The sequence below is a fragment of the Oryzias latipes genome, chromosome 2 (assembly GCF_053564925.1).
Source record: "Oryzias latipes strain Hd-rR chromosome 2, Olatipes_Hd-rR_3.1".
Classification (NCBI taxonomy): domain Eukaryota; kingdom Metazoa; phylum Chordata; class Actinopteri; order Beloniformes; family Adrianichthyidae; genus Oryzias; species Oryzias latipes.
The window spans coordinates 10,834,941-10,903,040 of record NC_136238.1 but is presented as its reverse complement, the minus strand read 5'-3'; the positions used below and the strand labels follow the sequence as shown (position 1 = coordinate 10,903,040).

The 68,100-nt window shown below is 40.9% G+C and overlaps 1 protein-coding gene across 9 annotated transcripts; it reads left to right on the top strand.

Moving 5' to 3' along the window:
• The first annotated feature begins 23,744 nt into the window (after positions 1-23,744).
• Positions 23,745-67,108, top strand: LOC105353978 (uncharacterized). 9 transcript variants are annotated; one of them, XM_078932185.1, is made up of 4 exons: positions 27,876-29,062; positions 30,166-30,308; positions 66,286-66,384; positions 66,694-66,887. In XM_078932185.1, the coding sequence occupies exons 1-4, from the start codon at positions 29,026-29,028 to the stop codon at positions 66,715-66,717; spliced, it is 303 nt and encodes a 100-aa protein (XP_078788311.1). In that variant the 5' UTR covers positions 27,876-29,025; the 3' UTR covers positions 66,718-66,887. The 9 variants fall into 9 exon arrangements, 2 of the variants coding, with proteins under 2 accessions (XP_078788311.1, XP_078788309.1); XM_078932183.1 differs by lacking the exons at positions 66,286-66,384; positions 66,694-66,887 and adding exons at positions 64,115-64,230; positions 64,978-65,192; XR_013647874.1 differs by lacking the exons at positions 27,876-29,062; positions 66,286-66,384; positions 66,694-66,887 and adding exons at positions 23,745-27,869; positions 64,115-65,192.
• Positions 67,109-68,100: the final 992 nt, after the last annotated feature.

Here is a 68,100-nt window from a genome sequence, read left to right as displayed (position 1 = left end):
TTGCAACATGGGGCCGTGCATTATCATGCTGCAACATGAGGTGATGTTGTTGGATGTACGGCACAACAATGGGCCCCAGGATCTCGTCACGGTATCTCTGTGCATTCAAAATGCCATCAATGAAATGCACCTGTGTTCTTCGCCCATAACATATGCCTGCCCATACCATAACCCCACCACCACCATGGGCTACGCGATCCACAACATTGACATCAGAAAACCGCTCACCCACACGACGCCACACACGCTGTCTGCCATCTGCCCTGAACAGTGTAAACCGGGATTCATCCGTGAAGAGAACACCTCTCCAACGTGCCAGACGCCATCGCATGTGAGCATTTGCCCACCCAAGTCGGTTACGACGACGAACTGGAGTGAGGTCGAGACCTCGATGAGGACGACGAGCATGCAGATGAGCTTCCCTGAGACGGTTTCTGACAGTTTTTGCAGAAATTCTGTGGTTATGCAAACTGATTGTTTCAGCAGCTGTCCGAGTGGCTGGTCTCAGACGATCTTGGAGGTGGATGTGCTGGATGTGGAGGTCTTGGGCTGGTGTGGTTACACGTGGTCTGCAGTTGTGAGGCCAGTTGGATGTGCTGCCAAATTCTCGGAGACGGCTTATGGTGGAGAAATGGACATTCAATTCCCTAGCAACAGCTCTGGTGGACATTCCTGCTATCAGCATGCCAATTGCACACTCCCTCAAAACTTGCGACATCTGTGGCATTGTGCTGTGTGATACAACTGAATATTTCAGAGTGGCCTTTTCTTGTGGCCAGTCTAAGGCACACCTGTGCAATAATCATGCTGTCTAATCAGCATCTTGATATGGCACACCTGCGAGGTGGGATGGATTGTCTTGGCAAAGGAGAAGTGCTCACTATCACAGATGTAGACAGATTTGTGAACAATATTTCAGAGAAGTGGTTATTTTGTGTATGTGGAAAATGTTTCACATCTTTGAGTTCATAACATAAAAAATGGGAGCAATAACAAAAGTGTTGCGTTTATATTTTTGGTGAGTGTAGTTTGCCAGAGTAGTGTAGTTGGTCTTTCAGTAAATGAAAAATGTCTCCAAAGCAGTCATTCGACGGGTTTCTCGCCACCCATTCTCGGGGATGTTCTGGCTGTCATCAATTATGTGTGCCGTCAATACTTCCTAAAGTTTGGGAATTATGCTTAGCGGCTGGATTTGACCTGTAAGAATATATATTTTCAAATCCCTCTAAAAAGTCGATGTTTGGGTCAGCTTTATTCCCAGCAGGCCTATCATTAAAAGATTTTTTCCTAAGGCTCAGCTTTAGCTACGTCAGAAAGCTAAACTTCAAGTTTTTTCATTCAAAATCGATAACACTCTAATGTTCTTGGAGAAATTGAAGCTAAGGCCATTGATGGAGCGTCTGTGATGCATAAGATTGCTGTGAGTTAATTAAAAGCAACCCAAAAAAAAAGGTTTATTTCTGTTTTTTTTTCTTTCTCTGCTCCTCTTGAGTCTAACTCAAAAAATGTTTCAAATCAAGAAATTCCCTTCATAGAATAAGAGCAAAGATCCATGCTTTCATTCCACAATGTAAGAGCTGTGCAATGTAGCATTAAATAGGCCATGGACACAAAAAGTGGGACCACATTAATCCCCCTGACATTTCCACAGAAGGAAATACAAATGTTTATTTTTGACAGGAGGGGTGGGGAACAAACAGCAAACAAAATCCCTATTTTTTTAGGGGAGGGAAAAGGGGGTGAGCCTAACCTTGGATTGAGTATCACTGGAATTTTATTCAGAAAAGCCACCATTTGATTGAGTTTCCCGTGTGAGGGATGCTAGGAAAGATGGAGAAAAACCACTCCTAGCAGAAATTGCTATAAGGTTACCAAATGCTTTTGGCGCATAAAAAATGTGTCCTTGTGCTCGCACATCCCTTAAAAGTCAACACTAAGTGCCACAGCGCCGCATTGACTCTTAAAAATGTCAGCATGAAAGAGAATGAAAAGTTAATTCAGCATGATATAGACCAGGGGTCGGGAACCTATGGCTCGCGAGACATATATGGCTCTTTTGATGGTCACATGTGGCTCGCAGACAAATCTTTAATTATACTTTTTTTTATCATTAGTCCAGTCCTTCTCGGGCGCGATGCGATGCCAGAGGCGCGCAGTAGAAGCGGTGCTTGGAGAGAAAAATCTGCGCCAGCGCTATAAGTTTACAATTATCTATAATTTCACAGAGTTTGTACCAACTGGAAACCTGTGAATTGCCGTGCCTAAAAGTGCGCGCTCCCGTCTCTGAGAAAGAGCGCGCAGTTGCGGGGACGGGATGTGTGAGGAAGAAAGCAGGGGGTGGGGCTGAGGGGTTGTGGGGACAGGCAGCAGGTGAATCGCGCAGGGATTGTAAAAACGTAAAACCCGCTGCCCGTCACTCACTGCGGCGTGTGAGTGTGTGTTTGGCTCCCCGTCTGCATGTGATCAGTCTTTGTCACATCTACAGAACATTCAGACGTTAGATCACGTTAAAGTCTCAACGCCTGCATGAAGCAGAAACTCACCACGTATCAACCAGACTAGACCATCAGCAAAACTACCACGAGAAATACTCATCATTTATTAGCAATAGCATAACAATGTTATTAAAAAGAATCCACAGACTTATTGTACTTTAAAAATGTTGAAATTACATCAAATGCACACATTCACTTGTATATTTAGTTTTAAACAAATTGTCGCGGACTGAGTTGGATGGCTGTTGGGCCGCGTTAAAAGTTCTGGAGTTCATTGACCGCAGCAAGCAGAGATCTGATTGGCTCTCAGTTCTGTCGCTCAGCCTGTTGTTAGGTAGTTTGGACCAATGGGGTTCAGCTATGGGCCGAATAAGGGAAATGGGAGGGCTGGAGCGGGAGCAGGTGAATATAAAGTTGGTAGAAGCGCTCTCTCTCGTCTCGTGTCGACAGGAGAGATTCAGGAGTTGCTGAATTAATTTTACGGCGTTTGTTGCGGTCTACAGTAACCAGAATAAAGAACCTTAAAAGAGGTTAAGTCTCTGTGATTCAGTGTGGGATAGGGACGCTACATTATTGTATGGCTCTTTCGAAATTACATTTAAAAATATGTGGCGTTTATGGCTCTCTTGGCCAAAAAGGTTCCCGACCCCTGATATAGACCCTTTAACCCTTGTGCTATCCTATGGCCCCACCCTTAATTTGATGTGTTCTCCCTACCATGACAAAGGTAGATAAAGGTGGAAAGATTTCTTGTAATCCATGGACACCAGTGAAGATCCCAAATCATTGAAGAAAAAAGGTTCAGAGCACTGTCTAGTGCAGAGGTGGGCACTGAGGGCCGCATTCCTGCATGTTTTCCAGCATACCCTGCTCTGGCATGTTCTGATTGGCTGGACACACCTGAACCATGTAATCAGCCATGAGTAGGGCAAGACTATCTGGAAATCATGCAGACACACCGGCCCTCGAGGCCTGGAATTGCCCACCCCTGGTCTAGTGGGTCTAGATGACCCCACTCCCAATGTTAAAGTGCCTAGGATAGCTACAAGGGTTACAGCCGCTCAAATTAGCAACAAAGTTGCTAGCTAAGATTGGGGAAGACAGACCTGGGGTTTCATATAGAAGGTTCATAATCAACACACCATTGAGGGTTACGCTGTACGTTCTGTATATAAGAAACACCACACTGCAAATATGGGTTAACCTTTATCCAATATACATAACACAATCAAACAGGTTTACTTCCTAGTGGGAGTCTAGCTGCAAACTGATGATGGATTTAAAAGCTCAAAACACATTATTTGAAATAATTACAACTTGAAATAAAAAGGTTTGGTGTCATGTTAGGTATTCTAATTTTTTAGATTATTTCAAGTCCTGAATTAGTCTTAAATCCTTGTGTTTTGTGTTTTAAAGGATCCTTATTATCATAAATGAATAAATAATCTCTTCTCAAACCTACTTTGACATGGCCTCTTTCTAAAACCAGGACCCTTCATAGCTGTTGCAATCAAGCTGCAAGAAAGGAGCTTTTCAAGTTTAATTATCCTCAAATATACCAGATGAAAGCTTTCATAAACACATTTGAGGAGTCGGAAATAAAAGCAGTTTAGGTGTCCAAACCCATCAACGCTTACAGGAAAAGCGTACTTTTTCTGCAGTAATTAAGTGATGGGATTTTTCTGAGAGACGGAATGCTGATTATTGCATTTCCACTCATCAGTAGTTCAGGAACAACGGCATGTTTCTGCATTATCCTTGATTATTATTTTTAATTGGGGGAATTAGTGTCTCGAACTTGCCATCTTGGAACAATACCTGCTTTCCTGCTAGATGGATTAGTCTTCTCAAGAGAGCTAGAGGGTCTAAGAGAAGAAATAACTCTCACTTCACTCCCGATATAAGAGTTAGTCGTTCAGGGCCATTGTAAAATAATTAGAAACCCTCAGTGGTACCAAGTCCTTTTAAGTTCTTCCAGCCAAAGCCCACCCGTGTATCTGAGGATAAAGCCGTACATTTATCCACCATGTGACTCTGCTACTTTGTCTTTTCACAATGATACCCAAGAGAGTCACCGTCACTTAAGGACTCATTACGTCCGTGAAGGACTCTGAGGGGAAAAATGTTTTCAACACTTACTGGTTCCTTAGAACCAAAGGGGGGCTCTTTGTGTTGGACAAAAAAACTGAACAGAATCGGGTTATCAGCTAATTTCTTCCTCTAATTAGCTTAACCGTCACGGCAAGGCATTGTTGTGAGCGTTATGGATTTTGAGCTTCATTCATCAATTTATTTTTTTTTACATTTCTTTAGTCACATTGCACAAAAGTTTTTTTTTTTTTTTTTTTTTTTTTTTTTTTTTTAACTTGTCCTGTCCAACAGCTAGGCAGACAGATGAGAGCTGAGGGCCTCTTGGGTTGGACATATTTTACTTTAACAAGAGGGGTTATTAATCTTCAGACAAACCAAAGGTATGTCTGAATAAACCCCTTTTGTAATTGGGGCCAAACTTTATTAATTTCAAACATGTCTGAAAATCTTTGGTGTTGGACCGGACGGAAAAGGAAAGAGGGGAAGAAGAGAGAGGGACGTTAGAGAGAGGGGGGGTAGGGGGTGATAATAGGAGGGGAAGGGGGATAAGACCATGAAGCAGCATACAGCAACAAGTTTACTGGTTGTTAATCATTATGGTAAGGTTTAAATGTAAAAAAAAAAAAAAAAAAAAGGGCGGAGCCTGTCCACACACACACTGAAATGTTATAAACACACCTGTTAGTTGCAAAAATGTCCACCTGTCGACATGTACACAAAACAGATAATGTTCACACGCATACTTATGCCTTAAAACCAACTAGTGTGAAATATTTCAGTCATTCAGTCTGTTGAGCTAACACCTGTGCTCAGGTGAGTGTTTATGTTCTTCTAAAATGGATGGTGGAACGTGAAAAGAAGGAGGGAGAGTGCCCAGCCATCCCCACCCCAAGACCCCCACCGCACCAGCAGCGGCAGCCGGAATCCCCCCAACGCCACACGGGAACCGGCAGGGAACAACCGCCGCCCGGGCGACCAAGCTCGCCACCCAGGCCAGGGCCAGCAGGGCCGCCGCAAGGCCCCCAGAGCCAGAGAGCAGGGAGGCACGGAGGGAAAGAGGGCGCCGCCCCAGCCCAACCAGGAGAGCAGCCCCCCCGCCGCGCCGGGAGAACCCAGCGCAGGGCCCCACCGGAGAAGGACGCCCACAGCCCCAGACGAGCACCCCACCACCACCCAGGAGTTCCGGGCATCCCCCCGCCCCAACCCCAGGTACGAGCCAGGACCCCCCAAGGGAGACCCACTCCGCACTCCAGGCAGCCATCCGCCCGGCCCACGGTTGGTCCAGGGAGGAGCGAGGCAGGGGCCCGCCGCCCCCGCCCAGGAGGGGGGAACCCCGGGGAAAAAAGAGGGCCTACAAGGGGTGTTGTAAATATGGCCCGACCAGGCTCGGCCACAGTTGGAAATTTGGCGGGGCCCAGCACTCAGGAGCAAGGACCAGAACCCACCCCCCAGGGACACGAACACCACGCGGAGAGAGCACCGCAGGGCCCAGGAAGCCGGCACCCCGGGGACAAAGCCGCCGTTGCAAAGGGGCCCGTACCCCCCACCAGGGAAGAGGCAGGGGACAGATGGTCCTAGGTCCCACCTTCCTTGCAAAATGTGTGTGCGTGTATGTGTGTTTGAGAGAGTGTGTGTGTGCATGTGTGTGTGTTTATGTTGGGATGTATATATTGAGGGGGGAGGGGTGTGTGTACTAAGGGGGGTGCGGTTAAAATTGGCGGGTAGGGCACTAAGGGGACATCTCCTGATTACTCACAGTGACGTCCCCTCACCCTCCCCACCAAGGGGCCCTAAATGTCTAAGGTGCGGTTAAAATTGGTGGGTAGGGTGCTAGGAGGACATCCGCTGCTTGCTGGCAGTGATGTCCAAGCACCCCCCCTACCAAGGGCCCTACATGTCTAAGGTGCAAATAAAACCGAAAGAGGGGGGGCCCACTCCATACGGCAACCACAGGAGGGGGGCCACTGCCTAGTAAACCCCCCCCCCCAAGGCTCATCGCAGGCTAAGCCCCCCACCACCTCACCCTATTATGAGGTTATATGAGGAAGGGGGTAAGTTGGGGACAGATGATAGACACAAAAGTTGAGCTCAGGACTAAACAAGACAAGAAAATTATATCAGTACTTCAGAAAACGGGCTCTTTAGCTTCAAAGTTACTTTGCAGACTTGAAGTGGTATTGTGTGTTACTCTCTAAACAAGTGAGCTTGCCGTGTTATTTTCCACCAATTAGACAATTCCTAACATCTGTTCCGTCTGTTTATCCTGCAAAGCCTTGAAATGAATTACTTTGCATAATTACTTACCTTTGTCTACCTGCGTCTGCTTGCCAAACAAAGACCACACAGTCCTTTGATTTAAAGGGTTTGATGATGTTGCTTTCTCTTCTTCAGACAGGGGTTTGTTTCTTTTTCTCTTTTCTCTTTTGGGTGTCACCCAACTAAGCGCCAAGTCCTTTTTCATGCTTACAAAAAACATATATTTACGAGTACTCGGATGATGGTCACAAAAATCCCAGTTTGGGTTTTTTGTTTGTTCTGATTCATTCCGAAGAATGTTAGAACTTAATGGCAAAAGTTTGGAACTTCCTGTTCCTTTCAAAACTCTAGCTGGTCTGTTTATGGTAACCATGGCAACACTGACAGTCACGTCATTAGCTATGGTGGGAACTGATATGTATGCAAAATAGACAACACATTTCTGCTGTCCTCCATTTGTCTCCCATGAGGAGGAGGCAACGGTTGCCTTGGATTTCCAATGTTATCATTGGTGTCAATTTCACGACTTAAGGGTTCTACATTACATTCATACATGTACAAATTTAAAAAACTAATCAAATGTGCTGGGAAACGTAGTTTTTTTAGAAAAATGACTTTTTAGTTCTGGTATCAAATAAAGGGCAATGAATTATCCTATCTACGAATAACTCATGAAACTAGAAAACTATTGGATATTTGGAATGCATGTACGTTAATAGGCTCAATGGCTTTGTGTCACTGATTGCTTAAACCAACTAAAAACCCCACCTTTGATCTTACTGCCATGTTTCTTACAAGTGTCAGTCTTAAAGCCCGTACACACCGGGACGAATATTCGCCAGGCGTTATTCGCCAGCGTTTTTCGCCACGTTTTTTGTGTTCACACCCAGGCGATTTTCGCTGACGATGAGCCGAGTGAAGATGCAATTTCATTCCCTGACATTAGATGGCACTTAATGTAAACAGAAATACTCCTGTACCCAAGGTGGCGCTGCGCAACTTTACGCTTCTTAAAGTCGCTTTTCACTCAGAAGAAGAGAGCAAGTATTTACGCGCTTGTCCGAATAATACAAAGAAAACATGAATATTTCAAGCACCAGTAGCTCCAACTGGTGCTTGGTTCGGGGATATTTTAGAATGTCCGTCATTATTTCTTCGCGCCATTCTCATTGGTCGAATAGATTTCGACGCGAGGCGTCAAAAAAAAAACGAACCCGAGGCGTTTTTTTTTTTTTTTGACGCGTGGCGTTTTTTCGCGTCGGTGTGCACACTCTCATTGGTGCCCTTTGTTTAGTCACGAGGCGTTAAACGCCGGCGAAATTCGTCCCGGTGTGAACGGGCCTTTATTCGTCTCCAGTTTTTCCCACTTTTTGCAAATCCGTTCTATCCCCATGGAATTTGTTGACTACGGAGCTGGAAGAAAAAAAAGTCATCAGAATGAAACCATGAACTTGCTGTTGGGTACTGTTAGCTTCCCAGGATCCCTTGTAATCTACTAGAGTGGTTACAAGCACTTTATAAGGAAAAGTTGTTGGGGGTTTTTCACCCTGTTGGCTTTTCCACTTGAGAGCCAATCCACCTCCTTAATAAGATACTTAAGGTATAGCTATGAATAATTCAAGAACAATACGGCTGCTTTGTGGACAGAACACTGCTGTGTCTAAAGAAAACTGGGCAAAAAGTCAATTTTATGGGGAGTATGGGGAGGCACTTTATTCTTCGAGTGTCTTTTTCAAAACCCTGCAGAGTCTCATGGAGGATGTGGAAGAAAGTGTCAGCCTTTGAACAAAACTCACACAAACACAAACTCTATAGACATGACATCATCTTTTCATGCGGGAGGGCTGTGAGCGTCAGTGTTAAGAGCCTCAGGAAAGGAAAACATTGAAAGGTTTTTAGAAAATAAGACGGTAACATCCATTCTGGTTTTGTTGGAGAGCCTTCTGTCTTTTTTTCTTGCACAACCTTCATTCAAACTCAGTAAGATATAAGGTTATCCTCTTTATGGGAAGTTAACTTATTTTTAGCCAGTTAGCAAACAGTTCCCAAGATAACATAGGTTTTCCTTAAAATCTAGAGAGGTTAAATGTGCAAGCGAAAGTCATGAGATGAGTTTGTTTTTTACCATGATAGGAAAAAAACATGTTTTTTTTTAGCACAAAAACAGAATCTAACCTCAGTGATGAAGAACATCATGAAATGAGTACACTGCTAAACTATGTGAGGCGATTTAGTATGTTTACTCTGATAAATGGGCCAAAAAACAAAACAAGCTGGATTTTTGCAGATCATCAGATTTCAGCACAACATGCCTTTGGTAATTAGCATTGCTTCTCCCTGAACTCTCTCTGCTTTTCCAACGTTTTTTCCCCAAACTAAGCAAAGGTACCAGACAGAGCACAGCAAGAGTAACATCAATACATATCTACAGATTGGTTCAATCGGTTATATTCCCAAGCTTAGTTAAATATAATATTTGTTGAGCTTCACAGAGAAATATGAGGTCAATCGTTTGCGCTGGTGAATGTCATCACAATTGCAGAACTCTAAAATTATATGAAAAGTACCCATAGGCCTCGTCAGTTCCGGCCTCTTGCCTGGAATCATTATATCCCTTCTTTCTCACCCAGCTGTAATCCAGCTTTCTTTCAATGTGACTTTTTTTTTTATACCGTCCAAGTTTATTTACCTGCTGCCACATCTGTGCAAGGTAACCAGAGTGGCTCCACACTTCAGTTTTTGATTTGTATTAGCCTAAAACCTCCCAAGAATATGGGACATTTACCGTCTGCTGTTGAGCAAATTTCAGCCCAACCTTGGGGAGCATTTTTCCTTCTCCAACACTCTAGTTTCTGAAATTGATTTTTGAGTCTCGCTAAGGCTTTAATTAACATTCCTCATTTTGCGTTTGAGCTGCAATGACAGTGTTCCTGCTATCAAAGCAGCAGCAAAACAAAGCAAATGACATTGCAATTTGTTGATACTGTCAGTGTCTGATGTCTGTTTTTTTCTAAATGGAAAAAACAATGAGGAGATTGAGTGTTTTTTATACTCATAAAAGTGTCATTTCACTTTTAAACTTTTATATTGAAGTAGTGCTGTCAAAGAGTAAAAGCCTACAAACTCTACTTTAGTACTTGTGTCACAGTACATGTCTTCTTTAGCAGAGGTTTACTTATAAAAGGTGGCTTCAGTCTCTGAATTATTAATTTGACCTCAGAAAAATGTTACATTTAGGCCGATTTTATAAATTTCTTGGAATTTTAAAATAACTTTTTGTTATATTGTGACCAGAATGAGAAACATTTTTTAAGAATACAAGTTTGGCAAAAACTGAAAGAGAAATTTAAAAACCTTTTGATCAAACTTTGAATAAACAGTTGGAAACAAAACTGTCAGAAAAAAAACTTTAGCAACAATCTAAATTAAACAAAAAAAACGACATAAATTTGGGCTTACAATAGTGTTGCATTCATATTTATGTCTGCATTTGAAGCATTATCAGTGACATTTGTGCCAGAAGTGCCAAATTCAGAAGATATGTTGTGGATATCCAGTTTGACATGTCTTCTTTCTGTGCACTTTTTGCATGTTGTGACCCGAATACTCCTTAATCTTAAAAAGACATATAATTACTTTTCAACTATTTTGAGGGAAATTAGCTAGAAATTTTAAAATACGTTTAAACTTGACCAATTTCAGAAGAAGCATAACTAAAGTGTTTTAAAAGCTTCAAAACAAATGTTCATGATTTGTTGCATCCCTGTAGGATTCCATTTTTATACCTTTTGTTTGAAACAGACACTGCACCCCACATTTATACTGACAAAAGAACTCTTGTTAAATGACACGCCATCTTTTCCCCATCGTTCTACTAAGTAAAAGTAATATTTAGTCAAAATTTGTAAAGAAATGCTGAAAGGTGTAGAGCATGTTAGCTATAGTAGCTAAAATAATAACCCAACGGCTGGAAGATCTGCAGATTTTTTCCGTAGTGTGGCTGGCCACTCCCTTAGAGAGCATGGAGTAGAGCCGCTGCTCCTCCACATCGATAAGAGCCAGTTGAAGTAGCTCAAGTGTCTGGTTCGGATACCTCCTGGACACCTCCCAGGACACGCTGGAGACACTATGTCTCTTGAATGGTTTTGGAATGCATCAGGATTCTCGCAGTGGAGCTGGCAGAAGACTGCTGCCCTACGACACTGTTGAGGGGAAAAGGATGGATGACTCATTCGTTTCAGTTAGATACTATCAAAATAATGCACACACCCTAAAGGTAGACATGTTAAAATAATGTTCTTGGTTAACTGTCTCCTACAAATAGCTTGAATAGAATGGGCTTCTCTCTCTGTGTTTTCATTCAGCAAAACAAATGAAGATCTAATTTAAAACCTAATGAGAAGGTCAAACTGATGTCAGGAGAGGCATTACTTAAACATGGCACGTATCCTAGATATCTGATGAGAAACAAAGGTCACTCTATAGTTCAATATAATATTTATATTTCATTTAGCAACTTTTACTCTCAGCAAAACCCGGATCCGCCGTGGAATACCAACACGATGTGTTAAATACTCACACTGCTTTGACTCAGTTAAAAATAACAACGCTAATTAAACATTCAAAAGTTTTACGACCTAAAGAGATATTTTATAGAATCATCATAAAACATAGAGCTTTCAGCTTCCATTCAGAGAAAAACATTTGGGGTTAGCGATCACAAGTACATAAAGAGAATTCTACTCGGTAACACTTTATATTAAGATTCCTTAACAAGCTTTGTTAACACATTAACAAGCATTATAAATGAATTTATAGGGTGTTAGTAAGACATTAATCAGTACAATAAGTCTAATAAGGTTTATTAAATTACTTAGTTAACACATTTACAAGCATTATTATTAGGATGTTTTCAAGATGCTAATGATGCATTTATTGATATTATAGGTGCTTAACAAATGTGTCAGTGTTAATAAGCTTAATAAGATTTATTAACAACCTTTGTTAACAAATTAAGAAGTATTATTATTGTTTGGGGTTATGTTTTTAAAAAAAAATTATTTGTCTGAATTAAATTATTATATATCTTTTACACAGAATTGGGGTCAATGTTTTATCTTCCTTTGGTCCAATGACTCAAACTGTGAACCAATAGAAAACAAAATCTTGAGCAACTAATCGAATGCAGGTCCAAACAATTTCCCATGGATCAGCCCATTATTTTTGACCAGAGTTGGAACCAATGGAACTCTACTATGTGGAGTTATAACCAGTATATTTGGTAAACCAGTTGATATTTTTTTGTAAATCCATTCATTATCTATACCTGTTTATTCCTGTGTAAGAGTCATGGGGTTGCTGGAATCTATTCAGCTACTGTATTTTCTTGTAGATTAAAACATAATCTGTGTTTGAAAGGTAAAGATACAATTTAGGTTATTGATAGGCTTTGTTTGGAAAGTTATAGATTGTTTTGTTATCTCTCTTTCTGTAGCAGTCTCTTTCTTTTAGTCAGGTGTGGTGCTTTTTTTGGTTATTTGTAAAGTTGATAAAAGAAAGAAAGAGAAACTTTGAAATATTAAAAAAAAGTCAAGCCACATAGAACGTTTGGAACCATAAATAATTTAGATCGAAGGATCTCCATGATTGCTTTTGGTTAGTGAGTTACAAACCTCTGAGTGAAAAAAAAACAAAAATGACCAAATCACCTAGCTTTGTTTAGTTTAGGGTCACTGATGTTTCTCTCCCAATTGTCACAGGCGAGGAGAGAGAGAGAGAGTACATTGTCCAGTTCATCCCTAAAATCAATCTGGACTCACTATCCTACCCAACCGGTGTGTTACTAGAGGACTGTAAGGTAGATGGAGAAACCCACATGGGGGTGGGGGGAACATGCAAAACTCGAACCGCAGAGGCTCCAGCATAGATTTTTTTTTTTTACCAGGAATCCTATTTTTGTAAGAAAACTGCATTAACATAGCAGACCTTTGCCTCCCTGGTAGAAGCAGTATAATTATCACATTAAATGCATGATGTGTTTGTAGCTTAATTGAATGTTCAAGGCCACCTGAGTCACAGTAGAGACTATAGAGTCAGAGCAATGATTTAGAACAACAGTCATAAGGACACTGAGAAAGGGGAATGATTAATAGTGGCTTTATTTTATATGCATATATTTGACAAAAATATGGTGGTTTACCAGGTTATTAAATATGTGTTTACCCACAAACTCAAAGCAGAAAGTTACCATTCTTAGTCTTCAGGAAAAGGCTAAACGCAGGTTATGTACAGTTATAAAGCAATACATGTCATATATTGTCATATGTGATATGTAATATATGACATATTGGTGTATATGCCCAATTCTGTTAATCATTGATAAAACTAAAGAGCAGTTTAGGTGACGGAGAAATGACAGCATATGATCGCAAATGTGAGGTCTTAGGATATTTAGAAGAGCGTAACTTCAATAAATTGATTTTAAAAACTCTACTACCACCAAATTTGGAAGTGGACAACTGGTAAATACAAATATTTAGTATATAATTGTTTGCAGCTAAAGTGATTTACATGTATAGAAGTGGTAAAGGAGACACTACAGTTAAGCTGTGTTTCCATTAGATGTTTTTACGCCTTTATTCGCCTTGTTGTTGTTTGTTTTATGTGTAAGTGCCGTGTCTAAGTGGGCGGTGAATGTCTAACTCCTCCCACTATTTAGATCCAGTTTATCAGACAGTGGATATTAGGAGAAAAATAAAAATGAGAGACCTTCTTTGTTTTGACCCAATTACAGCAGAGCTCCACTATTTACGTGCTTTTAACTACCATGACTCTTCAACCATTTATGCACACAACAGCTATGCATTTTACGTTAATAATGTGCTGACGTGCAAAGCCGCTTTTCGATTGCGTTAAAGGTACGTCAAAGAGCGTGTGTTATTCAAGAGCCGCCGGCAACTTCTCTGGTGTCACCCTTAAACTTTATTGCTCTTCAAAAAATTTTGTACCCTGCAAAAAACGTTATTTTTGTTTCCCACCATAGCTTGTTTTCTTGTTATTTGTGCATTTCCTACATTGAATTCATAAGAATACGTTCTACTTTTTCTTATTAGTGGCTGCAACTCTCAGTTTATCCCATTGATTGTAGATAAGAACTGGACCGAGCGAGTGTGACATCACCCATAGAAAATGAGTTACGGTTCCAATGAAGTGAAGTCAATTCAGTAAAGGTAGCAGAGCAAGAATGTTTATTCTGACCAATAGTATTTGCTGTTTATTTCTCTATAAAAGTCTATGGGATTTTGGCTTCTTGGAGCCAGCGGGTAGTTCCTGTTTGGAACGTCCAGTTCTCATATACAGTCAATGGTTTACCCTCTATCTAGTCTTTTTTTTAACTTAAGATGTGAATATATCCTAGCTCTAACTCTTAAAGGGCCTACCATGCAATCCATTGTTTGAGATTTTAAGTGTATCATTCATAATGAGCTCTCTGAGGACCTGCTCCTCCGAAATGAGTGGGTTCTCACGAGCTGACATGAACCAATGAGAACAGCCCCTTTCAGGAAATGTCTGCTCACCTCCCCCCTCCAGCCTAACGAAGAAAGACGCCCACTTTTTCCGCAGAGCTAGCGGTGATCGACAGGAACGCTTTTGTTTTATATGCACAATATGTACATCCATGTTTGCAAAAGTTTGGAAGTTGTTTGTTTCCGTGGGCGAAACGCGGACACGCTGCCGAGCCCGACCCTAGGTTGACGTCATAAAATGGGCGGCACCCACAAAGAGAGAAAGCCGGTGCCTCAGAGACTGAGTCGTCTTACTTCCAGGTAGGAAAGGAATTCAGGAAAATAACTAATATTTCATTTAAAAAATCGTTCTTTAGTGTGCCAAAGGTAATATATTATCATATGCTTGGATATTGTTTACTATAAAAGGCTTAAGAAAAGCATAATATAGGCCCTTTAAGTATTTCCAACTAACGTTCGGCTGCTACATTTGCAAATAATTTTCCAGACTCCAGCTGGTTGGGCTGAAGGCAAATGTTTCTGTTTGTTTGTCTTTAGGAAATACAGAAGCGCATCTCCTATATGATTTATGGGGTTCAGTAGAACAGCTCATTAAGGCATTTGGTGGTAAATTGGGTTTCGCTTTTTCTATTTTACAAATGAAGATTTCTCTCCCTCACAAACTGCAGAAGTTCACCCGTTGGTCACCAGCGTTATCGCCGCTTCCACTGCTGTTGTAATTGGAGCTGTTAATTTTCATTAGCTGTTAAATTGCTTCATCATTTTTGTGCTGCACACTGACATGCACAGTAGAAGTACGTAATATTTTGTCAATCATGTCGCCATCACAGAGCTGACATCTTCATATCTTCACATTTCTTCCCAGAAATCGCTCAGCCCTTTTTTCCCGTTCTGCCCTCCCAACCTTTTTTCCTCCCTCCCTGGCGGCTCATGGCGCTTTTTCTGATTTATGTAAAGCTACAGCGAGTGTTACTCAGGAGACCCGTCTCCATGGCCTCAGGCAGATGTCGCCAAGCTACAAAGGAGCCAAACCGACCACAACTTGATTTAACCCTGGCACTCATTTTCATTATCGGCTAATCTGGGGAGTCAGGCGATAATGTGGAGCTGAGTGTCGTGAAGGCACACGCTCCTGTTGGTGGTAAGACTGCAGCCGGGGTGGCCTTGGGCACAGGAGAGTATGATAAAGTAAAAAAAAAAAAAAAAGATGTGATAAGGTCATGCAGGTGCTTAAATGCTGCAATTGAAAAAAAATAGGATTGCATTGTTTGTCAAAGTGGGAAACTGCTGTCTGTTCCTGCATGCAGGTTCTCTGCAGAGCTGCATCCACCTTCTCAAAATAGCTTTCAATTAAAGCATGCATTAGAGCTGTCTAAGTGGGATTTATCACTGCAAGGAGAATGTAAGGGTGCAGATTATGATGGGAGTTTCTACAACATTCATGTTGTTTATAGTGGCGTCTTCGTATGAAGCATTTTACACACGATTAACAGAAATCTTTTACAGCCAAACGAAAGACCATGGCGTGACAGGTGGGGGGGGGTCGACGAGACTTAACTTTTCCTCAGCCCTTATTAACACATTAGTGTTAACACGAATAGTCGCTTCAGGGAGGATTTTCACAGGCTCACAGCTGGAAGCTTCATCCAACGCTCGTCTGTTGAGACGCTGAGGTGGTTCAGAGGAAACTTTCACTTCTCCGGCTCTTACCAGTCTGTAGAAATAGAACAGATCCTATCCTCCCTGTCTCCTTGAGTGGTCTGGTGCAGCTTTATTTTTTATTTTTTACTGCTGCAGCGTTTCTGACGTGAAGCGCTCAGTCAAACTCAAAGGCACTTCAGAAACAGCTCCCAACATCACACAGACAGCCGTTCACAGATTATGGACGTAAGCAGGTTGAGTTCCTTCAGTAAGGACTGTGGATAAGCTGCTCCCCACTCTGAGGTGTTGAGATATAGACAGGTATACTGCTCTGTTCCTCTCTGTCATCAGGTGGGAATCAGTCCATTTTTTTTTTAAGTCAGATCATCTTTTGATCTATTTTCAAAGCGTTCCCAGTGGTCTTTTAACTCTGATTATGCTGTTTTTAGCCAAAATCCACAAATCCGTGTCGATTTCTAAGACTTAGTTTCTGCAGAGCACCAGGGGTTCGTTACAAATTTCACCTCTGATTTGTGAGCAGGACTATACTCACTAGTAAGCCCACCCTACTTCCCGTCATCCATCTTTTTACACTTTCTCCCGCTAGCTTACAGCCCCCTCGGACCCCGAGTCTTACATTTTACCTGTGCAACAAAAACATGAGAAATATCTGAGCCATCCAGCCGTATAGTTAAGAGTGAGATGTAAGATCAGACGAGGAAACGAAGAATCTAGTCGTCTACAAGTGGATGCATCGGAATTGAGGGGAGCTGGTGGCCCACCCAGCGTATTTTCTACGTCACAAATATGATCAATTTTATAAACTGCATTTTTATTGTCTGATTCACAACGTTTTTTATATAGACGTATTCAGAAATGGAATTTTGAGCTTAATTTTCTTTAGATATGTCATCCTTAATAAGAAAAATGCCACAAAAACATGATTTTTGTCGGACTGGGTCACCAAGAGCTGTTCATAAATATTCACCCATCAATATTTTTGGCAAATGTTCTCAATCAAATCATAGATTTCTGGCCTTTACACTGAGGTAATCCTCTACTTGTGGAGATGAAATGCACTCAGTGGGTTGCTTTATTTTATACGCGTCCGTGGCTGCACACGGCGAGGGGTAATCTTCCAGAGATCATCTCCGTCAGCACTGACGCTGAAAAAAAAGGTCCCAGTGGGATCTCACACACATGTACGCTGAAAAACACGAAGCCTGAGCGACACAGCTGCTCAGGAGAGGCGGTGAAGATGGAGGATTACTCCGCACTGCAGCCGCTTTATTTATGTTCTTGTTTTCATGTCCCCATTGGGGACTTGGCGGATTCCTTCCTCTTTGGACATGAGAGCCGAGACACCCATACTATTTCATTTTGCTGTTTCTAACAGTTCAAATTCAAGCAGGAATACGTTTGCTTCTTCCTCTGTTTGTGCACGTGTGAGAGACCTGCCGAAATAATGTGGCGAACCCACAACCATCCATCATTACATTTACCGCACGGCCCATCAGATAAACACCTGATGAGATGAAATATTGATTTTTCTCTGCCTCTCTCGCTCACACGCACGTCAGTTCCCACCCAATAAAACTGTAACCTCAGAGCCTACATGTCATACCCTCTGTGTACTTTAGAGTCATGAAAGATGGGGTGGAGTGATTTGTGAGGGATGGCTCAGCTATCTGTCTGCAAAGGTTTGAACCTCACCCTATTTAAGCGTGTACATGTGTGTTTGTGTGTGTGTTGTATGCAAAGAGGATTTTTTGATAAATTGTTTTAAAAGACGTTTTACTGCGGTGATTTTTAACATTAGGATAATATCGCTTAATTAAATGTTGATTTTCATGCATTTATGATTTAAAACTCTTTTTATTGATATATTTGACAACAGATTAAATTAAAAAGCAACCTCCTTGGCGATACTAATTCCACCTTCATTGCATTTAGCAGCTGCTATACATGATGAAATGCCGCCAAAAGAGAAATCTGAGGAGCTTCAAACCCATAAAAAGTGTGTTGATTAACATAAATTTGGATTTTGGTCAAGTGCATTGTTAGTGTGGCAGGGGGTTGGACTCCAGGGCTCAAGGACCAGCATCCTGCTAGTTTTTCAGGAATCCAGTCCTACTTGCCGACGATGACGATGTGCCAGTGAAAAGCTACAATGGCCGGTTATTTGGAAAACATTTAGGACACCTGTGGTGTAGTGGTTGGCACTCTTTTGTTTCTATGTTCTCTTCGTGGATGCGTGGGTTTTCTCCAAGAACTCTGGCTTCCTCCCACTGTCCACTAACATACTTCATAGACTCTATGTCTATAAGTGAAAATAAGAGTGTGTCCTTGTATGTGTGGCCCTGTGGTGGACTGGTAGATCTGTACAAGACAGGAATGGGCAACTCGAGGACGGCATTCCGGCATCTTCTCCAACATACCCTGCTCTGGCAAGCTCTGATTGGCTGGACACACCTGAACCAGGTAATCAATCATGAGTAGGCCTTGGACATCTGGAAATCATGCAGACACACCGCCGCCCCTTGAAGACTGGAGTCGCCCATACCTGGTCCAAGGTGTACCTAGCATTTGCCAATCTGTAGCTGGGATGGGCTCCGGAAACCCCAAAAGTGAGAAGGTGGGTTTGGAAAATGGACGGACGGTCTGAAACCCACAGATTTGATGATAAACTTATAAAAAAATAAAAAAGCTATTCTTTAGATCAGTGTTTTTCAACCAGTGTGCCGCGGCACACTAGTGTGCCGTGGGAGATGGTCAAGTGTGCCGTGGAAAATTGCCCTCATTAATCATTAACTGATCTAAAAACATTTTCCATCTCCAGGAAATCAGCTCTTTGTTCATCCAAACAGGCCCTGATAAAACACTGAGTAGTTAGGAATAGAAAAGATCTTAAAATTAATTTTTCTTTGTGTTTATTTGATTCTATTAAAGACATTTTGATAAGAATACGGTACCGCGATTTACCTGCAGCTATAGTGGTTTGCGGAAAAGTCCCGCCCCTTTAACTGTCTCCGCCAATCATTGTTGAAGGCTTAATCACATGTCATCAGTCTGACCAATCAGAAGTGGTTAATGTCTTCACTTTCTTGTTCTTAATTCTGCTGATAAAGTCGCTCAGTTCTAACAAAAATACCAGCTAAAGCTCGTCTTTAGCGGTGTAGCTTTCCACAGAGTCCGGTGTCAGACCGTGTCAGACCGTGAACAAAACAATGAAGCTCACAGACGCGAGTCTTTCTGCCCTTTTTCGGCAGTTTTCACACTACATCTCCCATGATGCATTGGCTTAAAGGGCCAGTGTCCCCGTGTCGTCCGCGTGAAATGTCTAGAAACCTCAACGAATAAACAAACAGTTTCTAAATTTTCTAATTTAACTTTTATTTCATGTCTTAGAAAAAACAGCCGCAACTTCCTGCTTTTTCGGCCACAATTATCACAAAATGCACAAAATGCACGTGAGGGGGGGGGGGGGGGCTGTCAATCAGTACAGACCATGAATTACTGCTTTTCTTTTTTTTGGATGCTGGTGTGCCACGGGATTTTTGTCAAGGTTAAAGTGTGCCGTGGCTCAAAAAAGGTTGAAAAACACTGCTTTAGATCATGCTACACTAAACATGTGGACCAAACACAACTGTGTGAAAGTGCCTTTAAATTCCCAATTAAACCAGTCAATTAAAACTGCATTACTAACGATGACGTCAATCAGAAATGAAAACAAATTTTTTTTTTTGGTATCTTTGTTAATCTTTAATCAAAAAGACACACAGGTTTTAACTCTAATAAAAAGACTAGTTTTTAAAAAAGATTCTATACCCCAGTTGGGAATAAGACATGAAACAAAAGCATCCAAAGCATTTTTTGACCCCAGGCTGTGTGTATGTTTGTAAACTCAGACTTTTTAACATGGGAAATAGCAACTGTCTGAAACCTGCCTCAGGCTTTTTTTTTAAGAGATTGATATGTTTGGCCAAAAAAAAAAAAAAAAAAAGCACTAAAATACAGTATCCCCCCCCCATGCATTGTTTTGTATTGAGCCAGCTGCTCCCATTCCAGATGTTCTTTTGGTGTCATTGTCCATTTGAAATCAGCTCTCGCTGTGTCCGGTGTATTCGGTGAGAAAAGAACAGGCAGCAGTGGTTCTGCCGCAGGGCATTTAATGCACTTAAGCCCCGAGCACAGCTTGTGAGTCCTCGGTGTGAAAGCAGTCTCACCTTGAAGCAGGCAACAGTCACGTTGGGCTCTTTATTTCCGTGGTATTGAAGATGGACAAAGGTGCCGCTGGGTTCTGAAGACAGCACAGTTTCCTCGTATTGGGTTTTTTTGTTGATGACGCCATCTCGCCGGCTTCAGTGACCCGTAATTTCTGATGTGCACTGGAGCACTTTGCTGGCTGAATGTGATGTGGATCAGTACCTCTGTGGACTGTGTTTAGCCTGGAAAAAACTGTGCCAGTCGTGTCACTGCCTTGTGATATAACCCATTTATCTGAGCTGCTAAAAGTATCTGGAGAAAACTACAGCAGTCTGCCCTACTAACCTTTTGTTGGATTTACAAAGCCCCTTCCCTAAACTGAACGGATTGGCGTGAATAAAAAAACAAAAAATTCTACAAATCAGTTTATTCTCTTACTTTGAAGCTGCCACCTTCCTGACTTTCAGTGTTTTAGTAAAATACCTCAAAGTATTAAAGACCAAAATAACGCAAAAAGCATTTGGCGTGGATTAAAGGTTGCTTTAGTTCTGTTTATTTATATTGCACCAAATCAAAACAAAAGGTCACCTTAGGGCATTTTGCAAAGAGAGTAAACAAATTAAACAAAATGTCCAATTAAATACAGTCCAATGCCATCCAATTACCTTCAAAGAAGAAAGAATCCAGGGGGCTTAAAAGATCAATCAAATGTGATGAAGGTTCTCAGATGAGGAGTTTGAGTGAAGACGAGGATTTAAAAAAAAAAGAGTTCTGAGTCATGAAATTCAAGAGGCTTGTTTTAAAAAATCTAGAGATTTGAGCACTGCATTCATTTGCTTAATTTTATTATATGTATATATAATTTTCAGCTGACCATTGTATAAGGATTAGCATGCTATCTCAGCTCCAGCTACAATAAAATAGTGTTGTGTTTTGGGGTTTATTTGGAAACAACTCAATATTTTAAAGTTTAAAACCTCAGATGCCTTCTGGTTTTGAATTAGGATGCTTCCTCGGCTCCGGTTACAACAAAATAAGAATGAGTTTAGTGGTCCAATTGTACACGGCTTAATTTTTTTAGTTTTTTTTTAAATCTATCTCAGAGTGACTTTCAAAAGTGCAACTACATATCATTAACTATGCTTTTATCCAAAGTAATTTATATATTTTTTTTAACCCTTGTGCTATCCTTACATTGACGTGTTCTCCCTACCATGACAAAGGTGGATAAAAGTGGAAAGATTCATGTAATCCATGGACACCAGTGAAGATCACAAATCATTGAAGAAAAAAAGGTTCAGAGCACTGTCTAGTGGGTCTAGATGATACAAACTTGGCAGCAAAGTGAAGTTAGATTTCTTGCTAAAAGAGACGAGGGCTGTTCAGTCTGGGAAAATTAGTGGACGAGCTGGATCGGCCATGACTCCAACAGCTTAACCCATAAATATAAAAGTGTGTTATGTCTCAAACAGGATCACAAACACTTATGTCTCCCTAAGTGTTCGGTGACGCAAATAACTGAAGTCTTTTTCACAATGAACACCTTTAACTTTTTGCTTTTTTTCCCCCAGAGATCCATACTGCTACTGCGACGGAGCCAGTACAGTAAAGTGTTACCACATGCCGTGTATGCGACACATCTCACCCCCTACCTCATGCTCTATCAAGAGATGACAGAATCCAACAAATGTGCAAAATGACTCATTCAGCTGTCTAAATACCTCCATTCACAGTTTCTAGAGCACTTGGCAAACAAAAAGCTGCACAAACCTACACCCCTTTACCCCCAATAATGCGTTACCAGTTAGACGGAGCACTGCAAATTGTTTGGCACCTGCAAGACTGCATGAAACGGCAAATCAGTCTGGTTTTCTCTTGGTATGACACATTCTGGATGACGAAATTGGCTGCCTCTTGGTTTTCAAGGAAAGGTGAAAAGTAAACCATTATATCCTTAAAGAGAAAAACTTCATGAGTAAGGTATGACAAAGCTGGAATACCATCTATTTTTTTTTTTTTGTTTTGTTTTTTCTTTAAGCAAAGAATGGACAATACCAATTCCACTAAGCAAACGTTTGATAGAGAATCCAAAAGCCTTGGGAAAGATTTTGCTGTAGCCTAACAAATGTTCTGTCCTGTTATAAAACAAGTCATGTCAGCTATGTGACCAAAAATAAAAAAACACAAACTTTTTACATGACAAACTGAAAAGAAATGTGACTTAAGGACAAAACACTGGCAAGAGAAAGAGACTGAGAGCATCACAGACTATGGATCTGAAATGATTAGGAACAAGAGCCAGGTGTGACAGAAAAGAAAACGGAGCTCAAAAAGACCAAATATACATAATACATACATGATGTTTTTGCACATCATTTTTAGCATATTACTTGTTTAATCTACTATTTTCTATTCTTATATTTTATGATATTTTATCACATATATATTTATTCTTCATTCTTTTTACGTTTTATGATGTTTTTGCACATCATTTTGTCATTTTATTTGCTTAATCAAGATTTATGATATTTTACCACATATTCTTTTTATTTCTAATTAGACTGTTTTCGAGTGTTTTCTCACCCTCGGCTGGGGTGTTTGGGTATATACTGACACCCCTGCCGAGAGGAGGACAGGGCAGACGGCGCTTTCTGGTTTCTCTTTATTTTGGTTTATCTTAATTCTGGTTTAATCACTTATTTATTATCCACTGGTGTTTGTCCTTGTGTATTTTATTGCGCGGGGCTAATTGAATGTATTTTATTGTATTTTATTGCATTTGTTTTTGTTTTTATGTACAGCACCTTGAGCTGTCTTCTCGTCGTGAAAGGTGCTATATAAATAAAATTAATTTAATTTAATTTAATTTTAATTGTGACTGGCATCAGTAACCAAACCGGACAGAACTTAAACAAAAGACTTGAGGCTCAGCAATATTACAATTTATTAAAAAAAATTCAGGCTAATTTTAGTTTAGTTATGATCCAATTTACTTCAACAAATTACTATAAGATTGAAAATATATTTAAGATAGATCCCAATTGAAATCAATGCAGTCAAATTTTTGACTATTATTGCATCAGTCCAAATCTTATTTGATATAGCAAAGGCAAATCTGCAAAATCCACGCAAAAGAATATAGTTAAATTGGATAAAATATTTCCCCTTTTTTAATTTAACCCTGTTATAATTTTACAAAGTCATAATTAATTGTCAGGAAAGAAAATACAAAGCTTTCCAGTTTATATCTAGCTACATTTGGTGCAACTTAGTTCAAAACAGCCTAATTTCTATACAATTGAGAGCATTTTAACTGTAAACAACTCAGAGGAAAAGACAAAAAGAAACAGTTTCTATTAATACAGATTGTTCCAAATCCAAAAGGTTTTATGGTTTATTTAAATTATAATTATTTAAAAATGTCAGGAATCATGATCATTCTTGGCATTGGACTCCAAGAAAGAGGGAAAAAGCATCTTTGGATAGCTATAAGCACTGTAGGGTACATGTGTGTTTACCCCCCCCCCCCCCCCCCCCCCCCCCCCTCACAGCCATCATGCACACGTGGGGCCTACATGGCAATAAATGGGCTGGAAAATAGGCCTCATGAGGTTTGTCCGTGGACTCCGCGGTGATCTAGAGCTAACCGCCCTTGTTCCTAATAAGATATGTTCTGGTTAGATCACTCATAGGAGATTTGTGCATTGACTGCAAATGGACGGGGTGAGTAGGGGGTTGTTTTGGTTTAAAACCGAGGGAAGCTAGAATCCAGTTTAAACCTGAATCCATAAGATATGCCACGTTTAGAAAAAATATATATTTTTGTTCAAAAACCTGCATAAAGTGCTTTTAAAGCAAGGGAACTTAAGTCATGTCTCCGACTGAATTATGTTCAAATAGTTTAGGATCTTGTCCAACTTGCCCCAGGTGTGGGGCAAGTTTATTATTAATAATGCATTTATTTAATTCATTATTTTCTTGTTTATTTCAAGTTAAAAAAATATCACAGGCCATTTTTTGTTTCGATGTTGCGGGAAAATGGAAACCTTTTGTTAATTTCTGGCTGTACGGCCAAGTGGTGCGGGTTCTTTACTTAAAAACGGTTTACAACATCAAAGGCCAAAGTGCTTAGACAATGGCCTGTGCCATATGAACATATATTTACAACAAAAGAAAACATTAAAAAAAGCTCCTAGTCATTTGCAAATCAATTGGATCTGATTCTTTGAGCAAATTCAACCTAGAGCTGATCATCCCACATGTCAATGCTGCAAGGGGATGTAAGTTTATGCTCCCTCCTGGCTGTACCACCATGTGTTTGTGGTATGGGGGAGTTTCTTGAGAACTCCTTTATCATTTTCTCTTAATGTGAGGATGTGCCGCTGGCACAACTTAACCCACACCCTTTGGCACAAATTACCCTAAATCCCGTCATTTTGTAAAAAAAAAAAAAAAAAAAAAAGCATCCCCCAGTTGTTTTAAGTCATTATCATGCTAACTGTATAAACTCATGGCATAGCTTACTGAAGCACTGAAGCGTGTGTGAAGTGGTTTTAAATGTTTCTATAATTGTTTGAAAACATAAGAATGGAAAAAACAAACAGAATTTTTACTTTGGAGAGCAAAAAAAATGTTTTTGAACTAAAACGTGCTTTCTTTTCAAACCATGTGGCTCCCTTCTTTGAGTGAAATGGATTCCTCTTCCAAATTTAGGCCAAATCACCATCTTCTTCTGTGGTTTTCTAGATAAGAAGGGTGCCACTATTTGCCTCTTGGAAACAAATTACCCCACTTTTCCTTACATAGTTAAGACTGTAAACCAGGCTTATTTTGGAGTAGAGCAGTCAACTTCTGATTGAAGGATTGCAGGTTCAGTTTCCGCTTTGCCAGCCCATGTGCCCAAGTGCTAGACATTGAACCAACCACATTGCTCCTGGTGGTTATTGGTTGGTTCCATTAATGTAGGTTGATACATTCCGGTTCATTGGTGTGTGCATGAGTAAATGTGACTGTAAAACCTTTTGTCAATTAAGTAAGGTAGAAAAGTACAAGACATACGTATATATTGTTACTGCTGGTCTATGATGTATACCTATACTAAGCCAATGGTAGGCTACCTTTGAATTTATTAGTGCTGTCATTGGTATGTCCATTTGCTGAAGCCATTTGGATGGGTGAGTCTTTTCAACATGGCAGATTTCTGAGACACTCCATAGCAAATTTGGGGCCAGTCCAACCTCTGCACCATTTGTAGTGTAAATCTACTCAATGATTCCCATTTATAATGCATTTAAAGGAGACATGGGTTTGCAGAAGGACTGTGATAAAATATATGCCTGTGTCTGAAATCCCACCCCAACCCCTAACCACTAAAAAGCTACTATCTAGTGCCCTGACTTTTAAAAGCAATTTGGACACCACGCCAACTACTTTTTTTTTTCAACCGGCGAATACGACGTCACTAATTTCACAAATTGATAACTGATATGAGCGTTTAGTGATGACTATTTATGAATCCACTGAGTTCTGATGATGAAAATGTTGATAGTTTATTAAAAAACAACAACATTCAAATACAGTTTTTTTTGCAAAAATTGTTCAAATCGAATCAAACTTTATTTATAAAATAGCGCTTCTCATGCAGTTTGCGCAGCTCGAAGCGCTTTAACATTAAAAACAGAAAACACACAATATTACAGTAAAAGCCCAACCCACCCTTCACCCTTCCCACTCCCCTCCGTTAAAACATATGACCCATGGCCCCCACCTACAAAGAATAATGACTATGTAACTTTAAATAAATAAATAACCAAACAAAAAGTATGGCTTGGCTCTGCTGTGAGGAAACAGTATTTGGGAATCCTTTCATACCAGGAGCCAGCCCGGCCATGGGAGCATCGCCACAGCGCCCACCCAGACTGGGACAACACTGGGGTCCACTTCACAGCTTTGAAGCTGCAAAGTTAGACTCCAGCTGCCACAGCAAGGGCGACGACCGTGGCAACAACCACCGACCAAGCCGGCAAGCCCTGGAGGAAAAGATCCCCACATGAAACACTGGGGCTAAAATCATTATAAGATACTAAAATTAAAGACATATGATGTATATAAAAACAAAAAATTGAGAATAAGATGCATAAAATGAAAATAAATACATAAAATAGCGTATACTACATAAATAAGCAGTTAAAATCAACTAAAAGCTAAATTAAAAAGGTGGGTCTTGAGCCTCTTCTTAAACGCAATGCATTGTGGTCTGTATTCACCAAACTAGTGAGCATCGATGCACACTGGTTTTTCGACTTCTGGGAAATTTCTAGGGCACTGGATTTGGGAATTTATATTTGCACAGCACTTCAAAATGGCGAGCGCACTATATAGTGCGCAATGTGGTAAGTATTGAAGGAATTCGAACATAGCCAGCGTTTTTTTTTTTAAGTTTGCCACAAATTTCCTCGTCTGTCAAATGAACTGAGGGGTAAAAAGAGGGGATGAACAGACAAGGATGTACAAACAAACAGCTTTTGTGTCATCTTGTTTACTCAATGCTGTTGTTTTTCTCCTGCCCTTCTCATTGTTTAGCTGGTGTCACGGGGGTTTGAAGGTGATCCCCAATTCAGCCTCATACAAGAGGCAGGCATGCAGGGAAAATAAATTACCTTTGAATAATTACAACAAAACAAAAAGTCCTGCCAGGAGAACGAGTCAAATGAACAGAAATTCAAACCTGCATATAGATGCGACGCTGGAAACGAGCAACAACAGTGCAGGTGGGCTGACAGTGAAACAAAGAAAAATATATAGGAGAACAATGAAAAACCAAAACGCATTTATCATGGGGATGAAGCTGATCCAGACTACTTTTCCACAACCCAACAAGGACTTTTATGTAGGTCTGTTTATATCAAATGGACAAGTTAATCGGGAAACCTCTTTGCCCTTTTATTTATTTTGTTGCAAAAGTTACATGTTTTGGAGCTGTAAGCTGGATACTTTAATAAAGACATAAATGATTAAGTTTTGTGATTGTTTCCCCCTCAATAATTTCTAATGATAGTGCACTTACAACCTGGACTTCACCTGAGTACTTTTAACCAGAGTTGTGTATTGGTAAGAGTCTGGCGATACGATGCGTATCCCGTTGTACCGGAACACATTATCTTCCTTTATTTTTTTTTAAATATGACTTAGAAAAACCTGGATTTTAACACGTCTTCCATTGTATTAAAAATGGCAAATTCAGTTTATTTAATGATCACAATTTTAATAAGCACAGCAACTGTATCTCATATATCAGTTGCTTTTACCCAAGAAAATTCATAGTGCTTCTATGTTGGTAACTTAAAATATATAAAGGTAAGAGTCAACATTGTCTGATTTCCACAACAAAATATATTTCAGCATGAGTAAAAAAAATGGAATGAATGTATCTTAACCAATAAGTTTCTAAAAGTATTATTAAGTTAATAAAGTGCTTCTCCAGTACTTTTAAACAGTTAACAGACCCCGACCATTTTAATGGAGTGTGGTAAAAGTCATAACTTGGCTTTGAAGGACAGTTCTCCAGCTTGTTTTGCAGTCAACTCAGATGGACACCATCCCAACCAATGGCCATCTGCGTTACTTCTTGTTCCTGCGTGACTTCCTGTATGAGGTAGGTTTTAAAACAAAAGCAATCGGCTGAATGATTTTCTTCATTACAGTGTAAATTCTTTACAAACATACAGTACAAATGGGACAAAATTATTTTTGTTTTTTAAACAGAATGTAAAGGTGATAAATCTCGATTGACTCCAACATCAGACAACCCTAACAAAGATTGTAAATGTATCTGTAACATTAATAAAATCTCAAGATAGGTGTTAAGTATTTATCAAATTTTAAATGAATATTCAGTAGTTTTTTTTGTTTTATCATAAAAACTAATAATAATGCACATATAAATTTTTTAAATGAATTATAGTGTGCTTTATAATTTCTGTAAATACAGACTATATGTCTACATAATTTGTCATGTAAAAAATAATTACAATTAGTGAAACATAATTTAACATTTTAAAATATAAAAAAACAGCTTGATAAAATATAAATAAATACAGTTAATAAAAGAAAAATGTAGTACCCAGCATCCTTGAATAGTCTTAGAAATCGTCACACAATTGACCTTGTGACAGAGCACAAGTCTGTCACGATGTGAGTGTTAAATAAAGTGTATTTGCTTCTGACAGCATCAGTGGGTGCACACACTGTATAGCTGTAAACTTCCAACAGTTCTTGCAATTCACTTTATTTATTTTCTGTTTTTGGTTGTTTTCTATGTCTTATTTGTTTACTTCCTGATTTCATAGGAGTACTTCCTGTATCCTGAATGTCCAGTGGACCCACCTATTGTTTTGGTTTCCTTTGACAGGCCTGTTTTAAATTCAAAATGATTTCTTTTTATTTTGCATTTTTGTTTAAAGAATCTTGTTAAAGTTTGGACTTCTTTGTCTAATTATTGCTTTGGTAATTAGGAAAATGCATGTAATTTTTCTTTTTTTTAGGATATGTTTGATTTTGATTGTTAATTGTGCTTGTTTGGTAAGGGGTGGAGCCAACCACCTATAAAAGACCCGTTCGTCGACACCTCCCATTAATCAAAACCACTAGTATGGCCACGCACACTTCGATGTTTCGAGATACATTACTCAGGCGCGAGACGGGTGTCGAAGGGAAAATAGACTAATAAACGAGAGCAAAGTTTTAAAAAAAATAGTCAGAATTGTGTAATTTGATTTCCCAAGAGCCTTTGGTACAAGGAGACACGCGACATGACCTGTTTGGACCGTAGAAGTTGGAAGCGTTTTGGTAAGTTAGCTTTGGCTAGCCTAGCAGGCAGCTAATAATGTGGACCGGCTAAAGCTGTAGCCACGTGATCGTTGGAACTGTGCCGTGACGTGGCGGGTTTAGGAAAGCAAAAATGACAGGTTATGAAGCGACGTAGAAATAATTTAGGGAGTTTTGATATCACACGAGTTCACTTTTGTTTATTTGGAATTTGTTGTACTGGGATGCACAGCATAGTGTGTTCAGTGTAGCTTAAAAACAACTAACACGGTCGTGCTCTGAATATATAGTAAATAGAAATCAATTAATTGTTGTCTATTTGTGTAGCTGTTAATCAATCCCTCTGTTTTTAGCCTCTTATCAACTATTTATTGGAGAGCAAAAAAAAAAAAAAAAGTTGTAAACAGGAAGTTACTGACTCGGTTCCATCATCACAACAACAGATGATAGAAAACTCAAAGTCTTGCCAACTTGGCATCTTTTTTAAATCAAGCAGCTTTCAAATCCCACAGCAGGCTTACAGAAAATCCAGCCACTTTTGTTGTTATTAGAGATTTATTGTGTCATTGACATGGATTTTCTGTCCTTAAAGAGCTGCGGTTGCTGTTGTCACATATTGTATGGGCTGCATTTGGCTGCTTGGATTGTAAAGCAATGGTAAAAGTGTAAAGTTTGATTTAAAGATGTCTGCCAGGTTAACAATAGATGGAAAATATCCACAATTCAAAAGATGCTTAATGGTTTTTAGACATTCAATAAAAAACTAAAATCTTCAAATAAAAAAGAAAATTTGAGACACTAAAGCAGAAAACACAAGGCAAAAAAAAAAAAAAGACAGACCATGTGAGTATTTCTGTTACATTTTTTCCTTTATTTTGAAAGGAAGTTTTTTACTATACCGTTTGTTTTGAGGGAATAAAACATTTTTTGAAAAAAATGATGCAATCAACAGTTATTAGGAGGAAAAATACAATTTAAAAGAAAAAGAATAAATAAATACATGTAGGCAAAAAGAAGTAAATAAAAAGGTATTTGTCAGCACCATTCCAAAATCGCTTCTTCACAGTTTGCCATAAAATCAGGAAATGGCGCGTCTCTAACAAACACCACTTTTGCTTTTTCAGGCTCGGCTTTTGGCACCTCGGGTTTGAATCCCTCCCTGATGACGAGTGACCTGCCAACCTCAACCCCCGAAACAAGCCGGACCAATTTCTTCCCTGCTGTTGTTACCGACACTCCATCGCACTGTCTGCCAGAGGAACTTCAGGTAGGAAAATACAACGCCTCCTTAATTGCTTTTAGGCATTTTTTGTGAAAGATGGTGCATTTAGACACAGATTTTTAAGTGTTTTTTTTTTTGCCTATTAGCATCATCTGTATTACACTCTCTCATTTGAGACTAAAAACAACGAAGCAGATGTTTTGATATTGAATCATCTGTTAATTATTTGTGTTTCAATGATGAATTTCCATCACAAACCTTTTAATAGCTCTGATATATTTAAATGGGTGATCAAGAAGGCAAAAAGAAAATGCCTCCCAAGTCAACTTATGAAGAAATATTAGAAATCATAACCATCAAGCAAAGACTGATGGACTTCAAATACATTATATTTGTCTAAAATTGTCTCCAGGTTTGCCCTGATGCCAGAATACAAACTTATTTTGAATTAAATGGATACATTTAGATGAATGTGTACGACAAAGCAACATGACAAAGCTTTCATTTTTTCCTTTTATCAGCTTGCTGAAATTGACCTGTGTGCTTGCAGTTGTCATGGTAACGGTGCCGCGGCACATCATCTTGCCAACAGCAGAAGCGTTCCGTGTGCGCTCTGTTCGAGTGACTGACCTCGGGCCAGTCCAGCAAGAATAAATAAATAAATAAATAAAAGGCGCATTAGCAGCTACTTGTACAGTCAGGAGTCTGACGCTGAACCTTCACACCTTTCTGAGGTTTAGGTGGAAGAAAAACACTTTACCTGTGCTTATTTTACTGGGAACACGCTGGGGAAGTGAAGTATGTGTTAGAGCAGGGGTGTCAAACTCATTATCACAGAGGGCCACATCAGCATAGTGGCTGTCCTCAAAGGGCCAGATATAACTTATACGTTTAACTAAATGTAATGAAAAATAAATGTAACCACTCCTTAATGTTAAATAACTCATTATTTATTTATTATAACTTTTTAAAGTGACAATTACAGTTATAGAAAACATATGTTTGCTTGTTACTCTAGCATAAATCCTTTTCAATTTTACTGCTTATTAAAACCCACATAAATGACGTATCAAACTGTCCAAGTGAAAAAAGAAAAATAACATAAAACTGAGCTAGAAAGAACATGTATTACACGTGTTACATTTGACAAAAAAAGGCTGCACACGGCCTTGCATCCAGCTGAGGGTATTCAGCTAAATACAATTTTTATTTTAAGGAATCAAAAACGTTTCTCTTCCGGCGGGTCACTTAAAATGGCATGGCGGGCCACATTTGGCCCCCGGGCCTTGAGTTTGACACGTGTTTTAATTTTGATTGCTTAGCAATGAAGTGACGTATATCACTGCGAGGATGATGATTGGCTGATGACAATTTTGAATATAATTATATGTATATTTATTATTGATGACCTGCAACCTACCCACACATCCTTCGTAATGGACATGCCTTGATGTTTCTGGGACAGTGTACTATAGTTTGTGGACCATGAGATGAACTTAAAATTATTTAAATCTTATGTGTTAATCCAGGTTGTGTTTACTGAACTGGAATTGTATTTTTGTGCTACACGGCTTTTAAAAAACATTCTCAACTTTGTTAAAACTACGAAGCGGTGCCGCTTGATTGATAAATGGAGCATTATGGATACTGTAGTCGGGAGCCTGGCATAGTGATACATACTGGGCTTTAACGTATTACAGTGAAAAAGTGAGAGTGATTTATTTTTTATTTTTTATTTTTTGTATTTCATGTGTTGCCACTGAAGTTGCGAGTCAGGCTGAATCCGAATTACCGGTACTGCCCTCCTTGTATGGCTTCTCCCTCCCCCTACAGTAAACCTTCCAAACGGACGCTTGATGCTGTTGTCATCCACGTTAGCCGCCAGTGCTCGGAAAATACACAGCAATATTGTTTACTTAAAAAAAGCCACGCAAGAACAAAAACTCAATACTTACATTAAAGCGGAAACTTCTGTGGTTCAGAGCTCACCCCCGTGAAGAAATACATTTCTCCTCCCCACCACAAGCGCAACGTGGATCACCCTACCAGTGGAGGAAGAGCCACCACTACAGCTTCAAATCCCCCTACAGTTGGAGCAGTATGGACGAGCAAGAGGAGTAAGGAAGCAACTCGGATTCAACGCTATTGATAAAGTTTGACCTTTCTGTCTTGTTGCTCTCTCTAAAAAGGCTGATTATCGCAGATAAGAGGAGTAACAACAGAAAAAAAACTTCCCATTAACTCTTCTGACCAATCACCTGCCTCTCTGCCACTCTAGGCATGCTGGGTATCTTAGTCTAATCTAATTATGACTTTGTTTTGCTTAATGCTCTCTATAATCTTGTGTGCTTTACGGTCTACATATACGGTACGTTAATAGACACTTTTTTTTTTTGTTAGAACAGGGTTTTTTGTTACTCTTTCCTCACAAAATTAAAATATTATAAGTTATAAATCGCGGATAAATTAGTCCCACAGATTTAACCCATCATTGTATTTGCATTTTAGCCACTTAATATGCCCTTATTTTCTTTGAATCGTTTTAATATGTGAAGCATTAGTCTCCCTATAGAAACTCTGACATGGCTGACCTCATGAGGTTTGAAGGTGTGTACACACCTTGCAGCCTCAGAGAGGGGGAGGTGGGTATTTTTGGTGTGAGGTCTCCAGGGTGTTGCCTCCAGCTATTTTTGACACAGCCTGTCAATACAATGTCCTGAGTCAGACGAAAGGGGGGGTCAAATACCTGACTGGACTGAAGCTCAGCCTTTTCTTAGACTTCCACCATTCAATGATCTGATTTCGATTTTTGGATACATTTTCTAGAAATCTCTTCAAATGAACCAGATTTAATCTTTTTACCTTTATATTTCATTCATTCGGTTTCTTTAGTCATTGAAAACAAGTGTTTGAACAACAAGTGGGTGCCACTTTCACAAAATAGTTGGATGTCCATCTAGTAGAGGTCCTACGTGGCTTTCAACAGCCATCCTACAGGATTAAAAGTTTTAAAAAATCGGAAGAACTTCTCACCATTTGTTTGCATTTGTAGAAACTCTTCAACGACTTAACCTTTGGGTATTTAATCATAACCAGGTGGTTTTCTCTCTGTTTTTATTTATTTTTACAGTTTCTTTTGTTTTCCATTTAAAGATATGTTCTATTTTGTTTCCTCACATCTATATCCATTTCCTGAAGTTTTGGTCAGACGTTACAATTGACTGTATATGAGAACTGGACTGAGCCCTCTACCCTCACGTTCCAAACAGGAAGTACCAGCTGGTTCCAAAAAGCCAAAATCCCATAGACTTGGCTATTACTTATTTGTATTTGTCAGAATAACCATTCTTATTCTGGTTAACTATTTTAAAAATAGCTGCGTTTACATAGACAAAAGTAATCTGAAAGAATGCCTGATCGGAAGAAAACTGCGTCATGTAAAAGTGTTGTTCGGAATACTTTGCCCCGATCAGGACGTTTCAGGAGCGTTTCAGGAAACTTTATTGTCATTTTATCATGATAAAACGAAATTAGGCTCTCTGGTCCCGGGCCAGCCGTTTACATTCAGAGCAGAGCTGCGGCTTTGGGGTGTGTGAGATTTTCAAAGCAGAAATGCCGCCCAGTGCTTTGAAACTGTTCAAACAATCACGTGGATTTGTGTTTCCAGTTGTGTCCCGACAAAATAAAGGCTGATGTTATTCCCATTTCCTGCATGGATTTTGTGTTCTTTAAACAAGGCTAATGTTGGCGCGTGTTAGCCCACCCCTAGCCCTGGCTTCTTCCAGCTCTGTGTTGCCAGAAAGACAGCACTGACCACACAGATTAAAGATAAAATGATGAGCGAACAGGCGCTTCACAGTATTTATAACAGTAATAAAAGCACGTTTAGAAGATAATCTTGGACCGACCTGCTGCATGTATGTATATGGCAGCTAGGTTTGTTTGCGCATTTAACCGGGGCTAATTTTCTTGCTAATCCTATTTTTTAAATTAAATTTCTTAATGTAGTGCAAGTTATTCAAGGTATAAATTGGCCAATTAGATGTCTCAGTTAAAGTAGGCGGTGTCTTCTGGCCTCCTTGCCCAACGTTCGAAACATTTGATTGACCAACTTTCAAGAGGTAGGGGTGTGGACTTCCAACAAGCTTACTCCTAATTGGTGAGAGTGGCTGCTATAGAAATGTTGACCAATCACTACTTTACAACAATTGCGGCTTTCCTGTACATCTTCAGGCTCCAGTATGGTGGCGCCCAAATTGCGAAAAACTGCGATTGAAATGACTTCATTTGGTTGGACCCTGAAATAAGCCATTTTCTACAGCTGACATCACACTCACTTGTTCCAGTTCTCGTACGCAGTTTATGGATATTACCAATTGATGAACAGTAAATGCTTAGAGGGAGTGTCCCTAAGTAAATTATTTTCCAACATTGATTCTGCAACTATTGCTACTTTTTTACTAAAAGAAATTGATTTCTTCCGTAAAGGGCTTATACTGTGCTTTTCTTAAGCCTTCCAGAGTAAACTATTTTCATATACATGATCATATATTACCTTTGGCACACTAGAGAACAATTTTTAATGAAATGTGAGTTACGGTAGTTGAAAGAATGTCAACATTGGAGCTAAATCTTTGGTGTTAAAGGGTTACTCACAGAGCTAAAAGTACAGTGAGAAATGCGTATATTGAAATTGATCATAAACTCCAGAAACTTCTACAGAAATGTTTGTAAGCTCCTGGTACCTCGGTGGGTTCGGTTGCATGAACATCCTGAAGCGATCGAGTTCTGTATTCAGGGGGGTTTGGTTGCTTTTCAGGTGGGACTGGCTTAAGAGTCAGCTGATGTAGCTGAGGGTGAGGCTCTGCACGAGTGTTCAGTGTAGCTCACTGGTGGGCCAAAGGTGTAGTCTGCCCACGACTTAAAAGATAGGGTTTTTATGATGCAACTTCTGCATGAGGTGGAGTGAGCATCTGCTTTTTTACTTTGATGGAGCCTGGGAATCTAAGGCCCAGTTTGGGGCTTTTGGACATGATTTGCACTGAACAACCCTGTCAATCCCAAAATGTCAACGCTTTCTTTCTTTTCTTATGTTATTTTTTCACTCAAAAGAAAATAACCTAAACTCACAGCAGTAAGTTCTCATTTTGTCCGTTTGGTAGCCGCTAAGTCTGTTCTGTTGAAGCAACAATCCTTTAACTTCCAGATGAAACTACTTTAAAAAAAAAATTCCAGATCAGGCACTACTTGGGCCAAAACAAGCTTGTCAGTCTCCATTCAGTCTACTTGTAATTTGATCTGAAACAGTGTTTTGTGTCTGTTGATGGATCTTGTATTAATGTAAATATAGTTTTCACAATTTTCATTTAAATTTAATATAGAATTGAATATAATAATAATAATAATAATGGATTGGATTTATTTGCGCTTTTCAAGTCACTCAAAGCGCTTACATTGTGTCCATTATTCATTCACTCCTCATTCATACTTGGTGATGGTAAACTACTGTTGTAGCCACAGCTGCCCTGGGGCAGACTGACAGATATATACCCAAAAAATCCAGAACCCAGAAAATGGTCCTTTTGCAGAGGCAGCTAATTTCTGACACCAACAATATCTACAAAAACTACTACTTGGTGATAAACTGTACAATGACTATATGTAAGTAATGGAGTGATCATTAATTTCAATCAGTCCATTTAAAAAAATTCAAAATTTCAGCAACTTGGTTGCCATTTATCGACTAAATTTAACAGGATCTTTTATTTTTCAATAACAGCATATATACCCTTTGCAAGTGCATGAACACCCTCTGCCATTTTGTGATTCAAATTGCAGGAGTCAAACCGAGAGTATCACTGCCGTGGAGCTTTTGTGTCCACTACTGCCTGCCTTTGATCAGTTCCCTCAGTGTTTTTGGCAAGAAAAAAAGGGCTGCCAAGTCTGCCACAGATTAAACCGACGTCTGCTGTCTTCTCTGACCTTGTTGTTGCCTGGTGAAGTAACTCAGTTTGGAACTTTATACTCATCCTAAACAGATTTTGAAAGTGTTGGCATTTAAACAGTGTTTTTGTAACCCTTGTGCTATCCTAGGCACTTTACCATTGGGAGTTGGGTCATCTAGACCCACTAGACAGTGCTCTGAACCTTTTTTCTTCAATGATTTGTGATCTTCACTGGTGTCCATGGATTACATGAAATCTTTCCACCTTTATCCACCTTTGTCATGGTAGGGAGAACATTTCAATGTAAGGGTGGGGTCATCTAAGATAGCACAAGGGTTAAACCAATTTTTTGGCAAGTTGTATTATTTAACTAATAGATTTTACTGTATGTGACCTGTATCAGATTAATATAAATATCTTCTAAACATATATAGATTATTCATGTATATATATGCAAATATGTCTAAATGTGTAAACCGTGTAAATTTAAAATTGACTCGTCTCAAAGGGAATCGAGGGGATTTAGTTAAATATAAAAATGTAAAAAATTGTGAATGGAATTGGTTACGGAAATTATTGGTGATACCCACTCCTATTTAGTTTTTTTTTTTTAGAGAGCAAAAACTACAACAGAATGAGAACAAATGTATCATAATTGATATATGGATTGCATAAGAGGTTGTGTACCTTTAGATTCTAAATTGAATGTTTGGGCAGTGATCTTTTATTGTTTTTACAAAGAAATTGATGGTTTACTTTGCTGGTAAATCTAGATGACAATTTGAAAACATTGTTCGTGGGTTGGCTGATCGTTTGGCTAGGTGTCAAGAATCGTTAGAGCACAATTTAAATGTCACATTAAGGTTAGCCGTCGGGTTCAGATATCATCGGTTTCTCAGCGCTCCAAAACCCGGATTGGTTTGAAAGAAAGTGTATGAGAATCGGCTGTAGCAGAGGAAGCAGGTTTGTTCTGCAAACTTAAATTAATTGGCAGCCGCTTTCCCCTGAGAGGCGGAGGAAAAACATGGACTCTGCCCAGACATCGCACCATATTCCAAATGTGACTTGTTGGGTGCTTCCTGCCAAACTGAATGAGCAATTGAAGCATGTTTTTTTGCTAAAAGAAGACAGGCGCCACTTGGCAAAAATCACACATTGTGGCTCAACCTTTAGAAAATAAGTAATTAACACCCGCTCTCGTCCCTCCTGGCTCTTTATTTTCCAAACCTCACACTTTAAATCCGGAAATACAAACATGTACGCAAATATGAGTAAACCTGCACTACCTGTCTCTTTCTTTAAATATATTTTTCTCTTTTGGATGTAGCAGGAAAAGCTCAGATTGTGACATGTTAATACACCAAAATATAGAACAAAGGGGTTCATTCCCTTTGCGGATATGCACAACACATTCAAAGCCATTTTGTGTTGTAGGGCCCTTCAGCTGTTCCTGCTCATGCACTTGCACTTAGTAGCTGTCTCCCTTTCAAGACGTTTGAATCTAGTCGGGGTTTGCATAATATCATGAAGTTTTGCTGGTTTTTTATCTACTTGAATGTGAAATCTACAGTCGCCCATCAGCCTGATCAAAGCCCCACTGAACACACTTTTTGTCACGTCCCCCTTGTTTTTTTTTGTGGAATGCTCTGAATTTGGAACCATTGAGACCAAAACCTGGCTGCCAAAACGGCGTCTCTGTTCAGATATTGATGAGTTTTCATTGACAGGACACTGGTGTTTCAAAAGGAAAACAAAGGACATCTCTGGCAAAAGCATAAGCCATATCAACGCTGTCCAAAAAAAATCACAAAAAATAAAGCATTTCCAGTATCGCAAATTAGCTGACAAATTATTCAGAAAGTATTTGTGGCAAAGTCCAAAGGATGCTGTCGTGCAGAATTACTGTTTCAACTGCTGAGATCATTGATGAGTCCATAGTAACACACCCAACACTTATGTAGCAGTAGTGGTCATACCAAACATTTTAAACTTGCAGATATAGCCTCAAATGTTTCCGTATGTCCTTACCAAAGATTGCTAAATTCCACTTGTTTCGCAGTCCAGAAGGGCTCTTAAATTTTTTCACAACAGTTTTATCTAGCCTTAGCGGAGAGTCCATAAAGTTAACCATTGGAGGTCAGCTTCATTGTGAACAAGAACAACTAATGCTGTCCTCACCGCATGTGGCTTTAATGCTGTTGGACAGCCATGTCCAACAAATATAAACAAGTTCCAAAGGACCCTGACTTTGGTTCTTTTATTTCCTTTTATTTCTTCTGGAAAACTTGGGTATTTATATTTTTGTAACTGAAATAAACAGAAGTAGAGTGTACAAGCTCCATACAAAATCAAAAATACATGCCTACTTCACATATCATAATTTGTACCATACAAATAACACATGATATGCGTTGAAAATAATGTAACAACCCCGTTATTAGAGTAACGCGTAATTACTTAGAAAGATAGAAGTCTTAAAGCTTGTTTCAGAGCTAACCCAATATGGACAGGATGCCTTGCTGGTAAAAACCTAACAAAGCCAAACAAATAAACCGTGTGGTGAGAACGCTATAGATCTAACCTCCACATATTAACTTATCTCACTCGCACAATTCTCTTTTAATATAATTGATAACATCTTTAAGGTAAATCACAGATGCTTTGCTAAACAACTAAATCTTTTATATATCTTTTAAAGATAACTAAGGGCACCACAAATCAGGTAAAGACCCACTCTAATCATCTTTTGATCTATTGTAAAAGTGTTCCCAGTGGTCTTCTAATTATGGTTATGCAATTTTTAGGCAAAATATAAAAAAAATATTGTCTTCGACATAGTTTCTGCGGAGTGGCAGGAGCTCATTAGAAATACACCTTTGAGTTATGTACAGGCAATCCCTCTTTACCCTCCCTAATTCACAACAGTTTGAATATAGAAGTATTCAGAATCTCAATTTTACCTTTATTTTCTCAACATTTGTCCCCCTATCATACGAAAAAAAGCCACAAGAACATTATAAAAAGACAAATAACACACTTTTTATGGGACAGAGTCTTTAAATAAATAGTTTTTTTGGGTCAAATCTTCTTGGGCGTGTTTCCTTTAGCCAGTAGTGAGTCTATCTTTGCCAAAGCTAGAAATTTGTTGGTGCAAAAGGACAAACAATCATAATGGATATATGAATAAGTTGTTGATGTCTCAATGATCCAAAGGTAACTCTATTATCCTGTCCAGCACCAAGCAAAGAGTAAAACATGGAACCAAAAAAAAGGCAAAACAATTCTTTCCTTACGTGGAAAATATCACACCAGTAAGCACACAATAGTGCGTTAATGATAGCGTTTGTGCTTTGTGTTGGCAGGGACCCCATGGCAGAATGTCACTTTGTGCTTGCAGAGGGCGATCACAGTCAGCCAGCACAGTCTCTTGAGCCTCTTGTATCTTGGTTGCTCTGACTGAATAGAAGAGCAGTTTTGCTCAGATCTAAACCAGCTTATATACTGTAACCCTGCCTAAACCGCTTTTTGAAAGCACACATAGGTTCTTTTGTGCAGCAGTATCTCCATCTATTTTTTATTACTGGTAAAATAAAACCGGGTGAAATGTGCAATACCCCATATTCTCCTTTATTCGTCTACTTTTCAGGGGTTTTAAAGCCGTACGGCCGTGTCACACGGCCACCACTTACATTATGCGGATTTTTTCATGCATGAAATTTTGGTCTTTTCTGATGCAAGTGTGATAAATCCTAATTCAGAAGTGTTTCTTGAGTTTGTCACTCATAGATGTCCGCTAATGTCCGTCAAGGGTTTCGGTCGACAGGTCTTTATGTGAATTCGGTTTTGAGCTGTTCAAATTTTTGGGTCGGTTGAGAATTACACAGTTCACGTGTATATTACATAGTTTTTACCTAATCACTATATTTTCACGACCATAAGGCGCACTTACGAGTCTTAAATTTTCTCCAAAATTTACGGTACGGTGCGCCTTAGGGTGCGGTGCGCCTAATGTGTTGTTGTATGACTTCGGTAAAGAGGTCGTAGGAGAGCACAGCATGAGAACGGTAAGGAGGGAAATGTGGGTTTGAAAGAAGAACCCCCCCCGAATAGTACAGAAGTGCAGGCATGTGAATTATGCAGTAAAACGTCGTTTTGGAAAACAATGAAAATGCCACCTGCAAAGAGACACGCTTATGAAGTACAGTTTAAACTGCAAGCTTTCAGCTACGCAGCGTAACATGGGAATCAAGCAGCTTCACGAGAATTCAAGATGAATTAATTCATGGTTAGAAAGTGGAAGAAGCTGGAAAACGAACTCCGACAAGTCAAGAAGACGCAGCAGAGTTTCCACGGAAACAAGGCAGGGTGGCCCGAGTTGGAAGATCGACGGCTTTCCCTGCTTTCGAAGTGCCCAAAAGCCGGCATCATTCACGAAGCGCCGGACGGCAACGAGACAGACTTTGATGTTGACGGAAAGGAACCTGGCGTGTTTGATAGAAACTTAGCCCAGCTGTTCTTCAGATACAGAAGATGAGGACTTTGATGGATTTTTGGATGCTGATTGATGACTGAAAAAGTAAAAAATAAATCACAACCAACTAAGTTTTGCTCCCGCTGCCTTTTTTTTTCTAAATATACACTTTTGTACTGACCAGACCAATCCCATTGTTTGAAAGCTGGAAAAATAAATCCAGCTTCTTATTTCTTATTTGTCATTTGCTTGTTATAAAGCTTCTATTATATAATTATAGTTTAGCTTTGGTTTTAAAGGTGGAAAAATGTTTGTTTTGACTGTTTTATGTGTCATTTAAGTTGATTTCTCGTCACCCAAAATCCATAAAACTAAAACAAGAGAAAGACGGGCTTTCTTAATTTCATATTAATCATCATAATATTTCAATTTGGATTTAAAATATATCTGTAGAAACAAAAGTTTGAGTCAGAAAGACCACTGGATGTACTTTAATGAAGGCTTTGTACCTAATGGATGATTAAAGGGCATCAGTTTAGGGGACGTTTTAAGCAAATGAGAATCCTTTTGACATAATTAGGATAATTAGACCTGGTTGATCAGTATTAAACCTGAAGGTCGTGTTGTCCTCACAGCTGCAACTAACAGTGGATTAATGAAAAAAATGAGGGAAGGAAAATTGCAAACAGAAGGAGACACAGCCTAAACTGTAACCATAGTAACTCAGTCCTGCTGGTGCCTGCATGCACAATGGACATACAGTCCTGGAGAGGAACTGCTGATAAGATTTCTCTGAGCAGCAGGGAATTGTTGTTAAACTGCAACTTGTGAGCATTGTATTCTTTTTTTTTTTTTTTTTTTTTTTTTTTAACTTGTCCTGTCCAACAGCTAGGCAGACAGATGAGAGCTGAGGGCCTCTTGGGTTGGACATATTTTACTTTAACAAGAGGGGTTATTAATCTTCAGACAAACCAAAGGTATGTCTGAATAAACCCCTTTTGTAATTGAGGCCAAACTTTATTAATTTCAAACATGTCTGAAAATCTTTGGTGTTGGACCGGACGGAAAAGGAAAGAGGGGAAGAAGAGAGAGGGACGTTAGAGAGAGGGGGGGTAGGGGGTGATAATAGGAGGGGAAGGGGGATAAGACCATGAAGCAGCATAAAGCAGCAAGTTTACTGGTTGTTAATCATTATGGTAAGGTTCAAATGAAAAAAAAAACAAGAAAAAAAAAGGGCGGAGCCTGTCCACACACACACTCAAATGTTATAAACACACCTGTTAGTTGCAAAAATGTCCACCTGTCGACATGTACACAAAACAGATAGTGTTCACACGCATACTTATGCCTTAAAACCAACTAGTGTGAAATATTTCAGTCATTCAGTCTGTTGAGCTAACACCTGTGCTCAGGTGAGTGTTTATGTTCTTCTAAAATGGATGGTGGAACGTGAAAAGAAGGAGGGAGAGTGCCCAGCCATCCCCACCCCAAGACCCCCACCGCACCAGCAGCGGCAGCCGGAATCCCCCCAACGCCACACGGGAACCGGCAGGGAACAACCGCCGCCCGGGCGACCAAGCCCGCCACCCAGGCCAGGGCCAGCAGGGCCGCCGCAAGGCCCCCAGAGCCAGAGAGCAGGGAGGCACGGAGGGAAAGAGGGCGCCGCCCCAGCCCAACCAGGAGAGCAGCCCCCCCGCCGCGCCGGGAGAACCCAACGCAGGGCCCCACCGGAGAAGGACGCCCACAGCCCCAGACGAGCACCCCACCACCACCCAGGAGTTCCGGGCATCCCCCCGCCCCAACCCCAGGTACGAGCCAGGACCCCCCAAGGGAGACCCACTCCGCACTCCAGGCAGCCATCCGCCCGGCCCACGGTTGGTCCAGGGAGGAGCGAGGCAGGGGCCCGCCGCCCCCGCCCAGAAGGGGGGAACCCCGGGGAAAAAAGAGGGCCCACAAGGGGTGTTGTAAATATGGCCCGACCAGGCTCGGCCACAGTTGGAAATTTGGCGGGGCCCAGCACTCAGGAGCAAGGACCAGAACCCACCCCCCAGGGACACGAACACCCCCGGCTCAGATGTAATGTGAACCCCCCCACCGCGCGGAGAGAGCACCGCCGGGCCCAGGAGGCCAGCACCCCGGGGACACAGCCGCCGTTGCAAAGGGGCCCGTACCCCCCACCAGGGAAGAGGCAGGGGACAGACGGTCCCAGGTCCCACCTTCCTTGCAAAATGTGTGTGCGTGTATGTGTGTTTGAGAGAGTGTGTGTGTGCATGTGTGTGTGTTTATGTTGGGATGTATATATTGAGGGGGGAGGGGTGTGTGTACTAAGGGGGGTGCGGTTAAAATTGGCGGGTAGGGCACTAAGGGGACGTCTCCTGATTACTCACAGTGACGTCCCCTCACCCTCCCCACCAAGGGGCCCTAAATGTCTAAGGTGCGGTTAAAATTGGCGGGTAGGGTGCTAGGAGGACATCCGCTGCTTGCTGGCAGTGATGTCCAAGCACCCCCCCTACCAAGGGCCCTACATGTCTAAGGTGCAAATAAAACCGAAAGAGGGGGGGCCCACTCCATACGGCAACCACAGGAGGGGGGTCACTGCCTAGTAAACCCCCCCCCCAAGGCTCATCGCAGGCTAAGCCCCCCACCCCCTCACCCTATTATGAGGTTATATGAGGAAGGGGGTAATTTGGGGACAGATGATAGACTGTCCCCCGGTGGTCAAACAGCCGTCCCCCGCCCCCCCCCCCCAGCAAGGGGGCCAGGCTCACCCAGCCCCGGGGCCCCACCCCCGGAGGCGCAGACACCCCAGGCCCAGCACCACCACCCCCACACAGAGAGAGGGGAGCCAGAAAGCGCCGGCCCCCCCCGGAGCAAGCCCAGGCCCCCACCCCCAAACGCCGGCCCTAGAAGAGCTCTGGTCAGGCCTCGACGGGACCGAGGCAGCCAACCGGCCGGGGAAACCGCCGATGGCCTCAGCGGAGACCCCGACCCGTCAACCCCCCCTGCCCCGTACCAATAGTGCCCCCCCCCCTCCCCCAGAATGCCCCCCCACAGGACAGGGCCGACAAGACCCCCACCCCACCCCACCCCCAGACCCCGCAGCCGAAGCGGATGACACCCAGAGCGACCGGGGGCCCCAAGAGGGTTGTCCCGTCCCGCCCCAGAGCCAGGGAAGGGCCGATCCCAGCCCCAGGTGTAGACGGGAAGCCCATCCAGCGCCGCTGGGCCCCCCCCCCCGAGCAGCGCCCCCCGCCAACCCCCCCCAGCACAGGCAAAGGGACCACCCCCCCAAGCCAAGCCAGACCACCACCCCACCCCCCACCACGCACCCCCACACCCAAGCCCAGAGGACCACGCAGCGCCCCAGGCCGCCCCACCCAGGCGTGAGCATTGTATTCTTCCAAAGACATGATTTGCCAGATGCACCTATCCCCCCCCCCCCCCCCCTTTCTGTCGCATCATTATTCATGAATATTTGGTTTTATTTGCTGCTAAATAGAAACACATTAGAGGCCAAATTTTTGTACATTTAAAAACTTGTCAGTATAGTTTTTTGTTTTTTTTGTCTGAAGTCTGATTTCTTCTGTTTTTTTTAAGTTAGGAAGTGTGCATTTATACGTCTGAATTTTAGGGTTTACGAACAATTTTTTTTCAAAATTACAACTTTTAAGTCGTAAATTTACAAGAAAATACTCAGATTAACGAGGAAAAAACACCAACGTTGTCTGTTTATCGAAGCCTAGCTTGAAGATGAAAAATGTGGAGCATTTTGTGAAATTCTGAGCCCTTTGACTCAAAATCAGATTATTGTCAGTTTGGTGTTGGCAAAGCTGAGTTTTATATGTTAAACAAGGAGCTCAGAGACACGTTTTGGTGTAGAGGACCGCAACTCTATTTTCCTTTTCATTCACATACTCAGAAGTCCATTTGTCTCATTACGTCATGAACCTGTCATGCGCAGAATTCAATTCAATTCAATTAAATTTTATTTGTATAGCCCAAAATCACAACAACAGTCGTCTCGATGGGCTTCGAAGTGAAACATGAAATCAAAAAGATCACGAATACAAAGACTGCAATATTAAAATACTAAAATGAACTAAAAAACTGACTAAGCTATACTGGCATCCCTGCCCTTAGACCCCCCCCTTCGCGGTAAGGAAAAACTCCCAAAAAAACGGATTCCGGAAAAACGAAGAAACCTCAGGGGTGCCCACATGAAGGAGGGATCCTCCCCCAGGACGGACAGGCGATTTACCAGAACTCAAAGAGAAGAATTTACTTATCTAAATCTACAACTACATATACAAAGTCCAGCAGACGAGCTTCATCCATCCGTGGTTGGGGGGACAGTCAAAGGCGCGAGTCGAGCCGGAGACAGGAACCACAGCCAGGTGTAGGAGCAGGAGCAAAGGCGAGGTAAACGGTCAGGAACTGGAGCAGAGACGAGCCAGAGGCAGGATCCACAGCCAGGTGTAGGAGCGGGAGCAAAGGCGAGGTAAACGGTCAGGCACAGAGCAGAGACGAGCCAGAGGCAGGATCCACAGCCAGGTGTAGGAGCGGGAGCAAAGGCGAGGTAAACGGTCAGGAACTGGAGCAGAGACGAGCCAGAGGCAGGATCCACAGCCAGGTGTAGGAGCGCGAGCAAAGGTGAGGTAAACGGTCAGGAACTGGAGCACGGATGAGCCAACTGGAGTCTGGAAGCACTCCCACTTCCCAGGAGGGGAGTGGGGAAGAGGGACAGTACATGAATCCCACTGTACCAAACAGAGGCATGGAGAACTAAATGATAAATTATGGTCAAGAATAGAGGAGAGGAAGGGTAGAAGTAAAAAAGGAAAGAGGACAGAACCCCAGTGCACCATAGTTACCCCAGCTTCAACTTCTAGCAGCCTTTTAAAACAAATAGTTACTATTAAGTTTAATTTAAACAAATTAACATTAAGTTAAATAATCTTTGAATACTAACTAGTCTGACAATAAGCCTGTCCAAAGAGGAATGTTTTCAGTCTAGCTTTGAATGTAGAAACTGAGTCGGCCTCTCTTACATGAGCTGGGAGTTTATTCCATAAGACAGGGGCTTGGTGGCTAAACGCTCCACCTCCAACCGTACTTTTACTAATTCTAGGAACCACAAGCAGTCCTGCATTTTGCGAACGAAGTGTTCTTATTGGATGGTAAGGGACTATGAGGTCCTTAATATAGGACGGGGCCATTCCATGTAAGGCCTTATAGGTTAACAGGAGGATCTTGAACTTAATTCTAGAATCAACTGGGAGCCAATGGAGCGAAACTAACACAGGAGTGATGTGATCTCTTCTGCTAGTTCCAGCTAACAATCTAGCTGCTGCGTTCTGAACAAGCTGGAGACTTCTTAAGGAACTCTTAGGACACGCTGCTAACAAGGAGTTACAGTAATCCAGCCTCGACGTAACAAATGCATGGTTGAGTTTTTCAGCATCACTCTCAGAAAGTATATTTCTGATCTTAGCAATATTCTGCAGGTGAAAAAAGGCAGTTCTACACGCCTGAGATATATAAGCCTTAAATGAACACCAATGCTGAAGATAAACAGTGTTACATACACCCCCTTTTCCAGATGAAACGTCCCGTTTGTACATAAAACAACAAAGGGGAATGAAAATAGTCTGTTATATTAGCATAAAAACGTTGAAAATGCCAAAAAGTGCTCCTTCTCCTCAGACGGAAGCATCACACAGACGTAGAGATCTTGTCTTTCATGGAGGAAGAAAGGATTGAAGTGGACAGTTGGAGGGATACCGATTAGGGTTGGGCGATGTCCCCTAAATTGGTCCCCTAAATTGTTTGCTGTCAACCATCGGGATGGACGATGATATCGTCGGGGGGGGGGCTATTTTTTAACTGTTTGTTCTTATGTAATTGCTTTTCGTTATTTTACTTTATTACTTTATTTATTTTATTTCCCAACTAATGACTAATCCGCGATGATCCAGTATAAACTGAGGGAAGTGACTTTAACAAAAAAAGTCACAAACAAAATAGAAAAGAAATGGTCCGCTCCTGCATTTAACTAGTCAAGTGGACCGGCGGAGCGCGGACTACAGCTTTGTGTTTGAGTGGAAGGGGGGGGGAGTGCTTTGTTACATGAGCGGTATGTGTGGGAGATTTAAGACTGTGATCCGTCCCGCAGCTCTAGGGTTACGAGCTACCGAACTCAGAACCGGGTCTAAAAGTGTGTGTCTGAGCACAGCTCCGATCGGCGGTGTTAGGCAGAAATGTCGCTCAGTCCTTAGAAACCCTTCAATCACGTGGATTTGTGTTTCCAGTCGTGTCCCGACTAAATTAAGGCTGATGTTTTTCCCACATGTTTACGGGCAGCCAGGATGCAGATTGCAGCACCACCCAAAGCTAATGCTGTTAGCCCGTGTTAGCATACTGCTTATTCCAGCTCCATTCTTCAACAGAAAAAGCACTGACCACACGGATTAAAATTCAAATGATGAGCGAACAGGTGTTTCATAATAACCGTAACATTATTAAAAGCACGTTTAGAAGATCGTCTCGTATTTTACCGAGCTGACATGTCAATGTATATAGCCGCTCGGCGCTGTTTAGCATTGTTTTGTATTGAATTGTTACATTCAATAAAGTTTGAAAAAAAAAAAAAAGCCGCTCGGCGGAAGATATATCCTCTTCCGATTTGTCAAACCCTACTGCGCATGTGCGAATGATTTATTCCCACCGAAAGTGTGACCTTAGTGAACAATTGTTATATTCTGAAAACGTTTTTCTGGGCCCATGTACACGATTGGATTCTAATCCGACCATTGATCCCATCAAGATATTTTGCACATGTAACCGCGGCTTATGGTGTCGACTCGCAACGTGGCGGGGGCGTGGCATCACGATGGTGTCTCTCCATCGGGATGTCTGTCACCCATCACGATGGACGATGATATCGTTCATCGGCACAACCCTAATACCGATGTCTTCATCAACAGGCTGCAGAGATCCTGCAAACCACCCATCAAAAATAAAACATTAATAAATCGTAAATCAAACAAATGAGCTTCCAAACATTTGTGACGTTATCAATAAACATTCATCTCACCTGCTTAACTACGTTTTTACCAGTATACTCTGCTCTCACTTGCTGCTCTGTATGCTCACTTCCACTATAATATTGTAATGTTACTTTCTTATTTTTTGTTTCCCGCTGCCCCTAAAACTCTGTCGTACATTTATGTTATGTAAAGAATGTGCAAAAAGTCAAAATCAGTTAACTCTTTAACATCAAAGTTTTTTGAATTACCGTAACCCTTCAACCGTTTACGCAGTCAACAGAATTCCAACAGATTCTGACGTGCAGGAAAAGTGGCCCCGTCATGCAACACTAGTGCTGTAAATGGGCTCAAAGCTGCTTCTCTCTGTGTGTCAGAGTCTGTTAGAATTAAGTTAATCACGTAAACGGTCACCGTGTGACGATAGTTCAAAGATCATGTGTTTGTCTGCTGTTGTTGGCGACACCTCTGGGGTTAAAGGATTAAGGCAGGGGTGGGCAATTCTGGTCCTCGAGGGCCGCGGTGTCTCTGCAGGTTTTTGGTGTTTTCTTGCTTTAACACAACCATGATAAACATGACTGTGTCATCAACAAAGCTGTGCAGACCTTGGTGATGTGGGGATGATGATTCTTAATTAAAATCAGGGGTGGTGAAACATGACACTGCAGGACACTGGCCCTTGAGGACCAGAATTGCCCACCCCTGGATTAAGATGAGGGGAAAACTTTGTTTTTTTTAAGTAGCAGAATTGCTTCTATAGTATTTGCTAGCTTCCCAACTAAGGTTAACCGTGTGCACCTCCTTAATTTACCCTCCTGTTTAGTCTGCAGACTTTACTGTTTACTGTGTATCATATTATTCCACCACTTAAAAGCCTTTAACTTTTTTCAAAAATTGACCGTGCTCCGTTTGTGTTCATCCTTGCTTTCTTACTGACCCGGTGACCTCTGTGGTACACGTCACTCAAAATCTATTTGGGCACAACTTTGGTAAACCACGAAGCCGCACCGCCGCACTGTTGTCAGGAGCCTGGTGGAGTGACACATACCGTGCTTCAACACAATGAAATGAAGTGTTGTTTTGTAATTTTTGTTTTACAACAGAAAAATGTTGCTGGCAGATCTTCTCGAGAACTTCCCTTCATGCTTGCCGTGTCAGCGGACTTGTGAACTGCTGGCCTTGAAAGCTTGTATTTTTCAGCTGGTTTAACAACGGCTGACTAACGAGAGCCTATGAAACTTTCAACAGGAACACATGTAAACCGCCTCGGCCATTAGGTACCCTTTGGCTGCAGTGCACTTCAGTTATTGTACTGCTTTTTGCAACTTTTTGTCCCAGAGATTAAAAAGAAATAATAGATTTTCTATTTTATGTTTGAGATCAAACTGAGATGAGTAATAGGATTTGTCAAAAAGTATTTGTTTCCAATATTAAGACGATATTTTTTTAGATGACGACGTGTAAAGATGTCTTGGGAAATACACAAAGCCTTTTAGAGCAGACATTATTTATTTAAGGATAGAAAAGCACACTCGACTGCATTTTTATTTAAAAAAAACTTTTTTTTTGTGTGAAGCTGATGTCCCCTGTTTTAAAACCTTCCCCTTCTTTGCCATTGCTCTTTTTTTTATTACTAAAAATGTCTGCAGTCGGTGAGAGTTTAGGCTCGTATACTTTATCAGATAGATCTAAACCAGGTTCCTATACTCAATGTTTAAAGGCGGATGAATCCTTTTCTTACAATCTTGGGTCAAACGAGGATACCCCCCTGAGAGATCATCTGTTTCTTATAGTCATATTGATGCATTCAGCTAAAATATAATTGTCTGAAACTGCTAGCCTACCGATGAAATCTTACTGCCGACATACCTCACACACGCCGCTTTGGTTCCAATGTCATGCATGTTAATTTCTGCATAAAATAATCAGCTTCTGGCAGCCTTTGGAGCTGGCAGGAGCACTAGAGTTCTGTCAAGCTCCAGCAGAACCTTCTGCACTGAACTGTATTGTAACAGTTTAATCCCATCTTTCTGTTTATGCTTTTTTCTTTTTTTTATGCTTCTGTCTACACATACACAGGCAACACCGTGAACAAGCAGTATATAAAAAAAAAAATAAGCGACAAAAGTAGCTACAAAGAGGGGGTGTAAGAACACTGGTTTCTACTCCAACATTACCACAAGCAGCAAACAGAGTGGGAAAGCACACAATAAAGCTGTGCTCCTGATTACCTTTTCCTTTTGTGTCAGTGAAACGTTGAAGCTCAGCCTTATTGTGCCTCTGCATGATAAATTCTGCTGTTTAAACTGTTTTCCTTAACTGCTCTTTTGCACCGCGGCAGTAACGGCAGACGGCGTCCTCGCCGCGCAGGTGCTGTTTTGTTTCTGATAAAACCCCTGCAATGGGAGAAATGGGAGATGTTCTAACTGCTCTTATTTTGGATTCAAGCCAGAGGCGCTGTATTGTTTTAATCAATTCAAAAGCTTAAACAAATGAGCACCAAAGGTTGTAAGGTTTCCAAATAAACAGATTAAAGTTTAACAGGTTTATAAATTTGTTTGATGAGAGATGTGTGATAAAAACAACAAAGCAAGGAGAGACTCACTGTGTACTACAAACTTCTAGGTCTTGCTAATATGGTTCTTTTTTGAGTTATGACAACCATAAATGCATCACTGGATGCATCACTTTTAAATTAGTTATTAAAAGCAAATGTCTAAACATTAATGATGTCTTTTCTTTGTTGCTAAATTAGTTTCAAAACAGGCTTTTAGCAAAACTTAGTGATATCCCGATCTGATCAGGTGATCAGAAATCGGGCTTGATCATGTGGTTGATGGTTCGGATCAAAATCTGATGCCTGATTAAAGATTGGACGTTTATTCTTATTCTTATTATGAACCGCGCTTTATATTTTTAGCTTATTATTCCACATAAATACTTTACTAGACGTCTGCATATCATGAACAGATGACAACATTCTAGTTTGAGCAGGAGGGGCACAAAAACACCGAAGCTAAGCTAGCAAGACATTCAGATTCTGACTTTGAGGATCAAGAACTCTTAAAAAAGGTTTGAAAGTGGATGGTCTGAACGCGAACAACGACCTACAAAGGCATTTTAACAATAAGAAGATTGTGGTTGGGGTTCTTTTTAATGAGAACAGCACTCTCCTGCTGCCAGCGTACAGAGACGGCTGTAAGACGCTGTGGCTGTGAAGGCGATTTAACCGCCTAAAGGCCCGTACACACCGGGACGAATATTCGCCATGTTTTTTGTGTTCACGCCCAGGCGATTTTCGCTGACGATGAGCCGAGCGAACATGCAATTTCATTCCCTGACGTTAGATGGCGCTTAATGTAAAACAGAAATACCCCCTGTACACAAGGTGGCGCTGCGCAACTTTACGCTTCTTAAAGTCGCTTTTCACTCAGAAGAAGAGAGCAAGTATTTACGCGCTTGTCAGAATCATACAAAGAAAAACATGGATATTTCAAGCACCAGTAGCTCCAGTTCCAGCGATGAAGAAATAATTGTTCTGTTGAATGATGAAAGACGCCGGAAAACATGTCGATTTTAGGTACATCCCATAGTTACGAGAAGAGAAGAACATGGGGAGTTTTATCGACTGGTACAAGAGCGGAAAATGGTTCATGAGCGTTTTCGGGGATATTTTAGAATGTCCGTCAGTGAGTTGCATCTTCTTCGTCTTATTTCTTCGCGGCAGTGCAGACGCTACTTGGCGTATATCTTCTTTGCCGTGACGTATGTCTGCTCAGCAAGACAGTTTTGTGTTTGAGCGCCACCAAGTTGTGTTTTACTGTATATTCAGAAGCTCCAGGCACGTGTGCAAAAGCGCCATTGTCATTGGTCGAATAGTTTTTGACGCGGCGCGTGAAACCAAAAAAACAAACCCGAGGCGTTTTAATAAAAAATGACGCTTTTACTTGTGGCGTTTTTCGCGTCGGTGTGCACACCCACATTGGTGCCCTTTGTTTAGTCATGAGGCGTTAAACGTCGGCGAATATCGCGCACGAAATTCGTCCCGGTGTGCACGGGCCTTTGGACCCGATCCTTCTTTAGTTCTATTTGACAGGGCCCCCTGTTGAGCAAAACAATATACTGTGGTAATAAAACACTAAATGTGATGTTCATGCATGTGGATGCCAGGTCTTGAGAGGTTGAAATAAAGAATCTTTTTTAAAGGAAAAAAACAAACAAACTAATACATGATAATAAATGATTGTATTGATATGAGCCAGTCATCAATATTCGTCATCATTTTAGTTAATAATTACTATACGTAATGACTCAGATCTGACTCAAGTGTGTTTGCACCTTACCAAAAATGTTCATTTGTTCTGAAATACTAATAACTGCAAACTTTATCCACATGACACAATTGTTTTACTAGGCAATATTTAACTATTTTTACTGGTTGATATAGTTGCACTTTTCTTACTTGGTTGTTATAATTACTTCACAGAAGTGCTCCGTTTAAGTGTTAAGTGATTAAATGTGTTACAAAAGTATCGGCAGGTACTCGAATATCAAACGACTCTGAACCGGATCGAGCCCAGACAAAACGGACTGGGACATCCCCAACAAAGATCTGATATCGTGGATGACTGAAACCTAGTTTTATCGTCCCAAAGATTTGGCAGATTTATATGTAAAGTACTGGTGTAAAATAGAAGTGCGAGAAGAAAAACATTATGTCCTAAAATGACTTTTTAATCTGTGTCGTTTGGCGAAAAAATGTTAAGTTCTAAGAGAAATGATAACACATTTGATTTAAAAAGGGCCTTTCAAAACAGGCAACAACACTTTGCAGGAGATAATATACAAAAATAGATCCTTATATTTTGAAGAACAGGGGGGATGAAGTAACAAATTGAACGAAGAATTACTGTTAAAGAAAAACAGCACTTCTTCTAAATAGATGAGATTTGATTTAAAGACAGGGAGTGGATCAATGTCACAGATGTCTGGTGGAAGTAAGTGCCAGAGTTCAGGGACAGAGCGACAGAAAGCTCTGCTCCCCATGGTGCTGAAGTGGACAGAAGCTCAGTAAGGCGGCTGGAGGCCGAGGATCTGAGAGAGCGGGCGGATATAGAGGAGGTCAGACAAATATGAAGGGGAGAGGTGGTGAATTTGTGAGTTTGTAGAGGAGCTTTTGTTAAGGACAACAAAGAAGAATTTCAGTAAGAGGTGTGGGAAGTGACAAGTACAGGGGGGGTTCAATACTTTGCAGGTGGAAATATACTGACCAAGACACATTTTTATAAGAGGATCAGAATGACAGACTGCTGTTTAGACTGACACCCACGTTGTGTCCGAATTCCTTCACTACTCACTACATAGGGCACTGTATAGTGCGTTCACCATTTAGTGAGCATGGTGTCCGAATTGCTTTTGAAATTCAGGGCACTACATAGTGCCACATTTTATAGATTTTATTTATTTATATTATATTGCTTTTTGATAGTAAGGGGTTAGGGATTAGCTTTAGAGCAGTGGCCCCTAACCTTTTTAACACCATGGACAGGTATGGTGTCAGACAGAGTTTTGGCAGATCGGTCTTTAAGATATGGTGAATGATTACAGAGACGTGACAAGGCGAACTCTGAGCCTTTACTTTGACACGCATGACATTGTACATCGTACAGGTGTCATCATCCTCTTCCCTTCCCTCACTCATGGTGCCATAAAGTAGTACTGTCTATTAAATGTAGCTTTCTTTTTTTGGTAATCGAAGGCTCCTCTTCTGTCGCCTTTCTGGGCGTTTTCCCCTTGGCAAAGAAACGTTCCAAAGACGTTTGTTTTTTACTCATTTTACCAGCTCCTGGGTTTTATTTTAGCGGCATCCTATCACGTAACCAAGAAGAGCGCCTTGCCCTGCGTCAAGAGTGACATAGACTGATGTAACAGAGAGTGGGGCAATTTTTCAAAAAACATCTTTCAGAATACGAAATAAATAAAATGGAAGTCATGTAAGTTATTTATTCTTTCTGTGCAGCCCACGGACCGGTACCGGTCCACGGCAGGGGGGTTGGGGACCGCTGCTTTAGAGGATGTGGATTTGGTGCCAACTAGGAGGAGTTTAGATTTATTGCTGTGTAATTTGAGGACATTTTGAAGCGGCCGGATGGTTCAGTTGGCTGTGTGTAAGACTGGCGCATGGGAAACCGGGTTGGTTTCCTAGGGGGCGCTATGAACTTCATCCTTGGATAAGATTCATCCTTTGGGTGGCCTGGGTTTTTCTGCTTGTAGTTTCTTTTTGAGTGCGGTAGTTAGATCAAGATCTGACTTGGGTTAAAATTTCCTTGTATCCAATTGAATGAGCTTTTGTGGAAAGTGTGCGGCGTGTTTCTGCTAGATTAACATTAACGTTCATTTAATAGATAAAAAATACAAAACCCCACATCTGAAACTTGCAAATGGGTCTTTGCTGTGGTAATCCTGATGGCTCCAGCGCACTAACTGCCACTTCCTTTGATTTGATGAGCTGCTAAGATTGGTAATAACTTGTCGGTGGCATAATTTGAAATTTCAGAGGCAGATGCAATGGTTTAGGGCTTGCCGTCACTTTAGACGGTGCTCCACTTTAGTGGTCATCTGAAAAGGAGATGAGCTTTCAAAAGTAATTCCCTCAAGCAGGGTAGTTTGTGTGTTTGGACATGCTTTCCTGAAGCATTCCACACCAGCGGGATGCTTCTGTTAGCTGCCACATTTTATCTTGTTCCTTCTGCCCTAGTCTTATTTACAGATTGTTTCTACGTCCTTGCTATGGACTTTGCAATTTTCCCGTTTCTTGCCTCTGTCTTGCGCTCTACTTCAACCTTCTAGCTCACCTTGCTCCGTTATGTCTCATCTGCTTCTCGTTTTAACCCCAATATTCCTATTAAAACCTCCTATTTAACCTCCATCTCCACCTGGACACACATAAACACAGACAAATGCATAGTGAACGATTCAGATTTCATCATCTGTAAGTCCACTATGGAGAGAAATTAGACTCAGTCAGATTTGTGCGTGCGTAATTCTTGATTTGTGCCTAAATTAGGATTTGTGTATGCATATTCTTGCTTTGTGCGTTTGTAAATTAGGATTTGTGCGTGATTTGTTACTCACATAATACGTTTTGTGTATAAATAAAAAAAATATAAAATGAAAAAAATACAAAATGCAATTTACGTATGCACAAATTAAGATTACAACAGCTTGAAACTACTTACACACACACATCTTTAAAAAACACGCACAAATCCCTTGTTACGCACACACAAAGCCAAAGTTAAGCACGGATCTACCGTGAGACTGTTTTCACGTCTCACAAATTCGTCCGTAAGTGCTGCGTTTAAATACCAGTGGAATGCTCGGTCATTAGAATTGTCCTATCAGCCTTCCCTTCTAAACGTATCCAGACAATGACTCAATCAATACATGAACACAGTAGATGTTAGTGTTGAACATAGAGGCTACTTACTTCGGGGCGCTGACCACCGAGATGGGCCGCCATTCTTCCCGTGACTCTCTCATTCTGACTGACTTCTTCCGGAAGAAAAAAACAGTGCCCCCTACTGGTCGTTCATGTTACGCATTTTGTATCAATTCGGAGTCTCTGAGAATAATATACTTTTAATATATATATTAGCGTTTAAAAGTGAACGTCATATTCTCAGATAATTTTTATTTTCCTTTCAAGTTTTTTTAAGCCCTGCTACACCCACTGAAGGAAATACATTTAGAAGGGAAGGCTGATAGGAAAATTCTAATGACCGAGCATTCCACTGGTATTTAAACGCAGGACTTACGGACGAATTTGTGAGATGTGAAAACAGTCTCACGGTAGATCCGTGCGTAACTTTGGCTTCGTGTGTGCGTAACAAGGGATTCGTGCGTGTTTTTTAAAAATGTGTGTGTGTGTAAGTAGTTTTAAGCTGTTGTAATCTTAATCTGTGCATACGTAAACTGCATTTTGTATTTTTTCCATTTTATATTTTTTTAATTTATACACAAAACGTATTATGTGAGTAACAAATCACGCACAAATCCAAATTTATTCACAAATCCTAATTTACAAACGCACAAAGCAAGAATATGCATACACAAATCCTAATTTACGCACAAATCAAGAATTACGCACGCACAAATCCGACTGAGTCTAATTTCTCTCCATAGTCCACCTGCACAGCAAGAAATGTTTGACTCTACTTTGAGATGTCAATAAGAGATCTCAGTTTCTATTAAATGAATTGGCTCTGCCAGTAATTATTGACTTGGAAAAATCTGAAGTGAGTGCTCCCTCTGCTGAAGATTCAAGGAGGATATTTAGTCATGTAAAGTCCCATTTGGTTCTATGTAGACTCACTTTAAAAATCAGATATGTAAGAACCACGATGAGCCAATAAATTGGGAAAACATGTAAAATATATACCATATCTTTCAGACTAGTAAGTTGCTCCGAAGTGGAAGTCACAGCTGCTTAAAAATGCTTACTTAATACAGTATAAAAAAAATCATGTAGAAGTTGCACTTTTGGGTTACATGCAACCAAATATGGGATCGGGAACAGACATTTCATCTGGAAAGGCAAATCATGTTAACACAGGCTTTAATAAGCCAAAATCCTAAAGACTGCTATTGAGAAATAAACAGCTATTACTTGGTCACTAGTAGGGCTGCATGATATGCAGAAAACTTGCAGTTTGAGATGTAAGTGATCAATATTGCAATGACGATATAACTTGCGATACATAAACAAATAGCTAAACAACTAAATACATCATTTCCATTTAACTGCAAATGTTTAATTTATATAAGAATCAACACAACTTAAATTATACTCCAAATGACCCTAGTCTACATAGGATGCCAGCATCTAACATAAAAGGAGTCCATCCGATTGGTAGATGAATAGATATGCCTTTATTGTCACTGTCCACTTGGACAATGAAATTGGAGTAATCACCATTCCAGTGCAAAAAGAAATCCAAGTAAAAAGAAATTTAGCAAAATGCATAGGGGATTTGATTCGTTGAATACTTCAAGCTTCCATAAGATTGCACATTTAAGGTTACCATTTATCACAAATTTAGCTGACTTTTTCGATATGCATATTTCACAGCTTGATATCGCGACAACAATACATTTGTCATTTAGTCACTTTATTTTTCAGAACAACCATACTTGCTCATTTGCCCTTTTTTAAAGCGGTCATGCTAAGATTATTTTGTTATTACATGAAATTTTTTCTGTAGTTCAAAGTGTTCAAGCTATGAGCTGGCCAATCAGATGCCTCAATATGAAATGTTGGCTTGACAAATTTCGTGTATCTCGCTCTCAAATTTTAGGGGTGTGGACTTCTAACAAGCTCACTATTGATTGGCAAGAATGGTTGCATAGAAACAACGACTCAGACTTATTTGGATCAATCGCTGCTTAGTAACATTGTCTGGCTCCAACGTGGCGGCTTCTATATTGTGTAAAAATTGTGACTGAATTAACTTCATTTTGTTGGGCCTAAACCATTATTTTATGGAGGACATTACACTCACTTAGTCCAGCTCTGATATACAGTCAATGAGTCACACAGGTGACCTTCTGATAGAAAAATTAGAGTTAATCATATCATTAATTTCTGGAAGAAAATTGCATATATTTTTGAATGAAAGCATATAAAATGATGTGTTTAATACTGTGCACATAGGTACCAACGCATGCCGCCAGTCTGCCCCGTTCAATACAGCTGTGGTGGCTGTGATGCTGCTGGGAATTTTGCCTTAATGGGTCACTTTTATCTGCTGGCCTCCTTTAGACGCTAACGAGTTAAGAAACTCTGGAAAATGCAATTTTATCACCTTTTAGATTTTCGGACAAAAATGAATTGGGGGCGGGGAAGTAGATGAGATGGGTTCTAATACCCTTTTGGCAGAACGCCACAGAGGAACCGACGCTTCAACATCATTAACCTAGCAAAGGTAGAGCACAGCTTACTATGTACTTCTTTATCAAGATGATGGTTCTGGGGTTTGGCTTGTCCAGCTGGTGTTGTTGAGACAAAAATATGCCGGAATGAGACCCTCGATTCTCTATTCAGGACACAACACTAAGAAAACTGTAAATACTGGTTTCCAGTCATAAAGGTTGTCATTTGTTACTTTTGAGCCACTCAAACCATACATAAATTGCACGACTTTTCGCCTGTATATATTTACAACACTCCTGTTATGTTCGTTTTGAGGAACAGAGATGATGTGCCTGGGTCAAATTGACCCGGTGAAGGTTCTATTAATTAAAAGATGTCTGAAACCCCCAAAATCCTAACAAGCAGTGTGAATATATCAATACTAACTTCATTACTAATTATTCTATCAAAAATTAGTGAAGTGGTGTTCCTTACCTCTAATAGGATGTGGTTCAATTATTAGATAATTCACTTGTTTTTCTTAAAAATATACATGTTCAAACTTTTTTCAAATTTGTCACTACTGTATTACTTTTGAAAAACTAAAATATAAAATACAATAGTTTTACATAACATTGAAACATAATCTTGAAATTTTGTTTTGTTTTGCACTGTGAACCAGAAAAAAACAAAATCACAATGCAACAGACAAGCGATTGCAATATGAAGCTGTGTTTGAGTCTCTACATATACACAGCACAAGAGTGACCAGTCATCACATTGTGCTTTGTGACAATTCATTTTGCACATTTCGCACAGGTCATGCTTATCTTGACCTGGCTCATGTCTCCGGCTCGATGCCGCGCCCCCGGCCGTCCCCCCAACTCCATCTGGATAGAGCTCTATTGCTGGAGTATTGCTATTGCTATATGTAGTTGTAGTGTTAGATAAGTTAATTCTTCTCTATGAGTTCTGGTACATCGCCTGTCCGTCCTGGGGGAGGATCCCTCCTTCATGTGGGCCCCCCTGAGGTTTCTTTGTTTTTTCCGGAATCCGTTTTTTTTATTAGGAGTTTTTCCTTACTGCGAAGGAGGGTCTAAGGGCTGGGATGACCGTTTAATTTAGTCAGTTTGTTAGTTCATTTTAGTATTTTCACGGGTCACGGGGTTGCCGGAGCCTATCCCGGCCACTTGGGCGTAGGCGATGAACCAAATTCATAATATATGTTGATTACACTAATTAAGGCAAGCAGAAGAAGTTTTATGCTGAAAAAATACTTTTAACTATGTTTCCTAGATGTTCAAACTTTTAAACGAGTCAATGTGACCTGCAACATAATAGGAGGGTTAAAGTGATCAAGAAACATTGCGCTTTGTTGTTTTAGTGTTGATGAGAGTGACAGAGCCTAAACAGACACTATAAAGGCCTGTTCACACCGGGACGAATTTCGTCCGCGATTTTCGCCGACGTTTAATGCCTCGTGACTAAACAAAGGGCACCGATGAGAGTGTGCACACCGATGCGAAAAAACGCCATGCGTCAAAGCGTCACTTTGTAAAAAATACCCTGCCAACGCTTTTGCACACATGTCTGGAGCCTCTGAAGTTACAGTAAAACACAACTTGGGGGCACGCAAACACAAAACTGCCTTGCTGAGCACACATACCAGCGAAGAAGATAGACACCGCGTTGCATCTATACTGCCGCGAAGAAATAATGACGGACATTCTAAAATGTCCCCGAACCAAGCACCAGTTGGAGCTTCTGAGTGAAAAGCGACTTTAAGAAGCGTAAAGGTCCGCAGCGCCACCTTGTGTACAGGAGTATTTCTGTTTTGCATTAAGCGCCATCTAATGTCAGGGAATGAAATTGCATGTTCGCTCGGCTCATCGTTAGCGAAAATCGCCTGGGTGTGAACACAAACGTGGCGAAAAACGCTGGCGGATAACGCGAATATTCGTCCCAGTGTGTACGGGCATTAAATAGTGCTAAGTAAAGAAAGTATCTCTGCAGAGTTAGTACAAATGGAAAACAGGCCAATTAAAAAATCAAAATCATGCCATGTTATTATTTTTTATAAAAAATACTTCTTCTTTCTCTTTCGGCTTTTCCCATCAGGGGTCGCCACAGCGAATCATCCTTTTCCACCTCACTCTATCATGAACATCTTCTACCCTAACGTTAGCCAACTTCATGTCCTCTGTTAAGACATCCATATATCTCCTCTTTGGCCGTCCTCTTGCCCCCCGGCCAGGCAGCTCCATCTCCAACATCCTTCTACCAATATATCCACTATCCCTCCTCTGAACATGTCCAAACCATCTCAGTCTGGCTTCTCTGACTTTGTCGCTAACACAGGCAACATGAGCCGTCCCTCTGATGTACTCGTTCCTTATCCTGTCTAACCTGGTCACTCCTAAGGAGAACCTCAACATCTTCATCTCCGCTACCTCCATCTCAGCCTCTTGTCTCTGTCTCACTGCTACCGTCTCTAACCCATAGAGCAGAGCTGGTCTCACCACTGTCTTGTACACCTTTCCTTTGAGTCTTGCTGGCACTCTTCTGTCACACAACACTCCTGACACTTTCCTCCAACCGCTCCAACCTGCCTGCACTCGCCTCTTCACCTCTTTTCCACACTCTCCATCACACTGAACTGTTGACCCCAAGTACTTAAACTCCTGCACCTTCTTCACCTCAGTCCCCTGTAACCTAACGCTTCTACCTTGATCCCTCTCGTTCAGACACATGTATTCTGTCTTACTACGACTGACCTTCATGCCTCTTCTTTCCAGAGCAAACCTCCACCTCTCTAGCTGTTCCTCCACCTGCTCTCTACTCTCACTGCAAATTACAATGTCATCCGCAAACATCATTGTCCAGGGAGATTCCTGTCTTACCTCGTCTGTCAGCCTGTCCATCAGCATAGCAAACAAAAAAGGACTCAAAGCTGATCCTTGGTGTAGTCCCACCTCCACCTTGAACTCCTCTGTCTGACCTACAGCACATCTCACCACCATCATACTTCTCTCATACATGTCCTGAACTACTCTGACATACTTCTCTGCCACTCCAGACGACCTCATACAGTACCACAGCTCCTCCCTCGGCACCCTGTCATACGCCTTCTCTAAATCTACGAACACACAATGCAGCTCCTTCTGACCTTCTCTGTACTTTTCCATCAACATTCTCAAAGCAAAAATGGCCTCAGTGGTGCTCTTACGGGGCATGAAACCATACTGTTGCTCACAGATCTCCACCTTCTTCCTAAGCCTGGCTTCCACTACTCTTTCCCACAGCTTCATTATGTGGCTCATCAACTTTTTTTTTTTTTTTTTTTTTTTTTTATAAAAAATACTATTAAAGCAAATTAAGGCTTAAAAATTCAAGTTTCTAGTTCAGATAGTTTTACTTTGGTGTTCAACTTTTTACATCATTTTTGGGACTCAGATTTAATAGTGACATGAATGGGATCCGTTTTAATTCACGACTGCCAACTGTTTGAAAACTATTCATGTAGTTTTATCCGCCGTTTGCACAGATACATCGCAGTACATGTACATTGGAATTCTTGTGCCCCCCTCCCCGAGTCAAGCTTTCTACTAAAGAAACACTGTACACAAGGAAATAAAGATCAAAGAACACTCATAATAATAAAGGACAGAGTAATTGAAAGAGTTTTAAAACTCTCATATTGCACGCAGTATAATTGCGCATGTTGTAGAGAATAAAATGAAATATGTCTATGTATATATACTTTACATATTGCAGATAGTTAAGGTTTTATTTAACATTGACAGGTTGTGTTGAAAAGCAGCCTCTTCCCTCCTTAATGTCCTGTGCTACTGTTCTGACAACGTCGGGAGAAATTAATAATGCCAATTAAATAATTTTACCAACTAATTGCTTTTTTTTGCACCAAGAGACACTAAGTTCTTCATATATATTGGAATAAACCTGGACCTAATTTGGCAAAATTTTGCACCAAGCCTCTTTTAACTGTTGGTGGTGGACATGCATGGGCAAATGGTAAAAAAAATAAAAATAAAATGCCCCTCCCTGTTTGTCCAGTGTGAGCATCATGAGTTTTCTGTTTGTTCAAGAATGCAGGTCACCTGCCTGGTGTGACTGTAGCTTTAAAGGTACGTTTTAAAATTGAATTAAGTCAAAGTATTTTCAAAGTTTTAAAGGCTTCCCCTACAGATCCTGAGGGGTCCTGGATTTTAGCTTTCCAAGCATTTCATCACGGAGTCAAATGTGGTTGAGAGAATGACAGACTGGAAGCAGCTCTGCTCGTCCCAAAAGAAGCCGTTGACCTTTGTCATATGTCATGTGTTCCATCTCCCACCTTGTCTGGCATCATCAGAAATGCAACGACTATTAAAATATTCAACAGTCAAACAATCTCTGCTGAGAAATCATTCAACTGCCTTTGCATATAAACTAGGCAGTGGATAAAGGGATTCCTCACTGGTGTCAAATTTGAACCTGCACCATTTATTTCATTCCGGTTGCCGCTTCATGTTTTAATGGAGGGTGTTTGTCAAGTACTGTACTGCAGGGCCGGCCCTGGTCTTCCGGGGGCCCTAAGCTCTTCTGTTGTTAGGGTTAAAGATGCATCAGAGTCCGGCAGGCTTGTATCTGTGACTGCAGTGTTTTCTACCGTGGGCTGAAGCTGCGATTTCCGTGCGATTTCCTCTCAGAGACAATCCACTCTCAAACTGGACCTTATAAGACCGTGGAGCCACCTCTTGCACGCGTCCGTGTTGTCTCCAGTTTCCTGTGGAAGCATCTTTACCTTGTCTCCTGGCTTTAGGAAAGGCAGATGTTTAGCCTTTTTATCATACAGCCACTTTATTCACCTTCATTTCTTCTTTTGCCTTCCTGACTTTGTGTGCAGCCTTTGGGGTCAACAAGTCTTCATGTACTGGTAGGTTGGAGAGAATGCGCCTTATAATGGATTGGATTTTTCTGCGCTTTTCAAGTCACTCAAAGCGCTTACATTGTGTCCATTATTCATTCACTCCTCATTCATACTTGGTGATGGTAAGCTATGGTTGTAGCCACAGCTGCCCTGGGGCAGACTGACAGAGGCGTGGCTGCCATTTCGCGCCTACGGCTCCTCTGACCATCACCGGGATCATTCATACACATCCACACACCACAGCCACACTGGAGGCAAGGAGGGTGAAGTGTCTTGCCCAAGGACACAACGACATTTGTCTGGTGGGAGCGGGGATCGAACCGCCGACCCTTCGATCATTAGACGACCCGCTCAACCGCCTGCGCCACTGTCGCCCCATGCCTTCCCATCAGCATCTGAGCTGGTGACAATCCATTTTGTAGAGGTGTACTCCAGTAGATCAGAAGACTTTTTTGACAGTCATCTCTGTTGTGTGCTTTTTGCAGTAGAGTCTTCACTGTCTTTACTGAGCTTTCCGCTAAGCCATTGGACTTTGGATAGTTTGGACTTGATGTTACGTGTCTAAACCCCCAATCTTTAGCAAAGTTAACAAACTCACTGCTGGAAAACTGCAGTCCATTGTCTGAAAACAGCTCACAAGGAACACCGTGTCTGGCAAACACACACTTCAGGAAACTAATCACTGCTTTATTTGATGTTGACTGCAAAGCTCTGACTTCAGGATAGTTTGAAAAGTAGTCTGTTACCACCAAGTAACTTTTACCATTACAGTCAAACAAATCAGTTTCAACCTTATTATAAAGTCTGTGTGGAACTGGGTGAGACATCATTGGCTCCCCTTGTTGTTTCGGCCTGTAAGTGCGGCAAAGTTCACATGAAGCTGTCATCTGGCTAGTAAATGGTAAATGGCGTATACTTATATAGCGCTTGCTACCCTCTTTCGAAGGCCCAAAGCGCTTTACAGTCACAGTCCCATTCACACACACATTCACACACTGATGGTGGCTCCGCTGCTAAACACTGGCGCTAACCTCCTACCAGAGGCAAGGTGGGGTTCAGTAAGGTGGGGTTCAGTGTCTTGCCCAAGGACACTTCGACACATGGCCGTGCAAGGCGGTTATCGAACCTGTAACCTTACGATAATGGGTCGACCGCCCTACCGCTGCACCACTGCCGCACATTACATCCCTTGCTCTGCGTTCACACTCTCCAAGGTGACCTTCATGTATCTTTTGAAGCATCTGCTTGCGCAGGGAGGTTGGAATGAGAAACTTGATTCCTTTTAACACCATGTCATCCACCACTGTGAGCTCTGCTCTGCAGTTCCAGAAATCTTGTATTTTTAAAGGGCATTCTTTTTTGTTTTCAGGCCATCCTTTGAGTATTGTTCTTTTCAGTTCTTTCATGGTTTCATCTGCATTTGTGTTATGGCTGTGGCCGTATTTGGTTTTGTTTGGTTCTGTTTGTTCTGTGTTTTGTGTATTTTTGTATCAGAGTGGGACTTCTGTGTTTTGTGGATCTTTGGGTTTGTATGTTTTTGTCTGATTATTTTCAGGTGTGGTGCATGAAGGTGTGGCCTCCAATTGGTCCAGAGCTGGAGGACACTGCCTTAAGAGCACCACTTGGACCTCCACACCTTGTGAAACACTGCAATCTGCATCTTGGCTGCACGTAAATATGTGGGAATAACATCAGCCTTTATTTTGTCGGGACACGACTGGAAACACAAATCCACGTGATTGTTTGAGCGGCCTCTGAGCGGCCTTTCTGCTTCGAAGCTTACTGCGTTAGCCAGCGCTCCGAGCTCTGCCCCGACACACACTTTTACCGGGAGACCTGCTTCTCCTAAATTCCGGTCGCTCGTTCACGTAGAGCTGCGGGACGGATCACAGTCCTAAATCTCCCACACGTAACAAAGCATCCTTACTTCCCCTAAAACACAAAACTGAAAGTCCGTCTGCTCTGCTAGGGACACGGTCGCTCGCTCCACCGGTCTAATCAAACGCAGGACCGGACTACTTCTTTTCTATTACTTATTTTTTTTTTAAAGTCACTTCCCTCAGTTTAGACTGGATCATCGCGGATGAGTCATTATTTGGGAAATAAAATAAATAAAGTAATAAAGTAAAATAACGAATTGCAATTATATAAGAAAGCAAAATTAAAAATAGCCCCCCCCCCCCCGACGATATCATCGTCTATCCCGATGGTTGACTGCAAACATCGTCAACTGCCAATCTAGGGGACATCGCCCAACCCTAGTCCACACATGCTTGTATTTCTGCAACTTTTCCACTGTCTTCTTTTTCGTCTTTGTCCACTACTCTAGACAAAGTGTGTACATGTACTTTCCTTTTGTGTACATCATGTGCACGTCATATTTTTGCAGCCTGATTGACATCCACTGTTTCCTTACAGGACAATCACTCAGTGCTTTGGACATGATTGACACCAATGGTTTATGGTCGGTTTCCACTTCAAACGTTTGGCCATAGACATATTGATGGAACCGCTCACATGCGGACATGCTGGCTAACAGTTTCTACTAACTGAAACGCTGGCTGTTTTTGGTAAATAAATAAGAGCAAATGTGACTTTGGGAACTTTTTAAAATAAAAATAGTGCTGAAAGAAGACCCGTTTTTTTTTTTTTAAATGTCTTCTACATCATTTTTGCTTCCAAGATTAATTGTAAAATGATCCAAGAAACAGAAACAGTGATGTTGGTTTAATGCTCAATTAACCAGAAAGTTGACAGAAAACCTTTACAGCACAACATTCATGATTATTCAATATTATTTCTTTCAAAGTCATGGTTTTTATTCATATACTTATGGTTGGTTTGTATTTCTTGTTTAAAAAAATTATAATTGATTATTTTAGATGCATTGTTTTAATTTTCATACATCCAGTTTAAAGACAAACACCAGCATAACACATTCAACTGCTAAGAAATGTGGTTTGATCTGTGAATCGTTGATCTTGGTTCCTGAATTGAATCAGATCTTTTCCTAATTATTGATTACCAGCTACCAGAAACTAACTTGATTCACCTCCAGTTAACACACAAACATTGCCTAGAAATGACTTCAAATGATGGGAGTAATGTATAGATGTGGGGCTTTCTGCTCTCTCTTCAGGGAAGTGCAGGTGGACTGGCATTCTGTGTCTAGCAACTTCAATGGTTCTGGATGCTGAGCAACATTCACCTTTAAATGACAGCTATTAAGTCCTCCAAAGAGGATGGAAGTCATTTTTATAACAAATTGTTTTGCAGGAGCATGTGTCAGTGGTTCAGGACATGAAGCTGGATCCTGCTCACATGTTCCAACTTTATCTGCAGCAAACTGAAAGTTTGAAGAAGCTGAACATTCCCTCATATTTCCCTGACTTGAAAACTTGGGATGTGTCTGCTGAGCTCCTCATCAAACACACGGCTGAGTCTGAGCCGACTGATCAGAAGATTCAGACTGAGGAAACTTCCTTTGTAAAGTTGATAAATGTTACATTTATTCTTGGTTTTAATTTTCTGATATAAAGCTAAGACTGATTGAACACAGGATATAAAAAATAGATTTTTCCTGAATAAAAAAATCCAACTTTAATTTCATTCATTTTTATTGTTAAGACGCTTCTTAAAAGTATCTAAATGTACATGGAGCAAGGTTCAAAGTAATTTTTGGGCTTGTTAAAAATACCCAATGTAATTCTAACCTTCTCTAACCAGAGTCAGAGGACAGAGTCTGGTGTGGATGAACTGGACTGGCCTGCACAGAGTCCCGGTGTCATGTGGTCCTGCTGCTTCCCTGCTCTTCAGTGGCCTGGAGTGAGAAACCTGATGTGGTTTATTGCTGCATGAAGGTCTTTGTGGATGTTTTCTTTTCTTAAGTTCTGTCCTTGTTCTGAGGACAACAAAGTAGCAGGATCTTCCTTAAAGAAATCCTCCTCTTTTACTGTGACATTTGAGGATCTTTGATGGTGGTGTTGGATGGTTTGTCTGGAGGGTCCAGATTTAGAAAATAGATTTCTCAACTATCTGATTGTCCAACTTATAGGCTAAGAACTCTGTGGCTTTTCTATCTCCCTCATTATATGTTTGTTTGAGACGTGTTTTTGTTTCTGAAAAACGTTGCAGAAAAGAAGCAGCTGGACATCATGACGCTGGAGCAGCTGTGGTCTGAAGTCCTCTCTGAGCTGCCTTGCTCCTTCCTGTGAGGAAGGATGTTGCTGCACTTAAGAAACACAAGCTGGTGGAACCCTCCAAGAACCTGCAGGAGAACATCTGCTCCAGTCATGATGAGGTGATGAGGATGTTCTGTCGCATCACAATCTGTTCTCTCTGCTCTGTGGAAGAACATAACATAGTCTCATCTGCAGCAGAAAGCCCTGAGAAGCAGAGACAGCTGGAGGACAATCAACAACGAATCCTGCAGAGACTCCAGGAGCCGCAGGTTGCCGACCCCCGCACTAAACCATTAGGGGACAGCGCATCATGTGGACCAGGGACGGCCATTTTCTCTTAACACAATTTTTAGAGAACATTCTAAAAATCGTTTTTGTCTTCCGGTTATTTATGACGCAAGTCTCCAACTTGAACTAAAGTTTCAGAGCTTCAGGGGGGGGCTGCTAGGTTGTCCACCCAGTCTGGTCCTCAGGAGTTAATCCTCTATTCTTTGTGTGAATTAAACAAAACCCTTGTTGGTTTGTGAGGAAACGAAAAATTGTTTCTCTTTTAATACAAATGTTTTTGCCTGTAATTTTCATATCCTTTATAAATTCTTCTGTTTTTCTTTTTACTTATTGTTCAGCAAACGTTGCATATTATGTACATACATCTCAAATAAAATTGGAAAAAAAAGGAGTTGTTTGGAATGTCATTTAATGCAAATACCAGCAAGTAAAAAAACAAACTTTGAACTGAAGTAAAATGTAAGTGTTTTATTTGAGAACAACTGGATACTAAAATGTTTTTTAAACTGCTTTCAGTATGAAATATATACAGTTAACCTCCACAAACTGTTTTGGAGTGTTTCATTATGATATTTGTGAGTAGAATAGCCAAAACAATTTACATTCTGCTGCCTGAAATCCGTGCATACCCTCAGAACGTTTCAGATTGGATATCCGTTTCCTTGGAATGCTGCTCGTGCATCCCAAATATACCATGACAGAAGGGAAATAAATAAGTATATATCCTGAATAATAGACAAAAACAATGCATTAATGCCTATAAATATGCATCAAAAATAAATGCGCATTCTTTGGCTCCAAAATTACCCACATTTAGCATCAACATGAAAGCAAAAACATAAAAGGGAGTTTTGTTTCGTGGCGTATCCTGCCTTTGCCCAAAAGCAGCTGAGATAGGCTCCAGCAACCATGTGGCCCTGAAAAGGATTCAGCTGGTTCTGAAGATGGATAGACAATAAATTGACAAAAGCTTTCGACATCTTGTCGTGCCTTAAATGTTTTGAAATTTTTACAAGGTAAGTTTATAAGGCCATTTTTTTATAGCTAAAGCAGAAATAAAACATAAGAAGAA

What these genes read in the sequence shown, in the direction of transcription:
- LOC105353978 (XM_078932183.1), top strand. Translation starts at nt 29,026, where the DNA reads ATGACCTGTTTGGACCGTAGAAGTTGGAAGCGTTTTG. An exon ending in GTCTGCCAGAGGAACTTCAG is followed by an intron (nt 30,309 to 64,114) that starts GTAGGAAAATAC and finishes GATTATTTTCAG; the next exon opens with GTGTGGTGCATGAAGGTGTG. An exon ending in AATCTGCATCTTGGCTGCAC is followed by an intron (nt 64,231 to 64,977) that starts GTAAATATGTGG and finishes GTTTCCTTACAG; the next exon opens with GACAATCACTCAGTGCTTTG.